This window comes from Mustela erminea, chromosome 9, assembly GCF_009829155.1.
Source record: "Mustela erminea isolate mMusErm1 chromosome 9, mMusErm1.Pri, whole genome shotgun sequence".
NCBI lineage: Eukaryota > Metazoa > Chordata > Mammalia > Carnivora > Mustelidae > Mustela > Mustela erminea.
This window is the reverse complement of record NC_045622.1, coordinates 58,577,631-58,649,719: the sequence shown is the minus strand read 5'-3', so window position 1 is coordinate 58,649,719 and position 72,089 is coordinate 58,577,631. Positions and strand designations below refer to the sequence as shown.

Sequence of the window (72,089 nt, the reverse complement as noted above, 5' to 3'; positions counted from 1 at the left end):
TAAATAAAGAATTAAAAATTCTTAATCTGGATATATTTAATCCAGCATCTGTCTAGGATCATAATGGAATTATATGGCTCAATTATGTCTATGTTACATCCTCCCAGCATTCCTTGACATATATCTGCATCATTCTGAATTGAACATTCCTTGATCCCTAGATCTAGAAATGGCTTTAAGGTCACCAGGAGGAAAAGCAACCAGAACTGTACACACACACACACACACACACACACACACACACTGGTGTTTTGTTCTGTTTTGTATTTTCAGGGAGCAAGGCAGTGACAACTCTCCCTCTAGAAGGGCTAAATATAGGTAAAAGGCAAATTCACCTAAGAAAATTTAGGTAAAAGATTAAATAAAATGCATTATCCTCTTCCTGTTTTTCCTTCTCCTGTTCAAATTGCTGCCCCAGCGCCACCTCCTCCATTTATTCCCTTCCTTTATTCCTTTTTTAATCTATTGTTATTATTATAATTTTAATGTAAAAAGTACTGAATTTCACAATGACAAATATTCCTTATAAAAGGAGTTGCTCTCAGCAGCCCTCTCTGAGAACACATCTATGTGCTTTACATGCTTATTGAACTTTCCCCATTGTCCTGGAGCTACCTCCATCTTTTTTAAAACACATGGTCCATGGAAACCTTTTCTGAACCATTTCTCCTCTATGAGGTGAAAAAAAAAAAAAAAAGTGAAGAAATAGAAGTTGATAAGTGAGCAACTCTAACTGATTCATGGAATTAAATGGAGAAGTAACATTTGCATCAGAAAAGAACAAAGGAGACTTTTCAGTTCCACAGGAGAGAAGGCCCAAACCTTACTTGGAGGCACCAGCCTTCTGTCAACCTACAGCCTCTCCTGGTGAGAACATCAGGGTTTGAGTTATGTCATGAATCAACTTCATTTGAAGTGTACCACTCCAAATCTTGTGAGCTTATTGTCCAGTCAAGGTGGCAACAAACAGACGCATCACTCATTGGTTGGCTCCACAAAGGGGGAACATGGTAACCTCTTGCCTTAGGCCTGCTCTATGCTCCTCCTGCTTCTTGCCCCAGGGCTGACACTGAGGCATGACACATTCTCAGGTATTCACTTGGTATTCATACATGTGAGGAAGTATGGGGGAATGAACAACTCATAGGACAAATACTGACCAACGGTAAATGAGATCCAATGGATTAATGGTTCCCTCCTTATTTTCCTGGATGGACTATCATGAGATGTATTTGATAAGGTTTCAGAGTTGGGTCTGCAGGAATGATCCATACCCACCCGTACAGGTGACTGGCTCATTACTGATTTGCTATCTCTCAGCTCCAAATTCCTTTTCACCTGTTCTATGATGATGGTGTTGGGACTCTGTACATACTTGTCTTTTGTCAGCTGACACAGTATTAAGATGCGTCAGAGGAAGGCAGTGGAGGAACACTGGAGGGAGAAGGAGTTTTCTCTTCCTGGTTTCTGTGTGCTGTGTTGGCCAGACTCCCACAGAACATGCTATTTTTCCATTGCTTGGCACTGTGTGTTTCTTCAGTGCTCAGTTCCAGTAGTGCACAACTTCCTCCAGTATAGCCACTGGGCACATTCTCTGTTCTTCACTGGGGCAACAGGGACATAACCAGAGGCCCAGACAGTATGTAGCAGGCTTCCAGCTGAGGGAACATCTCCTACCTCTTCTCCTTAGCCTTGGGCATGTGTATACAAATCAAGGCAGCACAGGGCTAGCTATCTAGTGAACTGGCCACCCAACCTGCATCTCAAAAGGGCAGCCTGGAGCTATCCCCACCTGAGCCTCACATGGAAATATATTATAGTCCTACAAAAGGCACTGTGTCTATATCCCAGTTCCAGCAGTGCCCAGCGATCATAAGCTTGTCTGGCACCCAGAGCTCAGAGACTTGGCACCTTTCTTGGCACTCCCAGAGAGTAGACTGGGTTTTGCAAGCCTCACCAAGAAAAACCTTAGTAAATTCACAGGCTTAAAATGTACTTACAAAATCAAATGTGCCCACTTATAAATGTACTTTTTCACTGAGGAAAGGAGAATACCCAAATTCCTTGAGGACTGTTAGACATGGGATATCATCTCTCACTGTTAATAGGCTACCAAATATTCCATCATGTTCTTTTTTGATTAAAGTATGAGATTATTGGGGCGAGATGATTAATGGAATGATGGACAAATTTAATCACAATGATTTTCATACCTATGAGATTACTGGGGCAAGATGATTCATGGAGTTATGGACAAATTTTATCTTAATGATTTCATCTCCAGAGGCCTAATTATATAATTGGTTATATTACATTCATGAGCTGGTAAAATATTCATGTTACCACATCTGTGAAGTTGAAACCATTATGGTAGGAAAGATAAAGTACAAAGTCCATGTAAGCACAAATAAAGTTTGTGAACAGTTGTCCCAGAATCCCATGACATTTATCAATGTCTTATAGATGTGTCTCCAATAATTCACATTCATGGCCTCACTGAAGGTTCTGATAAGTTACTGGAAGAGAAGGAAAATATTCAGGCTTTGTTTATGGATGGACGGGTGGGCAAGTTTTTGATAACCAGAAGCAGAATATAATGACACATCAGCCTCATACATTAATGACCGTAAAGAGAAAAAAAAAGTGCTGAAGGACAAATCTCATGATGGACAGTGGTTGTAGACTTTGTGTAGAAAGAGAGGATGTCTAAGGTATATGTGCTTATACATGGACTTCTGTACTTTGCTGAAAGGCTTGGCTAGTTGCGCAGTGAATGGAACTAGCAAACTCAAAAGAAGAGAGATAAGGAAGTCTATAGAAGATGTATGTAAAATACATACTAAAGTGGACACAGAGGGTGAAAATCCTTGTATCTCATGCTAACATCCACAAAACTGTACCCACCTCAAAGGAGAAACAATAATAAGACAGAAAGAAACTACATGTAAATATCAGCAGGCTTTGTTATACTACTCCTGATCCAGTGGGCTCACAGATGGAGTCAAAATGGAAGAGAGAGAGAGATAAAACATGAGCCAAAAGTATAAATTCCCATTTATCAAGGTTACCTTTAGGAATAATTGTGTAATCTAAATTTCTGGGTTGTTATTAATGTTATTATCCACTTTTAACATTCCGCTAACAGCAGCAGGACTGATCCTGAGCATTTGATATGGCATTTTGTATGCACATCATATATGATCCTACACGTAGAAAGGGCAAGATAACTACCTGTATACAATCCAGTGTTGAACTACATTGATATGCTAGTAAGATATACTCTATAGAATGACTATTTTTAGAGTTAAGGAAGAATTTTAAGAAGAAAAAATCAAAGTGCCCATTGGATATCATTCAGAAAAGAACATGTTTATTAACAAATTTTCCTACATTAAATCTGGACGTTTTGAATTGCATGCAGTCTGAATGAATACTTTATTCAGGTTCATTCTACTTACACATATGAATAGTTGTTTACATACATTATCTCACTTTACCTTGAAAACAAATATAACTTATACACTTACTGACAAGGAAACTAAGCAAATATCTCCATAACTTGTAAGTTACTTACTTTAACATTGTTGGAACAATAGGCAGGCCTGTGGGACAATCACCCCATTTCACCAAAGCACTCATTCATAAATGGATTTCTCTCTACTGTGAGATAACTAGTGATTAGATTTGTTGCTGCTTCTGAATTAAGACCTTGGTAATAGCCTTTCGAATCTGCTTAGTCTTCACACTGTAGATGATAGGGTTGAGCACAGGAGGAATGAGAAGGAAGACATTCGCCATGATGGTGTGGACAAATGCAGGTGCTGAATGGCCATAGCGACGGACAAGAGACAAGCCAATAAGAGGGATGTAGAAGATGGCAACAGCACTGATGTGGGATATGCAGGTGTTGAAGGCTTTTTGCCGCCCCTCTGAGGAGGCAATGCTGAGAACAGATCGGATGATCAGTACATAGGAGAGCAAGATGCAAGGGCAGTCAAACCCTGTTGTGGAGAAAATTGCAAACAGACCAAGGATATTGTTGATTCTATTGTCTGTGCATGAGAGTTGAATGAGATCAACATGGTAGCAGTAAGAATGTGAAAGGACCACAGCACTGCAGAAGGACAGCTTCTTAACAAAGAGCACCACAGGTAACATGACAGCAATGTTTCTTATCAATATGCTCATCCCAATCTGGGCAATCCTGGCATTGGTGAGAACGGTGGTGTATCTCAGTGGATTACAGATGGCTACAAAGCGATCAAAGGCCATGGCCAGCAGAACCCCAGACTCCATGAAAGTAAATCCATGGAGAAAGAACATCTGGGCAATGCAGGCGTTTAAGGTGATTTCTCGAGCTTCAAACCAGAAGACACCAAGGGTAGTGGAAAGGGTGCACAGGGATAAGCTCAGGTCCGTGGCTGAAAGCATAGAGAGGAAATAATACATGGGTTCATGGAGGTTTTGCTCACGGAGGACCACAAAGAGGATCATGCTGTTCCCAGAGAGGGCGATGACATACAGGAGACAAAAAGGGATGGAGATCCAAACCTGGGCTGCTTTCAGGCCTGGGATGCCCGTCAGGAAGAAGGTCACAGATTGAACATTGGTTTTATTGGGGGCCAACATATTGAGGGACTGAGAAGACAGGGATATTTGAATAATCAAACATAACATGTAAGAAATTCATAGCTATCATTTAGAATATCTTCCTGGCACTCTCACATTCAATGAATTACTACTGCTGATTCTCTAAGAATTTTATTTTTTTCTGAGATTTCGAGTACTGGATGCTTCTCTCCATGCCTCACGTCATGCATTGAAAAGAGGATTCCCAGAGTTATGCCATATCAGATGTTCTTAGGTCTGTAATTCTCTTTGGTGACCATAAACATCACAATTAAGTCATCCCTGCATGTAAAAGTTCATAGTAGAATACTTAAACAATATGAGAAAATTGGTTTCCAGTACTTTTTCACTGAAGTATAAATAGCCTACAGTGTTGTTATAGTTTCAGATGTACAATATAATAACAATGATTTTCACTAATTTTTTAAAATAAATTATTAATCCTGAAATAAAGCTCTGAAAAATCAAGTCACATTTGAAATGTGAATATTATTAGTTTTTCCTGGGCACTCAGAAGAATGCCAAAAATATCCCCAACACACATATGTTTATAAATGTGAAGGCAAGGTGGTCCAAACTACCACCCTAAGAAAATCATTATAACACCCATTTGTTGAAAATTCTCTGTGCTATTTGTATTTTATATGCATTATGTAATTTCATCCGAACACCAACTCTAGGAGGTAGATATGAGTATATTTTGCATATGAGAAAACAGACCCAGAAATTAATTGCCAAAGGTTAACTTTATAAAGCACAACCTAATCATTGAGAGAAACCATATATAACACAAAAGTGCAGAAAGAAAAAAAGAGAGAGGGAGAGAAAGAGGGAAAGAAAGGAAAGAGGAAGGAAGGCAGGCATGAAGGGTGGGGGGAGAAATTGAGAGACAGTGAGGAGAGGAAAGAAGGAAAGGAAGGAAGAAAGAGATAGAAATGCAAACATTGCCATTATTTTAAAGTAGCGCAGTAAGCACTGCATTTTGATGTATGGTATAGGTTGTTCCTCAAACACAAAGAACCATACCTAATAGCCATCACTTCTTGAACACATGCCATGTGCCAGATACAACCATCTTCATATGTGTAAGTAACCTCATCAAATCATCATAATCATCCAATGAAATACAAAAGGTTGTTATCCCTAATATTTTTATGAGGAAACTGATGGTCAAAGGAATTAAGTAATTTTCCTCAATAATCAGAAAAGCTGCAGTCGGAACCTGCATATATGACTCCAATGCCTTCATTCAGTAATGCTGAAGAAACAGAGGAGGAACCTCTACATCAGTCTGACAAAATGTCCCTGCCAAACATTTTTCAGATTTCTGCCTTCCAGAGACACATTTTGGTCAGTGTGGCATCTCTGGAGTAGAGTCTTAAGTTTCAGGGTAATTCCCTTTGAATTATGTAAACACAAATCCCCTTAGGCTTCTGGGGCAAGGAATTTTATCACTGATCATCTCTGTGTGCTGAAGGCCAGAGAATCAGGTGCCGAGTCTATACCCACTATGGAAAATAACAGCAAAATAGAATTGTCAGATTCGGTTGACTCATTTTTGTGACACATTCACATATTATGCTGAGGATACTTTCTTCCTGGAAACTTTCTCTCCTCACGTATTGGCACTAGTCTCTATTCCTCGTCTCCCACCACTCAGCAATTTCTCTCTCTGAATTTCCACCCCGCACCCAAAGAACCTTAACTTTGGAATCCTTCCGACATCTGCCCTCTGCCCATTCTTGAGTCATTTAAATACTTATCTTGCCCATTTTCACAGTTTCATCTTTCACCTATCTAATCAAAAAATTCAAATAGATATCTGAAGGCAGCTGTGGTTTCCAGGTTCTTAAAGATTAGAACTTCCTTCCAAACATTGCCATATGTGTTTCTTATGAGTAAATCAAATTCAGTATTTTAAAACCAAATCGATCATTTTCCCCTATAGCTGTTCTAACTCCTACATATTCTGGATAAAGTTATAATTTTCATAAAAATTAACCAATTCTCTAAATCAGAACTCTGGGACTTGTCCTGTACATTTACATCTTTCCCAGTTCCCAAGAGGGAATTCTGGTCCTCCAGCAAGGAGCATTTGGCAATGCCGGCAGACAGTTTTGGTTGTCACAACTGGGGAGCCAGTGCCACTGGCATCTAGTGGGTTGATGCCAGGGATGCTTACATCCTAAAATACACAAGTCGACAAAGAACTATCCAGCCCAGGATGTTAACAGGGCTGAGGTTCAAAAGCCCTATTCTCGAACACATAAACAGACGGGAAGCTAGTCATCTAATTACTTAAGATGACACATGCACACATTATAAATAACTTTTTAGCAGGTCAGGTGTAACTGTGCTTTTAAAGAATACTGCACTTTGAAACAGTGGACTTTGTATTAGGAATGAAACAATTATTCAACTTAAGAAAACTATTAATGGTATGGCTATACAAAAGATTAATGCAAGGAAAAACCTGATCAAGAAATGAGGAAAACACCAGAAAATTCAATGGCAATACAAGATAAAATTCTTAATATTTAGAAGGGAAATGCATTCCTGAATAAATGACACCTTCTAGAAATTTGGAGCAAACATATTTACTGGTGACCTATTAAAAATATTTCTATGAAAATCAGTAAAAGATAAACATTTCTACTATCAGAACCACTATTCAACATTCTACAGAAAAGTTTTAGTAAATGAAGTGAGACAAGTAGAGCGTTATTGTTGAAAAGAAATTTTTCAAAAACTATATTTAAGTTTTAATTGATTCGTTACCTTAAAAATCTACAAGAACAGACCGCAAACTCTTAAAATAGGTTTCACCATAGTGACTACATAGATTAATAGAAGAAATTAATAGCTTTTCTTGTTCATAAAAATTACTACTGAGGAAATTTTATAAAAATAAGGATTTGTTGGGGTGCCTGGGTGGCTCAGTGGTTTTAAAATAAGAATTTATTTACAATAGCCATAAAACTATAAACCATATTGGTATAACAAAGTCTGTGTCTGGCAGGGACAGAAGAGGTCTCTAAAAATTTATTGAAGAACATACAGAAAGTCCTTTGTTTCTTTCTTGAAGATAGGAATGTTCAGTAGTGAAAAGATGTGAATTCTCCCATGAATATTCTCATGAATTAAACCATTCTCAATCAGTAACACACAAGAGTTTCTAATGCGTAGTGACAAATGCATCCTAAATGTATTAGGTACAATAAATACGCAAATAAATTCAGTATAATATTGAAAATGACAAGGAGAGGTGACTTGTTCTTTGATACGTTAAAATGTATTATAAAGTTATTATAATAACAAAACATAATATGGTCAAAGGTTTAAAAATATATATCCCCAGAAAAAAATAGCATTTCAAAAAAAATGTGTGAATGAGGATAAAAAATATGATGACAAGGGCCTCCTACATCACTAGAAAAAAGAATTGATATGTGATACATGATGTTTGGTCAATTGGCTAACGAATTATAAAAATATTAAAATATCCCTATCGTACACAGATTTCTGCATTTGGATTAAGAACTTCAAGGAAAGACAAAAGCCTTACAATAATATGAAAATAAATAAGAGAAAAAAATCAAAGCATTAAGTAAAATATTGACAAGGAACACTGCATCAGATTTTAATGCTATTGATTGCAAAAGATGCCCGTGAACAAAATGAAAAGTACGGCATATCATACATGCATTAGAAAGCCAAAACCAAAGAATGCTGCTGCCTGCTCATCAAACTAGATTGTGTGTCTGTTGTTTGTCTGATGACAGTCTGTGGTTTGATCAATGGTGAGGGAGTTGGGAATAGCAAACATAACATTAAGTAGATTTCTGTGTCCAGAGGTTTCGGTCATGAAGGACATGGTGGACATGAGGATGTGTTATTCTGGCGCAGTAGCATAAAGGTGAAACTAGGTGTCCTGATTCCAGCATTGATGGGAGGTAAGACCTTGGTGACCCATTCCCATTTAAGATCCCTCATCTGTAAACCTTGACCTTTATTTAAAGCTAAACCCTGATCTGCCTATTTCCCATCTGTCCTTGATGATTGGTCAAATTGTATCTGAAGTGCTTCTTTCTCAATATAAATGGCTTCTGTGAAGACAGCCATTAGAAACCTTAGACTACCAGGGTCCTGTAAAAGGGAAGAGATGATGTTAAGTAAAATAACTCAAAAAGCTTATTTTCTAGCAAATGGGGGTATAGAAATCAGTCAAATGCAAAAGCTGATTGAAACAATAAAAATTATAATAAATGTCAAATTGGGGACACACAGAATCAGAATTCACTCCGTTTCCTTGACCTAACTGAGTGTTTTTCTCCAGGGAGTAACTATTTGTTTGCAAACTTGTTGCTGATATCTCACTTAATTTCCTCAATATTCAGCTTGCAGCTGCATTTCCACACTGCTCTTCCCATTTTCTGTACTCTTGTGTCTCTGATTTGCAGTCCTATTCTTCTCAGTACCTGCCTAGCCCATGCCTTCCACTGCCCCTTTCCCTCCTGACCCTCCAGATTAGCTCTCAACAGTCCCTCCTTCTCCCTGGGCTGCTCTTTCTGCTCCTGGCATCTTACCTGGCTCCCAGCAGAGGGAGAGTTGCCCTTCTCCCTCACTGCCCAGCCATGCATGCATGTGGATTGCTCATGGACCTGGGCTTCTATAAGGAGCTCAGCATGTAAGCCAGCCCTGCTGCCAGGAGACCCCTGGGGCTTTGAGATACTGTAATCAGATGAGCAGAATGATTCCAGCCGTGCAGACTAGGCTGTCCTAGGAGGCTCATCACACTAGACTGAAGCAGGTCGAAATAATATGCTTACCATCTCTTGTAATTATTTTTAAAATTATTTGTTATGTTTAATTACTTAACTTTTAATTATCTAAATATTTATAATATTTTCAATAAACATAAACATTCTTTTTTCTCCATTACCTGTATTTTATTTTTTGTTACTATGCTCAATTAGCCAACATATAGTACATCATTAGTTTTTTTTTAATTAATTAATTTATTTTCAGAAAAACTGTATTCATTATTTTTTCACCACACCCAGTGCTCCATGCAATCCATGACCTCTATAATACCCACCACCTGGTACCTCAACCTCCCACCCCCCCGCCACTTCAAACCCCTCAGATTGTTTTTCAGAGTCCATAGTCTCATGATTCACCTCCCCTTCCAATTTACCCCAACTCCCTTCTCCTCTCTAACTCCCCATGTCCTCCATGCTATTTGTTATGCTCCACAAATAAGTGAAACCATATGATAATTACTCTCTCTGCTTGACTTATTTCACTCAGCATAATCTCTGCCAGTCCCGTTCATGTTGCTACAAAAGTTGGGTATCCCTCCCTTCCCCTATGGTTATCTGCGCTATTCCTTATGTTCCACATATGAGTGAAACCATCTGATACTTGTCTTTCTCTGCTTGACTTATTTCACTTAGCATAAGCATTACCTTTAGATCCTATTTACTGCCACGTAGGCTGAGGGCAAGAAATACACTCGCACACTTCCTCCTTCTATCCCTTCTCCATTCCTGAATTCAGTCACCTACAGCATAATCCTTGCCTGGATAAGCTGTATAAATTTATATTTTTACATTTATACAGTCTTAGAGCTGTGAATAAATATTACATATTCACATTTCAGTTGTTTGAACCTTAAAACAAATAAATTCTGGTTGAAAAGATTAAATACACATTATTCAACACAGAATCTAGACTACATTGTGTGTCTAAAAAGGAATGGCATAGCATCTTACGTCACCAGCACATATTCATCAACATAAAATCAATTCTTTTTTTCCCACTGATTCAGTTGCCATAATTATGTCAAATTTCCATTTTCACACCATACCTTTGTTTTCTAGGTCAACTTTCTGTTTCTCTGAAATTCAAATCATCTTCCATTTTGCAAGGCTTTAATACATTCTGCACTTTTTAAAGGCATATCAGATTGCTGCTTTCCTGGGATTAAGTTACACGGCACCCCTGAATGATTTTCACTTGTACTTGGTTGGCAATTGGATATTTACTTTATTTTCCTGAAGGACACACTCTGGTTTTACTAAAAAAAAAAAAAAAAAAAAAGGAAGGAAAAGAAGAAAAGAAAAGAATGCAGGGGCACCTGGGTGGCTCAGCCAGTTAAGCTTCTGACTTTTGCTCATGTCATGATCCCAGGACCCTGGGATCCAGTTCTGCATTAGGCTCCCTGCTCAGTGGGGAGTCTGCTTTTCCCTCTCCCTCTGCTGCTGCTGCTCTGTCTCTCTCAGTCTCAAGTAATAAAATCTCTAAAGAAAAAAAAAAAAAAGGAAAGGGAAAATGATAAGTTTTCTTTGCTCCTGCCTGTCTAAAACAAGTTACTTTTTGCTTTTACGTTTTATTAATGGATTGGCTGTATGTAGAATTGTTAGGCTGTAATAATTTTCTCTGAACATTTTTAAGGTTTATTTTAAGACAGTGAATAAAACTAGATATAAGATTTTGGTTCTATATGCCTATACTCTAAAAACTTAACTCCACAGAGCCTTGGTTTCTCTACCTGTAAAATGTTGATACCTATTTACTGCATAGAATCAGTAATTCAGTAATTTTTATACCATTAGAATACAACTCAGCATATAGAAACAATGAATCCAATCTCACCTATTCACAGATAGGCCACTGTAAACTAAAACTGAGCTTTCTTGCCTTTTTTGTAGGTCTTTTCCCTGCTCTAAGGCATTAGGCTCCACATTTTTTTCTTGGTACCTCAAATTCCACAATATTGTTTCTATATATACCTAGTTTCTTTTTCTTCTTTCTTTTTCCTTCTTTTCTCAGTAGTATTCAGTTAGATAGATGTAGCAAATTTGTTTAACATCCAATTGACAAAATTAAGTTGGTTTCACATATTAGCTATTATATAGATAGCTACTCCAAACATTCCTTGACATTTTTGGTGCATAAATAAAAAACAATTGTGGTATGAAATAGAAAGGGAGTTGCTTGGTCAAAAAGATGTTCACCTTTATTAGAAATTGCCAAAGGGTCCTGAAATGACAATATTCAGTGTCTAATGACCCATAATTTTGCCAATACTTTTTATTTTTGAAGGATTTTATGAAGTGATTACCTTTTTTTTGGATGTTGAATTTGAGAAGTTCTTTATAGATCTTGGATATCAGCCCTTTTCCTGCAGTTCATTTGCAAACATCTTCTCCCATTCTGTGGGCGTCGTCTTTATTTTGTTAATTGTTTCCTTTGCTGTGCAGAACCATTTTATCTTGATGAAGTCCCAAATTTCACATTTCCTTTTGTTTCCTTTGCCCTTGGAGACATATCTTGAAAGAAATTGCTGTGGCCGATGTCAAAGAGATTACTGCATATGTTCTCCTCTAGGATTTTGATGGATTCCTGTCTCACGTTGAGGTCTTTCATCCATTTTGAGTTATCTTTGTGTACGGTGTAAGAGAATGGCTGAGTTTCATTCTTCTATTCATAGCTGCCAAATTTTCCCAGCACCATTTATTGAAGAGATTGTCGTTTTTCCACTGGATATTTTTTTCCTGCTTTGTCAAAGATTATTTGACCATAGAGTGGAGGGTCCATTTCTGGGCTCTCTACTCTGTTCCACTGGTCTATCTGTCCAGACGTTTAACCATCTGAGCCACCCAGGTGCCCCAATTTCAACACCACTTACTATTATTAAAGTATTTGATTTTAGTTATATTAATAAGTTGGTATTGGTATCTCATTCTGATTTGATTTTTTATTTCCTCATGAAATAAACGTAGAGCACATTTTCATGTTTGTATTACCATTCATCTACTGCCTTTCGTGAAGTGCTTGTGAAGTGCTTGTTTAAATTATTTGCATAAAATTTTAATGAGTTACTTGTTTTTCCATTAATTGATTGTGGAACTTTATTTTTCAGTAATATGCATCATGAATACTCTCTTCACCTGTGACTTGGCTTTTCAAATTTATAATGCTATCCTTTTTGGGGCGCCAGGGTGGATCAGTGGGTTAAGCTTCAGCCTTCGGGCTTTGGTCATGATCTCAGGGTCTTGGATCTAGTCCTGCATCAGGCTCTCTTCTCAGCAGGGGGCCTGCTTCCCCCTGTCTCTCTGCCTGTCTCTCTGCCTACTTGTGACTTCTCTCTCTGTGTGTCAAATACATAAATAAAATATTTAAAAAAATAATTTATAATGCTATTCTTTTCAAAATGATTTTTTTTTACTCTGATGAAGTTCATCATTGATTTTCTTCTTTTATACCTATGACTTTTGTAGACTAAGAAATCTTTGCTTTCCTCAAATTCATGACAATATTATTCTATTTCTTCTCTTAGAAACTTTATACTTTCAACTCTCAAATTTAGGCTGATATTACAATTCAAATAATTATTTTCACATTGAACTAATTGTTCAGATTCATTCTGTTTTATACAATTAGTTTAGCGCCATGACATTTTTCAGTCCCTGAACTGCACTGAACTCCATTGAAAATTAACTGTGCTCAGAGCTATTTCTGCTCTAACATTTTTTCAATAATGTATTGATCTATCCTTACATAAATACAAGACCATCTCTAAGATATGAAAGACACTGTAGAATCCCTGTCTAGATAAAAAAGTTTTTTAAATTATACGTAGGGCACCTGGGTGACTTAGTCATTAAGCACTTGCCTTCAACTCAGGTAAGGGTCGTGGGATCAAGGCCCACATTGAGCTCCCTGTTTGGTGGGAAGCCTGCTTCTCTCTCTCCCAAGCCCCCTGCTTGTGTTCCTCCCACCCTGTGTCTCTGACATATAAACAAAATCTTAAAAAACAAAAAAGAAAATATTTAAAAATCCATGGCTCATATGGAATACAATTATTTACAGATGAAGACTTAAGATAATGGATAAGAAATATATTTATTGTTGTATTAAGTTGCTAAGGCTGCCATGACAAAGTACCACAAACTGAAAAGCTTAAACAACAGAAATATACTGTATCATAGTTCTGGAGCTTAGAAGGCTGGGATTAAAGTATCAGCCAGGTTAGTTTCTTCTCTTGGCTATGAAGGTGAATCTACTCAGTGCCTCTCTCCTGCATTCTGCTGGTTTACTGGAAACTGTGACTTGTAGGCACATCATCTAGAGCTCTGCCTTCATGTCCTCATGGCATTCCATCTCTGCTTATGTCCCCATGTCCAAATTTGCCTTTTTATATGGACACCAGTCATATTGGAGTAAGACTCAGTCTACTCCACCATGACTACATCTTAACTAACTACATCTTTAATGACCCTATTTCCAAATAAGGTCATACTCTGAGGTACTGGGGATTACAACTTCAACATATGAATTTGGAGGGGAGGGAGCAATTCAACTCTTAACAACTGTCCAGTCAGTGCACATACATTGTCGCTTTTTGCAGTATCTAGGATCTTCACTACAATGTTGACATCAGCAAGGTTCTCCCTGAAGTTTGAGGAAGCACAGCATAGACCTAATTATTTCCCCTTTACACAGATTTGATTTCCTTATTTGAATGTGGTAATGAACCCTGAATGGTGGAGGGACTGGCAGTGAGAGCACCTTGTTCAGGTGAGTAAGAAATGAGGCAGGAAAAAGCCATCTGGTATTACACCTTCTAAAGTCAAATAGAAGGAGGTTTCCTCTTCAGCATCACAGCGGGAAGTTCTGCTTCCTGAAGAGATGCAGAAAGTAATAAAAGATTTTCACTATAATTAGGGGACAGAATCTGAACAGTATACTTAGTCAGGGAGGTCCATTATTATAGTTTCCTAATACCATGTCTCAGCACAATGAAAGTGAGAGAAATGTGAAAATAGTTGGAGCTGTTTTGAAAGCTCAGGTAACGTCAGTCACCATGACCTTGCAATGGCTCCAATCTGATCATTTGTGTTACTCCTCTAGAGGTTGGTCAGTGGTAAGGGGGTAGCAGGAGACAATTACGCTGGGAGTAGTGGTTGTGATGGATAGATAGTTGTTGAGGTTATTCATATGGGTATGGTTGAAATGATGAACTATGAGGACTAGGTTTCCCAGAAAGGAACTGCAAAAGAAAAGAGGACTGAAAGGATTGGGAAAAAATATATATATTGTTTGAAGGAATTGATAAAGTAGAAAACATGGAATAAGATAAAAAAAAGAAACACTAGAGAGATACGGTGGTATAGTTAGAGTGAGATTCTCAAGAATTCAGGGACATAGCTCTGAGTTTTGGCAAGGTTCAGGCCATGTCCATGTGTGATTGACTGAATGTCTACAATGGAGATAAAGGTTAATACAACTGAGTAGATAGGAGCTATGAGGTATGAATATGGATGAGCTATCGACATAGTTCCACTGAAGTGTCCCATGATTCTCAATAATGTGTTCTTCCATCAAAACTAATTTTTCAAACACTTTCTCTGTCTCTCCACTCACAACATTACAAAACACAAATCAAATGGTGTAGCTAGAAGACTATAGCAACCAACCTTACCTAGCCTCTCAATATAGCTCACAAATCTTTGAACGTTCTACTGGAGCCTGGAGTTTAGAGAAGGGCTGTGAACTAGGTCAGGTACCCAAGTCCTCAATTCATCCTACAGAGAGACCAGCTTTTCAAAGACACAAACCATGAGGAGAACTTTAGGAAATAGGAGGGTAAATTAAGAAAGGACTGACCTGCCTCCTGCACACTCATTTCAGTAAGCTACGCCCACATAAACTTGAAAAACTGGGGTTGGCCTAACAAGTAATGTCCACAAGAGACTGGATGTCATGCCACTATGGCACTGGGGACTGCAGAAGATGCAAGAGATCAAGAAACTCAGGTCCTAAACCAAGATATCACATTTCATTTGAGGAGAAAAGTTCTTTCAGTGAAGAAGAAGACAGAGAAGGAGAGAGAAGTGGAGGGAGAGAAAGAGGAAGGAAAAAGAGGAGGGGAGGGGGGAAGGTGGAGGAGGAGGAAGCAGAAGAGGTGGAGGAGGAGGAGGAGGAGGAGGAAGAGGAGTAGAAGGAGGAGGAGAAGGAGGAGAAGGAAAAGGAGGGGAGGAGGAAGAGGAAGGAGAAGAGAAAGAAGAAGAAGATGACGATGACTATGATGATGACTAGGAGGAAGAGGAGGTAGAGAAGGGAAGGATGAGGAAGAAGAGGAAGGCAAAGGGAAGGTAGGAAAGAAAGACGGGATAGGGACAAGATGGGAAGGGGGAGAAGGAGGAAAAAGAGGAAGAAGAGGGAGAGGAGGTGAGCCTGGCACATTTTTTCTACTTTATTAATACCAAGTGTTTAACTTATGAAAGCTGAAAGAAGACAAAGAAAAAAGTATTGAAGAGACAAATCCAGAATTACAGTATTAACCTCATCCCCAAAATAAAACTTTGTGTCTGTAAACCTGGACCCCCTAACAAAAACAGTTCTAGCCCAGATTTTTGTTATGGTGTTATCTTAAAATAAATCCTGACCTTTGTGAACATGATAATGGCAATTCACCATAAACAGATTACTGTAAACTTAATAGTCATGGTAAACTTTTGTGTGATTTGTTTCCCTGTAAATATATATGGAATTGTGGCTTCTGTGAGACATAACTTCTAGGGTCTGAACTCTACAAATAAATCCATATTTCTGTTTTTAAATACTAATTTTCTCAGATCTTTATTTGACATGTCATGCATCAAGGAAGCCTGAGGGGTGGCGGGGAGAGAATACCAGCAAGGACCTACATGGGGAGTGAGAGGAAGTTCTGCATAAGCTTAACTGTTCAGACTGAGTGAGGAGGGCCTTCCAGCTTCAACAAATTTCTTTTTTCATTTTCTTTTTCTTTTTTTGAGTGTAAAAAAAATTAATGATTATATTGCAGTATTTTGTTTATTTTCAATGTGTTGTAATATTTTTTATGTTATGTTAGTCACCATACAGTACATCATTAGCTTTTGATGAGTGTTCCATGATTCACAGCTTCAACCAAATTTCAAAAAAACTGTGGCAAGACCTCAATCAGGAGTCTTCCTGCCTCTCCTGATAAGGACTGGGAGGGCCTCAGAACCAGAGCTACCTAGGTACATACAAAAGCACCAACAGATTGTCAATACCTCCTCAAACCCACACATTTTGCCTATACATACCCATCTATATACACACTGATGTATCATTTCAAACTATCATCTTTGTAGCACAGCATATGCCTTCACAAAGCACGTGAATGCAGTGCCCTTGTACTTACAGAGTCAAGTTACTCCAATAAATAGAGATACTTAATGCAAATTGTTACTCACACCTCACAAACATGCAAGGTTATACACACATACCAATCACATTTAAATCCAGTCCTTGCACACATATGTCTATTAACACATCTCTCAAATACACACATCAACAAACATCCACACACTTTCACGTTGTAAAAAATATCTCTTCAATTGTAAATACTCTTGACTAACAAAGAATACGTGCATACAGATAAGCTCACAATTGAATATTCTTAACAACACACATTCTTGCTCTTGCACTCAATTCCCCAGACTTTGCATTTGTGTGTATAGAGGAGAGAGGCAAATTAGGGGTTAATGTTTTCAGCTTTAGTCTCTAGTCTCAGAGGAAACCAGAGACTGAAACAGGGGGCCTTAGAGGAGAGGGTGAATCAATGCTTTGGGAAGGGAAAGGCCATGCTTAAGCAGGTCTTTAAATAGGTCCTAACCCATAGGCTCTGCTAAAAACTGAATCACAGGAGCCCGTTAGAGCTGCTCATGGTCAGAGATGAAGCAGAGCTCAAGGTGAGTGGTTTCCCTGTGCCCTCATCATCTCTGCCACTCCCAGAGAACAGTAAGACTCACAGAAGCTCCAAGAAGCTGGGAGACAAGGCAATACACAGTACAGAATGACCTGAACTACTGAGGTCTCCAGATTCAGAGATCCCTGGCGGCTAGATTTCCTTCTCAGGTGGAAAGAAGATTCACTACTCACTGTGTCCTCCAAGAAATTTTAGAAAAGTAGGAAGGCTGCCTCCACACACAATCCCTCTGTGAAGGACACTGGATCTGAACCCTCCCTTGCTCCAACATTATTACTCTATGCCTTGGTTTTAGATACCCCAAAGTGAGAAAACTGTCAAAACATCCCTGAAATAATTCCTTAGCAAGACCTCAGCCCATTTTAATCTTTACTGCTTCACGCCTCAGCAACATGATTAAACTGAAAGACACAACAATCTCCACATAATGACTGGAGTAACTGAAAGCTACCAGAGCCAGTGGTACCAGCACTGAATTCAAACCCACAATTATAGATGAAAGTTGAGCTTCATCATTGTGAGAGCTACCTACATACATATAAAAGCACCAACAGATTGTATCTCCACAAACCCACACATTTTGCCTATACATACTCATCTATATACACACTGATGTATCATTTCAAACTATCAGCTATGGAGGTCAGCATATGCCTTCACAAAGCATGTGTATGCACGTACTTTTTTTTTTTTTAAGATTTTGTTTATTCATTTGTCAGAGAGAGAGAGAGCACAAGTAGAGGGAGTGCAGTCAGAGGGAAAAGCAGGCTTGCCACTAAGCAAGGATTCTGATGCTAGACTTGATCACAGAACCCTGGGAGATGTAGATGCTTAACCCACTGAGCCACCCAGGTGTCCTAAGAACATCAATCTTATAATCGTATTTCCTGAACCTAAATCTATGCCAAGTACTCACAAGTAGATTATACTTTGGAGAACAGAAAAATTGACTCTGACGTCCAGTGTGTGATTACCCTACCTATGAAGTTGAGGAAGATGACTTAATTTATTTTTCAGTACCTAATAGCCTCACAAGATTTCTAGTCCACAGAAGGCAGGGACATAAATAAAAGCAGGGAAAGGGGAAGGAATGTTGGATAAGAAGGGAAACTCTATTCCTCTTTTTTTTGTACTCCTGAGGAATGCACTTATCATTCATTCCACCCAGAAGGAAGTTGATAACTCATACCTCCCTCCAAAATATGATTGAAAATGTTAACACACTTTACATAATGATCCAGGAATGGTTAACTCCCTGTCCCCTCCACATGTCTTGTAAACTTCACTCTGCACAGGGTGAGTGTATAAGTCCAAGAGGAAAAGAGGCAAGGGAATTGCTGAGAGTGAGGACACCAGATTCCATGGGGTTTTAGGTATAGAGAAGAAGAAAGAAAGAAAGAAAGAAAGAAAGAAAGAAAGAAAGAAAGAAAGAAAGAAAGAAAGAAAGAAAGAAAGGAAAACAAAAGAAAACAAAAGAAAAGAAAGAGTGAGCTCCTATCCCCTACTTCAGATTTGGACCCCGGTCACCACCGGAGAAGAGTCACCACTCCAAAAGGAATATGGCGAACAGGTGAGTTCCCCATTAAGACTCATGGGAAGAAACTTCATGAGAGTTAAAAACAATACAATGTAAATGCTTCTGGTGTTATAGTTACAAAAATAGCAATGTCTTCCACAATTAATCAAAGAGTTTATTATGCACTTTGAGAAATTGTACGTTTAGCCGGCATCTTCACCAGTGCCCAGTGCAAGAATGAGGATGATCTAAGGATGTTTGCCAGGTGCCCATGAGCCTCAGTGACCATGTCCTCACAACTGGAGAGTGACACTCAGGAGGCAGAAGGGAGAGGGAAAGGAAGACTCTGGTTCAAAGACCACATATAAGTGGAAGAACAACCCAGGCAGGAGGGGATAGAACTAGAGCCTGAGACCCCAGAAAATGTATTTGTTTCCGTATTCACCATACCCTGGATAGGAGTACTTATTTTGAGCAAACCTACACCTATTATCAAGAGAAAGGATAGTTAATATTCCAATGCAGAGCAAGATTTATAAAGTCTGAGCCCCATTTCTCTCATAATGTTGTAAAGCTAGGGAAAATCAGAAAGAGGTTAGGTTTCTTTGGGATCTCAAAGAAACCATTTTTAGGAACCATTAAGTCTGGTGGAATGAAACATATGTTAGTCCCAACAGCTGATTTGTTATGGAAGATTTGAAAAGATACTCTTCTTGTCTGTGTGTTTCTGTTATGGCAGAGACTCAAAGTCTCAGTCAACTGAGATGAAATAGTGAAAAGGTGCTTAGTGAGAACCAGGTGAGCATTTGTGTCATCAATCCTGGGTAGACGTTAGTCACCAGAGGGATCAACAAGATCTCCATGTAAAGCAAGTAGAGGCAAAGGAGGACATTCAAGTCTTTCACTGGCCATCACAGCATACCATGGTATGAGAACGATGTTTAACTCTCTTGTGCCATGGTGCCAAAAAAGTGTTTAAAAAGTTCATCAGAGGATTTTAAGACATGGCTCATTAGTTAAAAAGTCCATTGCCACTGTTATTCAATCCAGCAAAAATTTATTAAACCCCTATTCTGTGCTAAGCACAGAATTGCTAGGATGGTACACTATTCAGGGCTCACCTCATAAAAATCTTTCATCAGGGGGCACCTGGGTGGCTCAGTGGGTTAAGCCTCTGCCTTCGGCTTGGGTCATGATCTCGGGGTCCTGGGATGGAGCCCTGCATCTGGCTCTCTGCTCAGCAGGGAGTCTGCTTCCCTCTCCCCTTCTGCCTGCCTCTCTGACTACTTGTGAACTCTCTGTCTCTGTCAAATAAATAAATAAAATCTTAAAGAAAGAAAGAAAGAAAGAAAGAAAGAAAGAAAGAAAGAAAGAAGAAAGAAAGAAAGAAAGAAAGTAAGAAAGAAAGAAAGAAAGAAAGAAGAAAGAAAGAAAGAAAGAAAGAAAGAAAATAAATCTATCATCAGGACAGGATTTAGAAAACCATAGCCTGCAAACAAAATCCAGCTTGCATCCTCTTTTTACAAATAAAATTGTATTGGGATGTTGTCACATTCATACATTCCTGTAGTGACTGTGGCTGCTCTCAGGCTACAGGGGCTAAGCAGACTAGTTTCAACAGACCATACAGCATATAAAGCCTAAAATATGTATGATCTTCCACTTTACTGTAAGAAATGAGTTTGCTGACCCCTAATCTAAGAGAAAATGCACCATAGATAGTAGAATTAATTACAGGTGTGTAATCGTCAGTCACCTAACCACCAACCCAGACTCTCTGGGTAACTCCCAGAGTCAAAGCTAACTCAACATCATGAATACCTTCCTATGAGCCTTTATCACAAAGTGTTTTCCAAACCAGCTTTGTATCCTGAAAAGTCACCTAAGTGGCTTAAATAGAGGGCTGAACAGAACCTATGGGAAAGGTTAAACAAATCAGTTAGTTCTGAAGAAATAGAAGGGCAAAATTGATTATTACTGACATTATTGTCAGGATAGTTTTACCTTAGCAGATTCTACTTTCAAGGAAAATACTGATTCTTCAACAAAAATCACATTTGCAGCTAGTATGCTTTGATCCCATTTTGAATGACATAAATATGAATGAGGAATAAAAAGGAGCATCACTTTATGTTGCAAAAAATTTTTATTAAAACAGTTGAAATTCTTCCAGTTTACTATTAAGCCCTACTGTGATTCAGTTGAAACTTCCAAAATATTTAAAATATTAATAATTACTTCTTGATTCCTATCAACTAGAGAGTAGATTACCTTCACAATGGAGAATAAGTTAACCATCCCGTGATGCTGGCCTCAGGGAACATCTCTTTGCATCCTGTGTCCTTCATCCTACTTGGGATCCCAGGACTTGAGAATTACCAGTTTTGGATTGCCTTCCCTCTCTGTGCCATGTATCTTGTGGCTATAGTTGGCAATATCATTGTTCTTCATATAATCCGAACTGACCACACTCTGCATGAGCCCATGTACCTGTTCCTAGCCATGCTGGCTGTCACTGACCTGGCCCTGTCCTCTTCCACCCAACCTAAAATGCTGGCTATACTCTGGTTTCATGCTCATGAGATTGAATACCATGCCTGCCTCATCCAGGTGTTCTTCATCCATGCCTTCTCTTCTGTGGAGTCTGGGTTGCTCATGGCAATGGCCTTGGACCGTTATGTGGCTATCTGCTTCCCACTGCACCACTCTACTGTCCTGACCCCAGCTGTGGTGGGAAAACTGGGGGCAGCTGTGATGATGAGAGGGTTGCTGTGGGTGAGTCCCTTCTGCTTCATGGTGTCCAGGATGCCCTTCTGCACCAACCATGTCATTCCCCAGTCATACTGTGAGCACATGGCTGTGCTAAAGCTGGTGTGTGCAGATACTAGAGTCAATCGTGCATATGGGCTCTTTGTGGCCTTCTCTGTTATTTGCTTTGACATAACTGTCATTAGTATATCTTATGTGATGATTTTGAGAACTGTTCTGAGGTTGCCCTCTGAGGAGGCCCGACTCAAGGCTTTTGGCACGTGTGCTTCCCATATCTGTGTCATCTTGGCTCTTTATATCCCAGCCCTCTTTACCTTCCTCACCCACCACTTTGGACATCATGTGCCCCGAGTGGTACATGTCATGTTCGCTAATCTCTACCTCCTGGTACCTCCTATGCTCAACCCCATCATCTATGGAGTTAGAACCAAGCAGATCAGGGACAGGGTTATTCAAGGATGTTGTGGAAAATATCCCTGAGCCAAGGGTCATGGCATCACAACCAACCCCACCGCTCCACTGATCTGGGATCATTGCATATTATCACAAAGTCATCTCTGGGAGACAAATGAATAAACAAGATGTGGTACATATATACAATAGAATATTCTTCATCTGTCAGAAAGGATGAATACGTACCATTGACATTGATGGAAATGGAAGGAATTATGCTAAGTGAAATAAATCAAGCAGGGAAAGACAATTATCATATGGCTTCACTCATACATGGAATACAAGGAATAGAATGGAGGACCACAGGGCAAAGGAGGGAAATTGAATGGGAAGAAATCAGGGGAGACAAACCATGAAAGGCTCTGGATTCCAGGAACCTGAGGGATACAGGAGGGAGGTAGGTGGGAGAATGGGGTAACCAAGTGATGGGTATTAAGAAGGGCACACTCTGGGATGAGCTTTATATGCAACTAATGAATCACTGAGCAACACAACAAAAACTTATGATGTACTATAAGCTGGTTAACTGAACATACTAATAATAATAAGTCATCTCTGTGAATAAGAGGTTAGCAACCCTCCAGAACAAAAGGAACAATTTTCAAGATGCCCAGAACATGAGCTCTCTGAGAGATGTGACTGGTCATAAATACCGACTTGACTAATCTTCATCACAAGAAAACTGTAAAAAATATGTCCACCATTCAAATTAGTGAAGATCTTCCACAGACCACTACAGTGAAAATGATTTTTACCCTAATAGGAAAGTCTAAGTTCCTATGCTTTTTTAAAAGCAGATTACAACTTCCACCAAAACAGTTATAAAATACATGTATTTTTCCCATCTTGGAATCTCTTTGTACAAGTAGAATTTGAGGGGAAGAAAAACAGTACAAAGGCATGCAGAGATTCATTATTTATAAAAACAAAAACAGGGGGGGCACCTGGGTGGCTCAGTGGGTTGAGGCCTCTGCCTTCAGCTCGGGTCATGATCCCAGAGTCCTGGGATCAAGCCCCACATCTGGCTCTCTGCTCATCAGTGAGCCTGCTCCCCGCCCCCCCCCCCCCGCCTGCCTCTCTGCCTACTTATGATTTCTGTCTGTCAGATAAATAAATAAATCTTAAAAAAAAAAAACAGGGAAACTTACACATATTGATGTATAAGACCCAGATGAAGAATGAGCAGTTGCATATCATGTATCATGTAACTAATATATTTGCAAAGAGCATGTAACGATGTAAGGATGATCAAGATAAAATAATAAATAAAAAGGAAAAGTGACATCTGTCCATAAGGCTGAAACCAATTCTAAAAAGAAATACATATACATAGAAAAAGATTTGGAAAACATCAAAATGCTAACAATAGCAACAGAGAGTACTCAGATTTATGGTATTTTAGTTTTCATTTTGTACTTTCACATAGTTGTAAAAATTACCCTTGATTGAGCATGCCATTTTAATATGAGAAAAAAGTAACTCAGACAAGAACAGAAGTGTACAGGAAAGGTTAATTCAGTGCCAAAGCCTAGGGGAATGAGTAGGCAATCTGAGAAGATGAAGGACTCCAGAATACAGCATGTCCCAGAAAAGCTTGAACATCTCTCCATGAAAATTGCTGCCAGAATCATGTATTGACACTGGTAACAGGAAGGATTTGTTGGTCTCTCCTTTCAGAAATTGCCTATTTCCTCATGACAATGGATTGCAGAGTGAAGAAGTTTTGGAAAACAAATGGAAAAGGAGATTCTCTTCTGAACATAGCTATATTGTATGGTTAAAAGTAATGAGAAAGTCATATGGAGATTATTTGTTAATATTTAATTTCCTTTTCAAAAGTAAATTGTTAAGGTGTTTTAGAAAGCCACAATTTTTTCTGATTTTTTTCTACTTTATCGTGGTGTACTTATATAAAAACTGGCATATATTTAATGTATTCATTTTGATGAGTTTGGACATATGCAAACACACATGATAGCATCACCACAAACACAGTAGAATCATCCATCACAATTACTGCATTTGTGTATGTATCGTTCTCCACCACGCTCCTGTCAATGCCAATAGTGAAGAAGGTTCTAGAACTCGGGCTCAAATGTTACTAAAGCCAACATCAGAAGAAGATGCTTGAAGAGAATTGGGAACGTGTTTGATTCTCCCAGCAGAAACAGCAAAAGGAGTCTAAAAGTGTCCCAAGAAATGTATGGGTATTCTGAAGGAGCATTTTCAAGATTCCCAGATATTAGCTACGTAAAGGGGCTGTGATCTGTTGTCAGCAAATCAGTTAATTATTGTGAGTCCCTCTTTTTCTTTTTAAAATCAGCTCTGTTGCTGTTTAACTTGTGACATAAAACATGTGTTTTCACACACTTGAAGAGTTCTGACAGATGCATGCCTCTGTAGCTACCAGCCTGATTAAGACATAGAACATTGCCCTCACTTCATAAAAGGTTCTCTTGCCTCCCTGGAGTCAATCATCCCCCTCTCCATCCCAACCAGGCAAACCCTGTTCTGACATCTTTCACTATAGACTGACTTTTCTCTCACTAGCGCGTTTATGAATGAAGGAATAAATAATACATTGAGTCTGGAGTCTTTCACTCAGTATAGATTTTCAGACTGAGCCCTACTGTTGCATGTAAGATAAGCAGGTCATTTCCTATTACTGCTGAGTAGTATATTCTATTTTTTCAGTGTACCTATTGAGGTATTGGTACCATACCAATTGTTACCTTTTTCTTTTGCTTCAACCCTTTTAGCCTTCTTCCAAACATATCCACTTCTCATCTGTCTAGAGCTTTACTCTAAATCTTCCCACTTCCCCCAGTTGTTATTTTCTAGAACATTCTATATTCCTCTCGACATCCTTTACATTTCAACTAATAGCCTCCTTATGGGTGAGGTGTTTCTTAACCTATGAATCTCAACCAGTTCTCCCCCCTATAATTTTCACTCAACACAAATATTTTATTTCCTCCCTCTCTAAACACAATGTGTAATTATTTAAATTACTTATTCACCATCTGTTCCTCTGTCTGGAATATAACTTCCATAAAAGTACAGCACAGGTGCACCTTATTCTTTTCTTTCTTTTTTTCTTTTTTTTTCTTTTTTTTTTTTTGGTATTGTGTTATGTTAGTCACCATAAAATATATCATTAGTTTTTGGTGCTCACTATTCTGTCCCCAAACCAGGCTCACTACAAAGAAAAACAAACAAACAAACAAACAAACAAAAACAAAACAAAACAACAACAACAAAAAAAAAACCTTCAGGAATGAAGGATTAAATGATTAGATGTGCTTAGTACCACTGTCACAATAATTCCACTGCTGACCACAAGATGGCAAGTGCAGATCCATTTCAGCCTCATTCCATGCAAATAAAATACCACACTTTTCAGTCCTAAAGCATTGCATTTTACCCATAGGAACTCTGGAGGATGTTTGTCAAAGAAGACAAATTTCATATATAAGCAATAATTCATCCCTCATTCACTTCTTTTTATTAATAAATAGAAAATATTTGGAACATTAGACATTGCTATTCAAGAAATATCTATTAGGCAACTATGTTGCTCCAAATATTCTCTAAGAGGATGGGAATAGCATAGAGAACAAGACAGACTGGCAATCAGAGAACGTAGTTAGTGAGAAATCAGCAAAAGAAGCACACTGAATGCCTACAATCCCACCTCCAATAGGAAAACTGATTCCTTAAGCCAAGCAGCTCTGTCATGATTAGAAGTATCCTTCAATATTCTGAATCACTGAAAACAGACGATTGCCTTCATTACAACCCGAAGAACCAGTGGGCAGTGGGTCCAGGACATCAGTTCTGTAAGTAACTCCAGCATGTCTGTACTCATTTCCCAAAACTATCAAGGGAGTACTTTGAGTGAGGAATTGGATTTCCCACTTGTGAGATGGACAGTCATCACAGGGCCTCTCTTCTCTTGGGGAGCACACACCTCTAGGTGACCTACTGACTAGGAGAGGCCAGGCAGAACTGAAAAAAGCAGCTCAACTTCTCCTGGGTTTTAAACATTACTCAGAGCCAATCTATGGTGTCTGGGGTCAGTTCTAGAGTAGTTAGCTAAGCTTTAAAAGGATACCTAGAGGCCAGCAAAGGACAAATCATGGCCACTATGGGAAAAGTCAGAGGCCTGCCATGGCAGCTCTCCACAACAAGTCAGATCAAACCAGGTAGGCCCAAGAAAAGAAGGCCAGAGACCCTGACAAACTAAGGGAGAAAAGGCATTAACCCCCACCCCAAGAAATAAATATTCCACCCCCTAGTCAACAACTCTCAATAAAAGACAGAAACCAAAACCCTGAGTTGCATACCTGTCCCTTGAACTTCCCACTCTCACAGCTCCAGAGTGTGCTCTCTCTTTCATAAACTCTTCACTTAAACACCAAACAACCACTGTGTCTGCTCAGTCCTTGAATTCTTTTCCTGTAATAAGACTAAGCCTCCTTCACTCCTCCAACACCCTGACTCCCACCAGCTCTGCAATGTCCTTGTGATGGGTTGGGCAGAGTCCTACCCAGTCTACCATGCAACACAAGGAGAAGGATGGGCAAGACTCTGATGAACTAGGTCTCTCTCCTTCTTTGTCTGTCTCTCTCCCTCCAAATGAGTATTCTGAGACAAAATTCCCATGTGTATGGGGATACTCCACACCAAAGAGCAATTCTTGGGACCCAACCTGGTATAACCTACAGTTCCCTTCAGGAGCTAGCATCAGATTCCACAATTTAAGGGTTCAATCCTACAAGAGTAGACCTCCTACCCCACTTCAGACACCAGTCACAAGAACAGGTCCTTGTTACCCATGCTCCTAACCAACTGGCTATAAATCAGAGGTTCCCATGACCCACTCCTTGGGCTTGATTAATTTACTAGGGCAACTCACAGAACTCAGAGAAACATTTTACTTCTTACATTATCAGTTTATTATAAAGATATAATGCAGGAACAGCCAGGTGGAAGAAATACCTAGGGCAAGGGATTGGGAAAGGGCATGGAACTTTTATGCCCTCTCCTTTATGCTGTGCTCCCCAGTCTCCATATGTTGTTCACCAACAGAGAATCTCTGGGAACCTTGTCCTCCTGGGATTTTTATGGAGGCTCCATTACATACCCATGATTGATTGCTTAAGTCATTGGCCCCTGGCAACAGGTTCAACCTCCCGCCCCTCACCCTTCTTGCTTTGTGGAGGTCTGGGTGGAACTAAAAGTTCCAATTCTCTAATCCAAGGTTGGTTCTTCTGACAACCAGCCTCTGTCCTTGGGTGGGGACCTAAGGTCATCTCATTAACACCACAAAAGACATCTAATTGCTCTTATCATCTAGGAAATTCCAACAGTTTTAGGAGTTTTGTGTCAGAAAAGGGGTCAAAGAACTAATACATATTTATTTCTCAGTATAAATCATAACCTCACAACCTCCTTCCTTTTACCCTTCTCTTCATTTTTCAAAGTTACCTTAATTAAATCTGTATAAAGGTCAGAATTTCAGATACGCCCATAAGGATTATGAAAAAGTTATTTCTTTCTTTAGATGCAATTGACTTTTCTGAGAAGAAAAGGATGAGGATCAACACAGCTTTTACTGTGACCCCCTTCCATTTGGAACCTTAATGTTTGTGATGTTTATTCTTCATTCTATAAATCTGGGCCTGTGATTTATAACCACTGCCATAGGCCAAACTCATTATAACTCAATGTTTTTTAACTTAGTTTCAGAGGAATAGGTATATTTATCACATATGATATATGGGTTCTTATTAAGACAATTTTCTGATCATTCGGCTCTCACAGTTCCCAGACTTCTCAAAAACAGCATGTGATTATGACTTGGTTAGTCCCTTCAGAAGGTAGGTCCCTTCCCCAATAGCAGTTACCTTCAGGAGCCACCACTAGGGGCTGGCTCCCACCCACTTTCTGCGACTTTCCAAGGCAGGAGGATTCTCAGTTCTATATCTCTTTCCTGATCTCTATCAGCTATACTATTGCTGTTGTGAAAAACAACTCCCTTCTTTGATGTGACCTGCACATCATGTATTGCTAGCTTCCATAATAAGAGGTCCTCTAATTTCATCCTCACCTAAGAGGTTGTCCATTTTATTGGTTGCAAGCCCATAAAATGAACTACTACAACTGCCTCTACTATGCTGGTCTGCTTCAGCCATTTTTCCCTCTGTCGGTCAGTGGCGGCCACATGCATTTGCCTAATAGATGTGCCAATCTGGTTTCCAACCCGCCATGCTCGTTTTGCTCCAGTCATTGGCAGCTAAACAGGGAAAAACTATGATACCACAAAGCATACTCCTCAAGAGCCCCTATTTCTTCCTGATATCCTGGTAGCCCTTCTGCCTCAGCCACATCACCCCTAAGACCTACTGTGAGCATGTGGCTCTGCTAAAACTGGCAAATGCTGACACCAGACCATATCTGTGGGATCTTACGGCCTCCGTGGTTGGATTGGATAGATGAGTCATTACTACACCATGTGTTATGATACTGTAGGCCATGCAGTAGCTGCCCTGGGGAGAAGTCCTGCCCAAAGTAGTTGGCACACATGCCTCTCACATTTGTGTCATTCTGTCCCTGGATATCTCAGTGCTCTGCTTCTTCTCCCATTGCTTTCATACCATACACCCAGAATGGCTTCACTCTCATTGCTCAGTGCCCCTACCGGTGCCTTCCATTTCAAAACCACTTCATGTTATTAGTTGAACTGTGAACCCCATGCCCCAGATAAAGATGTGTTGGAGTACCTCAGAATGTGATTTCATTTGCAGTACTGTATTTACAGAGGTAGTCCACTTTAAATGAGGTCATTCTGGTGAGCCCTAATCCAAAATGACTAGTAAAGGAGTATAAAACATGGAAATCTGAACACAGAGATATGCATACACACAGAGAACAGATGAACACTAAGGCAGAGATTTAAATGAGGGCTCTAGAGTGAGAGAAAAAAGAACATTTCCTAACTATTTTGTGAGGCCCAAAACCTTAAAAGGGTACTGCAAAACAAGAAAAAATGAAATCAAATCTCTCATTAACATAGGAGCCAAATTAACAAATAAAATATTATTTAAAATAATCCACCAAGAATATAGAACAATCATTTAATGTATTTCACCCATTAGTAGAATAGAAAGAAACAACTATGTGAATCTGTAGTAAATTTGAATAAAATTGATGAATTCCAATAGATATTCATGTTAACTGGATAAACTGGACAGAAACTTCCTCAGCAAAAACTATGATTAATGTAGAAATGGTCAAAATATTCTCTCTGAGTCTGGGCACAGGGTGATGATGCCCACCATCGCTATTTTACTTAACCTAGCATCAAAGTCCTTAGTACAAGAAGGCAAGAAAAGTAAAGGGCGGTAACATTGTGAAGGAATCAAAACAAATTATTTACAGATGACATGATTTTGTGTTTACATAATCAGACAGAACAAACAGGCATAGCATTAGATAAGATAATTGACGTGAGTGATTATTAGTGATTAGTATTATTAAGCAACATAACAATAAAAGAACAATATTAAAATACCAAGTGAATTTCATTTTTCAAAAGTTTACATTTTTATTTATTTGAGAGAGATAGAGAGAACACATAGGTATGAACATGAGGGGAAGTGCAGAAGGAGAAGCAGACTCCCCCCTAAACAGGGAGTTCAGTTTGGGCTCCCTCCCAGGACTCTGGGATCATGACCTGAGCCAAAGGTAGATGCTGTACTGAATGAACCACCCAGGGGCCACATCAATTGTATTTCTATGTATTAACCATTCATTAGAAAATGAAGTTCTCACCTGATATCATATAATAAAATAACATCAAAAGTCATACAACTTGGAATACATCAAAAAACTTTGTGAGAGGTCTCACTTGGAAAATCATTAAACCCAGCTGGAAAAATTACAAAGATATACAAATACAGGGATTTATCACTTTCAGGAATTACAAGGATCTTTGTTTTAAATAGAGAGGTTCTTCCAAAAAAGGTCAACGGATCTTATTCAATCTCAATCAACTCCTAGGAGGTTTTCCTGTGGAAGTTATGCTCACATTTACATGGAAACATGACAGATCTAGAATACCAAGGCACTATTACAGAAGAAGAAAACCAAAGGATGTATACTACCAGGCATAGGACACAACAGAAAACCTCAAAGCAACCTTAGTCATTTGTCAAGTACTCAAAGGGATTCCATGGTGATGGCAAAAGAATGCTTACTTCAGTAACTGCTACTGATCTATGGACAGCCATATGGAAATGAGTCATGAGAACAAAAGAACACCACTGGACAGAAAATAAAAAAAAGACTTGGGAAGGTCAGGCTTTTGGTCAACAACCACAGAAACAATAAACTTTCTATTGTGGGAATAAGTTACAAGTGGCACCTCTCTCTTTGCTTTGCCCACCATTCTAATGGTGTCATTTGAATTGTTTGCAAGTATTTCTTACAGAAAATTAAGCTTGCCATTACAGAAACAAAGTTTGGAAAGGCATTTCCTAAAAGGAGGTATCCCAACAAGATGAAACTTATCAGAGCTTCTACCTGATTACTCCCAAAGAAGATGCAAATTAATGGGGGATTGGGTGAGACTGATGGTGGGTATTAAGGAGGACATGTATGGTATGGGGCACTGGGTGTAGTGCATAAACAATGAATTTTGGAACACTGAAAAAAAATACAATAAAACAAATTTAAAAAGTTAACAAGTTACCAATACATCCACCAGAAAGACTAAAACAAACAAACAAACAAACAAAAAACACAGCAATCCCACCTATAGAGAACAAATGTGAATTAAATCAACTACTTTAGGGGCACCTGGGTGGCTCAGGGGGTTAAAGCCTTTGCCTTCGGCTTAGGTCATGATCCCAGGGTCCTGGGATCGAGCCCCCCATGAAGCTCTTTGCTTAGCAGGGAGCCTGCTTCTTCCTCTCTCTCTCTGCCTGCCTCTCTGCCTACTTGTGATCTCTGCCTGTCAAATAAATAAAGAAAATTTAAAAAATCAACTACTTTACCCTGTTACTGCAGGGGCAAATGGCTGTAACTGGAAAACTTCTTGGTCATGTCTACTAGTGCTTAACCCAACAATTTCTCTCTCAGGCTTGCAACCACGGGCAGTGCATGCATATGTTTCCTGAATGCCAAGGAAAATGATGCTTGCAGCAGAATTATCAGCAATAGAAAACAAAACCAGGAACACCACCAAATACCCAGTAAAAACCAAATAGATAAATTAATTGAGGTGATGTATAGCCATGGGGTAAAAACATGAATGAATGACATGAAAAGCAATGAAAATGAAAGCCCTATAATCAAATGTAACTATGTGGATGAAATCCACAAACCTAAACTATAAAATAAAAATAAAAACTAAAAACCAGATAGAAAGATTACATTTAAATATAGCACTAATCCATTTACTTACACTGCAGAAACAGGCAACATTAATGTGTTTTGATAGAAATCTGGAAAGGGGTTGCCTCTGAGGAGAGAGGAAAAAGGATTAAACGATCTGGAAAGGTGGCTTTGGGTGCTAGTAATGTTTTGTTTCCTTAACCGGGTTGTGGTCAAACCAGTGTGTTCGAATGTGAAAATCGAAGCTGGACAGTTATGAGTGGTGCACTGGAATGTATGTTACACTTCCACAAAATGTTTACTTAATAATAAAACCTTGCCATTCACTTTTCAACCTGGGCAAACATTTTAGAATCTTTAGACAAATCTATGTTCCAATTTTACCTCTGATACTACCTACATAAAATTTGACAGGATACTTAACTTTTTGATTCTTCATCTTTCAGCATTGGAAGTGAAGATACTGCTGCTTACTTGCAGGCAGCTATGGGAATCGCTGAGAAAATTCAGCACGTTGGTGCTCAGTAAATGCAATTACTATACCTTCCCTTCACTTAAGAATGCGGGAACAACGGATGCTGGATTTTGTCAAATGCTTTTTCTGCATCAATTGAGAGGACCACCTGGTTCTTCTCTCTTCTCATATTAATTTGTTCTATCACATTGATTGATTTGCGAATGTTGAACCATCCTTGTACCCCAGATGAATCCCACCTGGTCATGGTGGATAATCTTTTTAATGTGCTGTTGGATCCTTTTGGCTAGGATCTTGTTGAGAATCTTAGCATCCATATTCATCAGTGATATTGGTCTGAAATTCTCCTTTTTGGTAGGGTCTTTGCGTGGTTTGGGGATCAGGGTAATGCCGGCTTCGTAGAAAGAGTCTGGAAGTGTTCCTTCTGCTTCAATTTTTTGAAACAGCTTCAGGAGAATAGGTGTTCTTTCTTCTTTGAAAGTTTGGTAGAATTCCCCAGGGAATCCGTCAGGTCCTGGGATCTTGTTTTTTGGGAGGTTTTTGATCACTGCTTCAATCTCGTTATTAGATATCGGTCTATTCAGGTTGTCAATTTCTTCCTGGTTCAATTTTGGGAGTTTATAGTTTTCCAGGAATGCATCCATTTCATCTAGGTTGCTAAGCTTATTGGCATATAACTGTTGATAATAACTTCTGATGATTGTTTCTACTTCCTTGGTGTTCGTTGTGATCTCTCCCTTTTCGTTCATAATTTTATGAATTTGGGCTTTCTCTCTTTTCTTTTGGATTAGTGTGGCCAGTAGTTTATCGATCTTATTGATTCTTTCAAAAAACCAGCTTCTAATTTCATTGATACATTCTACTGTATCTCTGGTTTCTACCTCATTGATCTCAGCTCTAATCTTGATGATTTCAATTCTTATGTGTGGAGTTGGTTTGATTTGTTGTTGATTCTCCAGTTCTTTAAGGTGTAGAGACAGCTGCTGTGTTCTGGATTTTTCTATTTTTTTTGAGGGAGGCTTGGATGGCTATGTATTTCCCCCTTAGGACTGCCTTTGCTGAATCCCATAGGTTTTGGACTAAAGTGTCCTCATTCTCATTGGTTTCCATGAATTGTTTCAGTTTTTCTTTGATCTCCTGGTTGATCCAAGCATTTTTAAGCAAGGTGGTCTTTAGCTTCCAGGTGTTTGAGTTCCTTCAGAACTTTTCCTTGTGATTGAGCTCCAGTTTCAAAGCATTTTGATCTGAGAATATGCAGGGAATAATCAAATCTATCTATGAAAGACCCACAGCAAATATCATCCCCAATGGGAAAAAGCTTGCAGCCTTCCCGTTGAGATCAGGAATAAGACAAGGATGCCCACTTTCACCACTCTTGTTCAACATAGTATTAGAAGTCCTAGCAACAGCAATCAGACAACAAAGAGAAATAAAAGGTATCCAAATTGGCAATGAAGAAGTCCAACTCTCTCTCTTCGCAGATGACATGATTCTTTATATGGAAAACCCAAAAGACTCCACCCCCAAACTAATAGAACTCATACAGCAATTCAGCAACATGGCAGGATACAAAGTCAATGTGCAGAAATCAGTGGCTTCCTTATACACTAACAATTAAAATACAGAAAGGGAAATTAGAGAATCGATTCCATTTACTATAGCACCAAGAACCATAAGATACCTGGGAATAAACCTAACCAAAGAGGTAAAGGATCTGTACTTGAGGAACTACAGAACACTCATGAAAGAAATTGAAGAAGACACAAAAAGATGGAAGACCATTCCATGCTCTTGGATTGGAAGAATAAACATTGTTAAAATGTCCATACTGCCTAGAGCAATTTATACTTTTAATGCCATTCTGATCAAAATTCCACCTGTATTGTTCAAAGAGCTGGAGCAAATAATCCAAAAATTTGTATGGAATCAGAAGATATCCCGAATCACTAAGGAAATGTTGAAAAACAAAAGTAAAGCTAGGGCATCACGTTACCTGATTTCAAGCTTTATTACAAAGCTGTGATCACCACAGCATGGTACTGGCATAAAAACAGACACATAGACCAATGGAACAGAGTAGAGAGCCCAGATGTGGACCCTCAACTCTATGGTCAATTAATCTTCGACAAAACAGGAAAACATATACAGTGGAAAAAGACAGTCTCTTCAATAAATGGTGCTGGGAAAACTGGATAGCTATAAGTAGAAGAATGAAACTTGACCATTCTGTTACACCATACACAAAGATAAACTCAAAATGAATAAAAGACCTCAACGTGAGACAGGAATCCATCAGAATCCTAGAGGAGAACATAGGCAGTGATCTCTTCGATGTCAGCCACAGCAACTTCTTTCAAGATATGTCTCCAAAGGCAAAGGAAACAAAAGCGAAAATAAACTTTTGGGACTTCATCAAAATCAAAAGCTTCTGCACAACAAAGGAAACAGTCAAAAAAACAAAGAGGCAACCCACAGAATGGGAGAAGAGATTTGCAAATGACAGTACAGACAAAAGGTTGATATCCGGGATCTATGAAGAACTCCTCAAACTCAACACACACAAAACAGACAATCATATCAAAAAATAGGCAGAAGATATGAACAGACACTTCTCCAATGAAGACATACAAATGGCTATCAGACACATGAAAAAATGTTCATCATCACTAGCCCTCAGGGAGATTCAAATTAAAACCACATTGAGATATCACCTTACACCAGTTAGAATGGCCAAAATTAACAAAACAGGAAACAACATGTGTTGGAGAGGATGTGGAGAAAGGGGAACCCTCTTCCACTGTTTGTGGGAATACAAGTTGGTGCAGCCTCTTTGGAGAACAGTGTGGAGATTCCTCAAGAAATTAAAAAATAGAACTTCCCTATGACCCTGCCATTGCACTCCTGGGTATTTACCCCAAAGATACAGATGTCATGAAAAGAAGGGCCATCTGTACCCCAATGTTTATAGAAGCAATTGCCACGGTCGCCAAACTATGGAAAGAACCAAGATGCCCTTCAACAGATGAATGGATAAGGAAGATGTGGTCCATATACACTATGGAGTGTTATGCCTCCATCAGAAAGGATGAATGCCCAACTTTGTAGCAACATGGACGGGACTGGAAGAGATTATGCTGAGTGAAATAAGTCAAGCAGAGAGGGTCAACTATCATATGGTTTCACTTATTTGTGGAGCATAACAAATATCATGGAGCACAAGAGGTGTTAGAGAGGTGAAGGGAGTTGGGGTAAATTGGCAGGGGAGGTAAATCATGAGAGACTATGGACTCTGAAAAACCATCTGAGGGTTTGAAGTGGCAGGGGGTGGGAGGTTGGGGTATCAGGTGGTGAGTATTATAGAGGGCATGGATTGCATGAGCACTGGGTGTGGTGAAAAAATAATGAATACTGTTTTTCTGAAAATAAATAAATTAATTTAATTTTAAAAAGAAAGAAAAAAAAAAAAAGAATGGGGGAGCAAGAGAGGTTTATCGAGTTTTCCAGAAATTCCTAATAAGGAATTCTAAATCCTGATTTTTTTTTTTTTGAAAAATCAGGATGGGATATCCCTAGAATTCTATCCTAGGACTGTTACCTTCAAGAGGAATTTTCTATCCTTCCTCTACATCAAAATCACGTAGAACTCAAGCCCAAAAGTCCCAGCTTCCCAGTGGATGCTAATGTGCAGTGAAGAGTGAAGATGACTGCATCTGCAAGTGTCAGCGCAGTTATTATCGAATTTAGATAAAGGACCATTTCTTCATTTGCAACCAAAGAAGAGTAACTTTGTTTCTAAAACATTCACCTGAATTTGCTTTTACATTTAAAGTGTATGAATTAAGAATGTATTTCATAATCAACATATATAACCATTGTATGATTTTTCTTTTCGTAAAACATATTAATAAATCAATGTGTTTTTATAAGTCATCGCATTAAAATCAAGTACCAATGGCATTGAAATAAACACAAACATTAAGTAGAAAAATGGTATGATAGCTTTTTACATTTAAAAAATTTTTAAATATATCTCTAAGAATCATGAACTTTTGCTTTATCCCCCTCCTAGAAAAAGAGGTGAGATTTGTGGTTGCCAGATTACATGAGGTATGGGGAGGAGGGACTGGGGGAAGGTCGTCAAAAAGCACAAACTTCCAATTACAAGATAAGGAACTTCTAGGATGTTCACAACATGATGACTATAGCTAACACTGCCATATGCTATGTAAGCAAGTTCTGAAAGAGTCAATCCTAAGAGTTCTCACCAAAAGGAGCATATGTTCTTCTTTTTATTGTATCTATAGGAGATGGTGGATGTTAACAAAACCCATTATAGTCATTTCACAATGTATGTAAGTCAAACCATCATGCTATATACCCTAAACTTATGCAGTGACATGTGTCAAGCATTTCTCCAACAACCCTGAAAAAATTAATAGTAACCTGAGCTTCAATTTGTGCTAAGAAAGTGGTGAGAGAGATATGCCATGCTTAACCCTCTGCGTTCTCATTTGTTATCCAACGAACAACAATGAGCATTTTAGCTTACAGATGTGTTCATGTCCCTTTGTGATTAAATCCCTCTGCTGTTCTCTATTGTTGTAGAATAAAGATGAAATGCGTGCTTTCCTAGGCTCCAGCAACAAGCCTTCTTTCAGTTCCTTCGCCTTCAGAGTCTTGACCATGCACACCTTTCGCTTGCACCTCCTCTCTTCCTCCGACTCTCTTGTTTATTTCCTGTTTACTTTCAGGTCCAAGACCAAGTACATTTAAGTATATTTAGGGTATCTGTTGGCCTCATTATTAAGCCTCAGTGTCAGAACAGGGTAGCACAGGGTAAATACCCAACATAATTCTTTAAAATAAATTTGTTAATTAAAACAGCCACAAATGGAAGAAGTAAGCCATAAAATACAGTATACGGTAGGTGCTCAAAAATATAAAAAATACAACAATGATAGTTCTTTGGCAAATGCCAAAAAAATTCTATTTATTGATGACTTGCTTTCATGCTTTCTTTTGGTCTTCGATTTTTTTTTTCCTTCCTTAATTTATGGAAAAATATTTACTATGTGCTTACTTCCTTCTGTTTACTGAGTCCTCCTTTTAATACAGAACAAAAGGAACAAGGTGCTAAATTAAGAATATTAGATGATGTATGTAACAAATCTGTCCCTGTGCTGGCCTTTGTTTCACTCAGTTACACTGCTTCCTTTCCCGTCAGTAGGCTTCGTCCCCAGCAAGGATGATGTGGCTAATATCCAAGCAAGAATGTTCCTGTTTCATGGCAGGGATGTCCATTATCACCACTGCTATTCAACATAGTACTAGAAGTCCTAGCCTCATCAATCAGACAACAGAAAGAAATCAAAGGCATCCAAATCAGCAAAGAAGAAATCAAACTATCACTCTTTGCAGATGATATGATACTATATGTGGAAAACCCAAAGGACTCCACTCTAAATCTGCTAGATGTGTACAGGAATTCAGTAAAGTGTCAGGATATAAAATCAATGCACAGCAATCAGTTGCATTTCTTTACACCAACAACAAGACAGAAGAAAGAGAAATTAAGGAGTCAATCCCATTTACAATTGCACCCAAAAACCATAAGATACCTAGGAATAAACCTAACCAAAGAGGCAAAGAATCTGTACTCAGAAAACTTATAGTACTCATGAAAGAAATTGAGGAAGACACAAAGAAAAGGAAAAATGTTCCATGCTCATGGATTGGAAGAATAAATATGGTGAACATGTCCTAAAGCAATCTACACACTAATGCAATCCCTATCAAAATCCCATCCTTTTTTTTTTTTTTTCAAAGAAATGGAACAAATAATCCTAAAATTTGTATGGAATCAGAAAAGACCTTGAATAGTCAGAGGAATATTGAAAAAGAAAGCCAAAGTTGGTGGCATCACAATTCCGGACTTCAAGCTCTATTACAAAACGGTCATCATCAAGACAGTATGGTACTGGCATAAAAACAGACACATAGATCAATGGAACAGAATAGAGAGCCCAGAAATAGACCCTCAGATCTATGGTCAACTAATCTTCGACAAAGCAGGAAAGAATATCCAATGAAATAAAGACAGTCTCTTCAACATGCCCAAGACAAATGTCTTAATTACCTCACCCTAGTTTCAGCCCTGATGCTCCTAGCATGTGCTAAGCATGGTATGGTAGGAAAAGTGATAGCTTTGTGTCAGAAAGACTTACCCTTTACGTGTATTCAATGAATTAACTTAGCTTGGCTGAACCTTTCTGTCTGCTTTTCTGTAAAATGAAGATGATAGATAAGAGTAAACTCTAAAGTAGCTGTAAGGATTACATGATGTAGAATAATTAAAACAAGTATTCAGAGGCCTGACAGACAGTAGCTTTGACTCAGCAAAACGTGTCATTGCAGGAATGTCCTGAAGGCGAGTGCCACCTCATGCAGTCCAGCAAGTTGTCCATTCATAACCCCACTCCTCCAACTTTCTTCTTGACTGGTGTTCCAGGACTAGAAGATTTTCACATCTGGTTTTCCATCCCTTTTTGCTGCCTCTGTGGGGTTGCCCTCTTTCCTCTTGGGAAACAGCACTATCCTGTGTGTGGTGATCACAGACTCCAGCCTTCACAAGCCCATGTACTATTTCCTCTCTATGCTCTCCAACACTGTCTTGGGTATCACTATTTCTTCTTTTCCCACAACACTGAGCATCCCCTGGTTCAATGCCAGGATCATCAGCCAAGAAGACTGCATTGTTCAGATGTTCTTTTTGCCTTGGATTTACCCTCATGAAATCCTCTGTACTTTTGGCCATGGCTTTTGACTGCCTTACTGTTATCTGCAACACCTTAAGGTATGCTATGGTTCTAACCAACTCTAGAACCATCAAAGCTGGCCTATTGATTTTTGTACAAATGCTGGTCTACCTGATGCCCTTGCTCCTGCTCCTTAAGCAGTTATCCTTCTGCGGTCCTAATGTGCTTTCCCAGTCCTATTGTTACCAACCTGATGTGATTAAGTGTTCTTGCTCAAGTATCAAGATTAATAGCATCTGTGGCTTTGTTGTTCTCATTCTGACATCAGATATAAATATCCCCTCCATTTTCTCTCCAATGTGCTCAACATCATAAAGTCCATCCCCAGCATTGCCTCCCCAGAGGAGAGGCAAAAGACTTTTGGCACCTGTGTCTCTCTTGTGGGTGCTGTTGTCATTTTCTACATACCTTGGATCATTTTGGCTTTGGTCCATCGCTTTGGTCATAATGCTCCTCCCTATGTCCATATACTGATGTAAAATTTCCATTTCCTATTTCCCCCAGGGCTGAGCCCCACCATACATAGTGTGAAAACCAAACAAATCTGCAAAGCTTTCCTGAGGCTTCTTCCAAACACAGACTAGCCAGTCTGACGATACAAGACATGGATAAAGTTAGTCTTTCTTCCTTCCTTTCTGCAATATTTTAATAAATAATATTAGTAATACTGGGCTTTCCTTAGTCGTGGTAGCACAAGGTCCCCCAAGAAATATCCTTGGCCTCTCAATTAGTTTATATAGTCTAGTGGCCAGCACATGAAACTAAATAAAATAACAATAATGAATAAAAAGTAGTATCACAGGGGCACCTGGGTGGCTCAGTCAGTTGGGCATCTAACTCTTGCCTTCTGCTTCAGGTGATGATCTCAGGGTCGTGAGACTGGGACCCTCATGGGGCTCTGTCCTCAGCATGCTGGAGATTCTCTCCCTCTCCCTCTGCCCTTTCTCACTCATTCTCCCTCTCTCTCAAATAAATAAGCAAATAAAATTAAAAAAAAAAAGAAGTAGTATCACAAAATTATATGGTCACTAAAGAAAATATCCTAATCATAGTGGAGATTCAAAAAATCCTTAGAGGAAGTGACTACTTAGACTAAAAAGCATGTGAAACAAATAAAGGTGGAAAGAGCTGTCAGGCACCCAGAACATGGCACTGTGAGGGCAACGAAGTATGATGGCACCTGAGACACCAAGAAATTGTATGTGATCAGTAGAGCTAGAGTAAAGGGGTTGTGTTATGTGGGCAGAAGAAGGAAGGTTATTAATGAGAGTATAAAGTAATATTTTTGTTAGATAATGTAAAGTGTGGTAACTGAAAAAAAGAGAATAATCAACTGAGTTGGGACATTTTCTTAGATTCCCTCTTAAGGAATCTGTGTTCTGGAGAGAAGCCTTCTTCCTTTAGATTCCTGATTTAAGACAGTCATTATGAAAGCTTATAGCCTTCTGTTACCCTTCCAGAGTAAATTTGGACTACCTCATAATAACCTTCACTCCTTTAATGCCATCTCTTAAGTCTTCCTCCATTTGTCCTGGTTTACATGTACGAGTTACTTCCAGTATTATGATCTACTATTTCTAGACTTGAAATGGATTCTAAGATTTCTTGTACAAGCTCAGATCCTTAAGTCCTCCAAGGCAGATTACTAAAATCATAAGATTGCAAGAGGTTCAAGAAAACAGAACTGAAGCAAATTTTAGTGACTAGTCTTTCCTCCAAACAATATAATTTCCAAATACCCTCCATCTTCTCCCCTCACAAAATCCTCTGATATAAGATACAAAATATATGAAGGGATGGTCAAAATTGGAAGGAGAGTAAGAAGTATTTAACTAAGGAAAGATAGTTTTGTGTCCTAGATTATACCTTTTAGAAAAATTGACATCTTCAAGTAATGAGTAGCTCATTGGGCTTAAGAGGATTGCAGCATTTCTGAGCTTCCTGTAAATACTATTGATTTTCTTTTCTTTAGTTAAATTTCCTCAAAAGCAACAATGAACTGAAACTAACAATGGGAGGTAGAAAAATGATAAATTAGTAGAAATGTAATATTAATTATCTACATGCAAGTGAACTCTGATACTCTCTAGTACCAGGAGGGTTTTATTATACCAATCTATATACACACTGATTTATCATTTCACACGATCTGCTTTGGAACTCAGCATAGCCTTCACAAAGCACATGTATACTGTGCCCCTCTACTCTAAGAGCCAAGTTATCATATTAAATATATATACTTAATGCAAAGGGTTACTCACACCTGTGTAAACACACAAGGTTATACACATATACTCATATTCACATTAAACCCAGTCCTTACACACATGTTCATTAACATAGCTCTCAAATACACACACCAACAAACATATTAACACACTTCCACATTATATAAAATATCTCTTGACTTGTAAATACCTTTGACTAACAAAAAATACATACATACAGATAAGCTCACAACTGATTATTCTCAACAACACACAATCTTGGCCATGCACTCAATTCCTCAGCCTTTGCTTTCGTGTACACAGAGGACTGAGGGTAGTTAGGGGTTAATGCTTCCAGCTTTTAGTCTGTAGTCTCAGAGGAAACCAGAGATTGAGGTAGGGTAGGCAGCCTAACAGGAGGGGGAGAATTAATGCCTGGGGAAGGAAAAGGCCAGGCTTAAGCAGGTCTTTAAATAGGTCCTAATCTACAGTCTCTGCTAAAAGCTGAATCACAGGAGCCAGATACAGATGCTCAGGGTCAGAGAGGAAGCGGAGCTCAAGGTGAATGGTTCCCAGCTCCCAGTCACCTCTGCCCTTCTCAGAGAACAGCAGGACTCACAGAAACTCCAGGAAGCTACAAAACAATGCAATAAACTGTATAGAATGACTTGACTTACTGAGGGCTCCACATCCAGAGATCCCTGATGGATGGATTTCCTTCTATGATGCAGAGAAGTTTCACAGCTCACACTCTGTCCTCCAGGGAAATTCTAGAAAAATACAAAGGTTGTCTCTACACACAATCCCTCCATGAAGGACACTGGATCTGAACCCTCCCCTGCTCTGGCATGATTGCTCTATCCCTTGGTTTTAGACAACCCAACATGAGAAAATGGTAAATATACCTGAAATAATTCTTTAGCAAGATCTCAGCCCATTTTATGCTTTCCAATTTCAGACTTAAACAACACAGTTAGCCTGATAGACATAACAATCTCCACATAATGGTGGAGTGATTGAAGGCCAATAGAGCCAGTGGTACCAGCACTGGACTCAAACCACACTCTCACAGATGAAAGCTGAGCCACATCAGTGTGAGAACATTGTTCTTGGAAACATATTTTCTTCAACAAAACTATGCCATGTCCTCTCAAGTAGATTATACTTTGGAGAACAGAAAAATTGACTCTGACGTTCACTGTATTATCTGATGTTCACTGTATGATCACATTACCTACAAGGTTGAAAAAGATGAATTAATTTCTTCTTTCAGTACCTAGTACTCTCACAAGAAGTCTAGGCCACAGACAGCAGGGACAGGACATGTTTAAAGTCAGGGAGAGGGGGAAGGAATGTTGGGCAGGAAGGGAAATTACTCTTTACGTCATATTCCTGAGGAGCAAGTTGATAACCTGTGCCTCCCTCAGAAATATTACAGAAAACCTCACACACTTCACAAAATGATCCAAGATTGATCAACTCCCTGTCCAATCCACATGTCTTGTAACCTTCACAGGCTTGTAATCTGCACAGGCTGAGTGCATAAATCTAAGTGGAAAAGAGGCAAGGGAATTGATGAGAATGAGGACACCAGATTCTATGGGCTTGTAGGTATAGAGAAGAAAGAAAGGCACCTGTCAAGAGCTCCCATCTCCTACTTCAGACTTGGACCCCAGGTCACCACCTGAGAAGAGTCACCACTCCAAAAGGAATATGGCAAACAGGTGGGTTTGTCATTAAGTTTCATGGGAAGAAACTTTGTGAGAGTTAAAAAGAATACAGTGTAAATGCTTCTGGTGTTATATATACATAATAGCAATGTCTTCCACATTGATCAAAGAGATTATTAGGTACTTTGAGAAACTGTACATTTAGCCGGCATCTTCACCAGTGCCCAGTGCAAGAATGAGGATGATCTAAGGATGTTTTCCAGATGCCCATGAGCCTCAATGACCATGTCCTCACAACTGGAGAGTGACATTCAGGAGGCAGAAGGGAGAGGGAAAGGAAGACTCTGGTTCAAAAAGCACATAAAAATGGAAGAACAAGCCAGGCAGGAGGGGATAACAAAAGAGGGTTGGACCCCAGATAAGTGTTTCTCTGAATTTTCACCACACCCTGGATAGGAGTATTTGTTTTGAGCAAACCTACACCTATTATCAAGGTAGCATAGTAATTTTTTCAGTGAAGAGCAAGATTTGTAAAGTCTGAGCTCCATTTCTCTCATAATGTTATAAAGCTTGGGAAAATCAGAAAGAGATTAGGTTTCTTTGGGATCTCAAGGAAACCCTTTATAGGAACTATTAGATCTGGTGGAATGAAACATTCGTTAGTCCCAACAGCTGATTTGTTATGGGAGATCTGAAAAGACTCTTCTTATCTGTGTGTTTCTGTTATGGCAGAGACTCAAAGGCTCAGTCAACTGTGAGGAAATAGTGAAAAGGTGCCTAGCAAGAACCAGGTAAGCATTTGTGTCATCAGTCCTGGGTAGGTGTTAGTCACCAGAGGGATAAAACAAGAGCACCGTGTAAAACAAGTAGAGGCAGAAGAGCATATTCAGGTCTTTCACTGGCCAGCACAGCAGACCCTAGTATGAGAACTATGTATAACACTCTTGTAGCCATGGTGCCAAAGCAGTGTTTAAAAGGTTCCTCCAGCGACATCTGAGTGGCTTAGTCAGCTAAGCTGCTGTCTTTGGCTCAGGTCATGATTTCTGGTTCCTGACATCGAGCTCTACATTGAGCTCTGTGCTCAGCCAGGAGCCTGCTACTCCCTCTCCCTCTACAGCTCCCTCTTCTTGCTCTCTCTCTCACACACATACTTTCTCTCAAATAAATAAATATAATCTTTAAAATAAAATAAAAAATAAAACTTTCCTCCAAGGATTTTAAGATATGGCTAATCCGTTAAAAAGTCCATTGCCACTGAACAATTTATTTGTTCTGAATAAAGTATTGTTCCAATTTATTTGATCCAGCAAATATTTATTAAACCTCTATTCTGTGCTAAGCACAGAGGTGCTAGGATAGTGTACTATTCAAGGATCACCTCATGAAAATCAATCATCAGGACAGGATTTAGAAAACCATAGCCTGCAGGGTGCAGCTTGCACCCTGTCTTTACAAATAAAATTGGATTGGGATGTAGTCACACTCACACATTCCTGTACTGACTGTGGCTGTTCTCAGGCTACAGGGGCTAAACTGACTAGTTGCAACACAGACTGTACAGCACATAAAACCTAAAATATGTGTGATCTGACCTTTTACTCAAATGAGTTTGTTGGCCCCTAGTCTAGGAGGCGATACATCATAGATAATAGAATTAATTACAGGTGTACAATCATCTGTCACCTATCCTCCAGCCCAATTCTCCCAGTAACTCCTACAATCAAAGCTAACTCAACATCACTACATACCTTGCTATGAGATTTTAGGCCAAAGTGTTTTCCAATGTGGTGACCTTGGCCTAAGGGGCTTAAACAAAAGCTTGAAAAGAACCTATGGGAAACGTTAAATAAGTCAGTTTATTCTGAAGAATACAAGGGCAGGAAGGACTATTACTGACATTATTTGTCAGGACAGATTCCGTCAGCAGATTCTACTTTCAAGGAAAATATTGATTCTTTGACAAAAATCACACTTGTAGTAGGTTTCCATCCCATTTTGAATGGCATAAACATCAATGAGGAATAAAGAGGAGCATCACTTTACGTCGCAAAATTTTTTTATTAGAACAGTTGAAATTCTTCCAGTTTACCATTAAGCCCTACTGCCCTTTGATTCACTTGAAACTTTCAAATATTAAAAATAATAATAATTACTTATTTCATCATCACCAACAAGGAGTAGATTACCTTCGCAAAGGAGAACAAACTAACCATCCCGTGATGCTGGCCTCAGGGAACAACTCTTTGCATCCTGTGTCCTTCATCCTACTCGGGATCCCAGGACTTGAGAATTACCAGTTTTGGATTGCCTTCCCTCTCTGTGCCATGTATCTTGTGGCTGTAGTTGGCAATATCATTGTCCTTCATATAGTCCGAACTGACCACACGCTGCATGAGCCCATGTACCTGTTCCTAGCCATGCTGGCTGTCACTGACCTGACCCTGTCCTCTTCCACCCAACCTAAAATGCTGGCTATACTCTGGTTTCATGCTCATGAGATTGAATACCATGCCTGCCTCATCCAGGTGTTCTTCATCCATGCCTTCTCTTCTGTGGAGTCTGGGTTGCTCATGGCTATGGCCTTGGACCGTTATGTGGCTATCTGCTTCCCACTGCACCACTCTACTGTCCTGACCCCAGCTGTGGTGGGTAAACTGGGGGCAGCTGTGATGATGAGAGGGTTGCTGTGGGTGAGTCCCTTCTGCTTCATGGTGTCCAGGATGCCCTTCTGCACCAACCATGTCATTCCCCAGTCATACTGTGAGCACATGGCTGTGCTAAAGCTGGTGTGTGCAGATACTAGAGTCAACCGTGCATATGGGCTCTTTGTGGCCTTCTCTTTGGCTGCCTTTGACATAATTGTCATTAGTATATCTTATGTGATGATTTTGAAAACTGTTCTGAGGTTGCCCTCTGAGGAGGCCCGACTCAAGGCTTTTGGCACGTGTGCTTCCCATATCTGTGTCATCTTGGCTTTTTATATCCCAGCCCTCTTTACCTTCCTCACCCACCGCTTTGGACATCATGTGCCCCGAGTGGTACATGTCATGTTCGCTAATCTCTACCTCCTGGTACCTCCCATGCTCAACCCCATCATCTATGGAGTTAGAACCAAGCAGATCAGGGACAGGGTTATTCAAGGATGTTGTAGAAAAATTCCCTGAGCTAAGGGTCTCAGCAGCACAACCAACCCCACTGCCCCACTAATCTGGGACCATCGCCTATTAACACTAAGTCTTCTCTGTGAACAACAGATCCTGAGGTTAGCAAACCTCCAGAACGAAATGAACAATTTTCAAAATGCCCAGAACAAGAGCTCTCTATGACATGTGATTGATCATAAATACTGATTTGATCAATCTTCATCATCACAAGGAAACAGTAAAAATTATGTCCACCATTCAAATTAGTGAAGATTTGAACAGAATACCATCTTCCACAAACCACTGAAAATGACTTTTACCCTACCAGGAGAAGTCTAAGTTCTTATGATTTGTTAAAAAAAAGATTAAAGCTTTCCACCAAAACAGTTATAAAGTATGTATTTTCCCCATCTTGGAACCTCTTTATAAAAATAGAATTTGGTCGGGGGGGAAGCACAAAGAAATATATAGATCCATTATTTATAAAAACAAAAACAGGAAAATATATATATTGATCTAAATGAACAATAATCAATTGAAGATCATCATGTATCATGTAACTAATATATTTGCAAAGAGCATGTAACGATGTGAACAATGTTCCAGATATAATATGACATCCATCCATATGGCTGAAACCAACTCTAAAAGAAATACAGGGATGCGTAGGTGACTCAGTCAGTTTGGCAGCTGCCTTCTGCTCGAGTATCCAGGGATACTGGGAGCAAGCCCCATATCAGGCTCCTTACTCAGCAGGAAGCCTGCATCTCCCCTGCCTGCCATACCCCCTGCTTGTACTTGCACTCTGTCTGCCTCTCTCCCTCCCTTTCTCTGTCTCAAAACAAAACAAAACAAAACAAAAACACCAAAATCTTTAAGAAAAAAATACATATGCATAGAAAAAGATTCTGGGACTACATCTAAATGCTAATAATTACAAATCAATCATGAGATTTGTGGTATTTTAATTTTCTTTTTGCACTTTAAAGTATTTTTTAAAATTATCCTTGATTCAGCAAGTAATTTTAATATGAGAAAAAAATAGTTCAGACAAGAACAGAAGTGCATAGAAAAGGTTAATTCAGTGCCAAAGCCTAAGGGAATGGAGTAAGCAATCTGAGAAGATGAAAGACTCCAGAATACAGCAAGTTCCAGGAAAGCCTGAACATCTCCATGAAAATTGCTGCCACAGTCACAACATTTGTTTGGTTTTTGGTTTTTGTTTTTTTCCCACAACGTTTTGAGACTGGTAACAGGGACCATTTGGTATGCTGAATGTTGGTCTCTCCTTCAAGAAATTGCCTATTCCCTGATGACAATGGATTGCAGAGTGAAGAAGTTTTGGAAAACAAATGGATAAGGAGATTCTCTTCTGAACATAGCTATATTGTATGGCTAAGGTAGTGAGAAAATCATTAGAAGATTGAGTATTTGTTAATATTTAATTTCCTTTTCAAAAGTAAAATTTTAAGCTGATTTAGAAAACCACATTTATTCTAATTTTTTCAACTTTATTGTGATGTACTTATACAAAAACGTGCATAAAAAATAAAACAAGAAAAAAAGTGCATATATTTAATGTATTCATTTTAATGAGTTTGGACATATGCAAACACACATGATAGCATCACCACAAACACAGTAAAATCATACATCAAAATTACTGCATTTGTGTATTTATCCTCCCTCACCACTCTCCTGTCAATGCCAATAGTGAAGAAGGTTCTAGAACTCAGGCTCTTATGTTACTAAAACCAGCATCAGATGAAGGTGCTTGAAGAGGAATCGGAACATGTTTGCTTCTCCTAGGAAAACACCTAACGGAGCCTAAAATTGTCTCCAGAAATGAATGGGTATTCTGAAGGAGCATTTTTAAGATTCCCAGATATTAGAGACATAAAAGGGTTGTGATCTGTTATCAGCAAAACAGTAAATGATTATGAGTCCTTTTTTTTCTATCACAGACTTTATGTAGAATTCTCCCCACAGATGGGCTCTGTTTGGTCATCACACCTTCTTTTAAATGTGAGTGGATTTAGGTAGGTCACAAGCTTTCAGGTTTATCATTGACTCCTCTTTTCTTCATGGTCTTATATCCAGTCCCTTCACATTTATTGGCCAGTGAAGGCATTTCATCTCCTAAAACAGAAAGCAAGCCAGAATCAGAAGCATTCTGGTATCTTAGACCGCTGATGTCAGAATTACCAAATCTTATTCAGCCCTCAACTTTGAAAATTGGAAATAAAAAGTATAATTCCAGTGGTACATTTAGGAGGGCATATAATTTTCAAAGACAGAATAGAAAAATAAGATCTACTTAAATACCTTCAGCTTGAAACAAAGGAACAACAGACAAATGAACTGATTTACATAAGCCTACAATGATCACTTGGTCCTCAGGTTAGTATAAAAGGAGATGTGCTAGAGGTGAGAGCTGGTCATCAGCATTGGTCAGGCAGAAAACTGGAGAAAAAGTGGCTTATAATTTGATTGTGAAAAGTGATTTTCCATATTCTAGTATATATAGATATTATAGTCAGAGCATTAAATAAAGGAATAAAAATTCTTAACCTGGATGAATTTAATCCAGCATCTGTCTAGGATCATAATGGAATTATATGGCTCAATTTTGTCTATGCTACATCCTCCAAGCATTCCTTGACATATATCTGCATCATTCTGAGTTGAACATTCCTTGATCTCTAGATCCAGAAATGGCTTTAAGGTCACCAGGAGGAAAAGCAACCAGAACTATACACACACCAAAAAAAAAAAAACTGATACTCAGTTTTGTTTTGAATTTATAGGGAGCAAGTCAGTGACAACTCTGCCCGTAGAAGTGTTAAATTTACATAAAAGGCAAATTCACCTAAGAAAATTTAGGTAAAAGATTAAATAAAATTTAGCATTATCCTCTTCCTGTTTTTCTTTCTCCTATTCAAATTGCTGCCTCAACTCCTCCTCCTCCATTTCTTCCCTTCCTTTATTCCTTTTTTAATCTATTGTAATTATAATTTTAATGTAAAAAGTACTGAATTTCACAATGACAAATATTCCTTATAAAAGGAGTTGCTCTCAGCAACTATCTCTGAGAACACGTCTATGGGCTTTACATGCTTATTGAACTTTCCCCATTGTCCTGGAGCTACCTCCATCTTTTCTAAAACGCATGGCCCACAGAAACATTTTCTGAACCATTTCTCTTCTGAGAGGTTAAAAAAAAGTGAAGAAATAAAAGTTGATAACTAAGCCACCCTAATTGATTTATGGAAGTAAATGGGGAAGTAAAGTTTGTACCAGAAAAGAACAAAGGTTACTGTTCAGTTTGACAGGAGACATGGCTCAAACCTTACTTGGAGGCACTAGCCTTCTGTCAACATACAGCCTCTCCTGGTGAGAACATCAGGGTTTGAGTTGTGTCATGAATCAGCTTTACTTTTAGTGTACCACTCCAAATCTTGTGAGCTTATTGTCTAGTCAAGGTTGCAACAAACAGACGCATCACTCATTGGCTAGCTCCACAAAAGGAGAACATGGTAACCTCTTGCCTTAGGCCTGCTCTATGCTCCTCCTGCTTCTTGCCCCAGGGCTGACACTGAGGCATGACACATTCTCAGGTATTCACTTGGTATTCATACATGTGAGGAAGTATGGGGGAATGAACAACTCATAGGATAAATACTGACCAACGGTAAATGAGATCCAATGGATTAATGGTTCCCTCCTTGTTTTCCTGGATGGACTATCATGAGAGGTATTTGATAAGGTTTCAGAGTTGGGTCTGCAGGAATGATCCATACCCACCCGTAAAGGTGACTGGCTCATTACTGATTTGTTATTTCTCAGCTCCAAATTCCTTTTCACCTGTTCTACGATGATGGTGTTGGAACTCTGTACATACTTGTCTTCTGTCAGCTGACACAGTATTAAGATGCGTCAGAGGAAGGCAGTGGAGGAACACTCAAGGGAGAAGGAGTTTTCTCTTCCTGGTTTCTGTGTGCTGTGTTGGCCAGACTCCCACAGAACATGCTATTTTTCCATTGCTTGGCACTGTGTGTTTCTTCAGTGCTCAGTTCCAGCAGTGCACAGCTTCCTCCAGTATAGCCACTGGGCACGTTCTCTGTTCTTCACTGGGGCAACAAGACATAACCAGAGGCCCAGACAGTATGTAGCAGGCTTCCAGCTGAGGGAACATCTCCTACCTCTTCTCCTTAGCCTTGGGCATGTGTATACAAATCAAGGCAGCACAGGGCTAGCCATCTAGTGAACTGGCCACCCAACCTGCATCTCAAAAGGGCAGCCTGGAGCTATCCCCACCTGAGCCTCACATGGAAATATATTATAGTCCTACAAAAGGCACTGTGTCTATATCCCAGTTCCAGCAGTGCCCAGCGATCATAAGCTTGTCTGGCACCCAGAGCTCAGAGACTTGGCACCTTTCTTGGCACTCCCAGAGGGCGGATTGGGTTTTGTGAGCTTCATCAATGAAAACCTTAGTAAATTCACAGGCTTAAAATGTACTTACAAAAGTAAATTTGTCCACTTATAAGTGTACTTTTTCATTGAGGAAAGGAGAATACCCAAATTCCTTGAGGACTGTTAGACATGGGATATCATCTCTCGCTGATAATATGCAACCAAATATTCCATCATGTTCTTTTTTTATTAAAGCATGAGATTATTGGGGCAAGATGATTAATGGAATGATGGACAAATTTAATCACAATGATTTTCATATTATGAAGTTACTGGGGCAAAATGATTCATGGAGTTATGGACAAATTTTATCTTAATGATTTCATCTCCAGAGGCCTAATTATATAATTGGTTATATTACATTCATGAGCTGGTAAAATATTCATGTTACCACATCTGTGAAGTTGGAACCAATATGGTAGGAAAGATAAAGTACAAAGTTAAAGTAAGCATGAATAAAGTTTATGAACAGTTGTCCAGAATCCCATGACATTTATCACTGTCTTATAGATGTGTCTCCATTACTTCACATTCATGGTCTCACTAAAGGTTCTGATAAGTTACTGGAAGAGAAGGAAAATATTCAGGCTTTGTTTACAGATGGATTGGTGGGCAAGTTGGTACTAACTAGAAGGAGAATACAGTGGCACAAAAGCCTCATACATGGATGGCCATAAAGAGGAAAAAAAGAAGAAAGAAAAAGTGCTGAAAGACAATTCCCATAGTGGACAGTGGTTGTTAACTTTGTGAAGAAAGAGATGTTGTCTAAGGTATGTGGTTATACATGGACTTCTGTACTTTGCTGAAAGGCTTGGCTAGTTGGTGAGTGAATGGAACTAGCAAACTTGAAAGAGGACAGATAAGGGGATGCTGGGTGGTGCAGTTGGTTAAGCCTCTGCCTTTTGCTCAGGTCATGATCCCAGGACCCTGGGATCCAGTTCTACATTAGGTTTCCTGTTTTGTAGGGAGTCTGCTTCTCCCTTTCCATCTGCAGTGCTTTCTCTCTCTCTCTCTCTCTCTCTCTCTCTGTTTTACCCTCTCTAAAATAATAAAATCTTAACAGGAAAATAGAGGATGCAGAAAATGATAGATTTTCTTTGCTCCTGCCTGCCTAAAAAAATTGCTTTTGCAATTTTATTGATGGATTGACTATATACAGAATTGTTAGGCTGTAGTAATTTTCTCTGAACATTTTTAGGGTTTAGTTTAATATAGGGAATAAAACTAGAGATAAGATTTTGGTTCTATATTCCTACACTGTAAAAACTTAACTCCAGAGCACCTTGGTTTCTCTACCTGTAAAATGTTGATACCTATTTCATTGGGTTGTTGTATAGAATCAGTAATTCAGTAATTTTCAAACCATTAGAATACAATTTAGCATATAGAAACAATGAAACCAATCTCACCTATTCACAGGCCTCTGTTAACAAAACTGAACTTTCTTGCCTTTTTTTTTTTTTTTTTAAGATTTTATTTATTTATCAGAGAGAGAGAGGGGGAGAGAACGAGCACAGGCAGACAGAGAGGCAGGCAGAGGCAGAGGGAGAAGCAGGCTCCCTGCTGAGCAAGGAGCCCGATGTGGGACTCGATCCCAGGACGCTGGGATCATGACCTGAGCCGAAGGCAGCTGCTTAACCAACTGAGCCACCCAGGCGTCCCATTTCTTGCCTTTTTTTATAGGTCTTTTCCCTGCTCTAAGGCATTAGGATCTACATTTTTTTCTTGGTACCTTGAAATTCCACAATATTTTTTCTATATATACCTATATTGTTGTTGTTGTTTCTTTTTCCTTCTTTGCTCAGTAGTATTCAGTTGGATAGATGTAGCAAATTTGTTTCACATCCAATCGACAGATTTATGTTGTTTTCACATATTAGCTATTATATAGACAGCTACTACAAACATTCCTTGACATTTTTGGTGCATAAATAAAAAACAATTCTGGTATGAAATAGAAAGGGGGTTGCTTGGTCAAAAAGATGCTCACCTTTATTAGAAATTGCCAAAGGGTCCTGAAATGACTATATTCAGGGTCTAATGACCTGCAATTTGCCAATACTTTTTTAAAAGGTTTTATGAAATGATTACCTGTATTTTGTATGTTGAGTTTGAGAAGTTCTTTGCAGATCTTGGATATTAGCCCTTTTTCTGCAGTGTCGTTTGCAAATATCTTCTCCCATTCTGTGGGCTGCCTCTTTATTTTGTTGACAGTTTCCTTTGCTGTGCAGAACCATTTTATCTTGATGAAGTCCCAAATTTCACATTTCCTTTTGTCTCCTTTACCCTTGGAGACATGTCTTGAAAGAAATTGCTGTGGCCAATGTCGAAAACGTTACTGCATATGTTCTCCTCTAGGATTTTGATGGATTCCTGTCTCACGTTGAGGTCTTTCATCTATTTTGAGTTTATCTTTGTGTATGGTGTAAGAGAATGGCTGAGTTTCATTCTTCTATTCATAGCTGTCCAATTTTCCCAGCACCATTTATTGAAGAGACTGTCTTTTTTCCACTGGATATTTTTTTCCTGCTTTGTCAAAGATTATTTGACCATAGAGTGGAGGGTCCATTTCTGGGCTCTCTACTCTATTCCACTGGTCTATCTGTCCTTTTTTGTGCCAGTACCATACTGTCTTGGTGATCACAGCTTTGAAATAAAGCTTGAAATTAGACAACATGATACTCCCAGGTTTGTTTTTCTTTTTTAACATTTCCTTAGCAATTTGGGGTCTTTTCTGGTGAACAAACACTTCTTCAATGAAGACATACAAATGGCAAGCAGACATATGAAAAAGTGTTGATCATCATTAGCCATCAGTAAAATTCAAATCAAAACCACATTGAGATGCCATCTTAAACCAAGTTAGAATGGCAAAAATTAACAAGGCAAGAATAACAAATGTTGGAGAGGATATGGAGAAAGGGGAACCCTTTCTCACTGTTGGTGGGAACGCAAGTCAGTGTAGCCACTTTGCAAATCACTATGGAGATTCCTCAAAAAATTAAAAATAGAGCTACCCTATGACTTGGCAATTGCATATTGGGTATTTACCCCAAAGATACAGATTAACGAAAAGAAGGGCCATATGCATCCCAGTGTTCATAGCAGCACAATCACAATAGCCAAACTGAGGAAAAGCTGAGATGCCCTTCAACAGATGAAAGGATAAAGAAAATGTAGTTCATATATACAATGGATTTTACACAGCCATCAGAAAGGATGAATACCCAAATTTTGTATCAGTATGGATGGGATTGGAGGAGATCATGTTGAGTGAAATAAGTCAAGTCAAGAAAGTGAATTATCATATGGTTTCACTTACTTGTTGAGCATAAGAAACAATGTGGAGGACAGTAGAAGGGAAGGAAAAGTGAATTGGGGGAAATTGGTGGGGGAGACAAAACATGAGAGACTGTGGACTCTGAGAAACAAACTGAGAGTTTTAGAGGGGAGAGAGGTGGGATGGGTGAGCCTGGTGGTGGGTATTAAGGAGGGCACTTATTGCATGGAGCACTGGGTGTGGTGCATAAACAATGAATCTTGGAATACTGCGTCAAAACTGATGATGTATTTTATGGTGACTAACATAACACAATTTAAAAAAATATTTTATAGGTTTACTTGAGAGAGTGTATGAGAGAGAAAGAAACAGAGAAAGCAGGAGTGGGAACAGAAACAGATTCTTGCTGAGGAGGGATGCCAACACAGGGCTCTATCCCAGGACCCTGAGATCATTAGCTGAGGCAAAAGCAGATGTTTAACCGTCTGAGCCACCCAGGTGCCCCAATTTCAACACTGCTTACTGTTATTAAAGTATTTGACTTTAGTTATATTAAGAAGTTGGTATTGGTATCTCATTCTGATTTGATTTTTTATTTCCTCATGAAATAAACTTAGAGCACATTTTCATGTTTGTATTACCATTCATCTACTGCCTTTTGTGAAGTGCTTGTTTAAATCATTTGCATAAAATTTTAATGAGTTACTTGTCTTTCCATTAATTGATTGTGGGACTTTATTTTTCAGTTATATGCATCATGAATACTTTCTCGACCTGTGACTTGCCTTTTCAAATTTATAATGCTATTTTTTCAATTTGATTTTTTTACTTCGATGAAGTTTATCATTGATTTCCTTCTTTTATGGCTACGATTTTTGTAGACTAAGAAATCTTTGTATTCCTCAAGTTCATGACAATATTATTCTATTTCTTCTTTTAGAATCTTTATACTTTCAGCTCTCAAATTTAGGCTAGTATTACAATTCAAATAATGATTTTTCACATGGAAGTAAGAGTTCAGATTCATTCTGTTTTAAAATTAGTTTAGTGCCATGACATTTTTTCTGTCCCTGAACTGCATTGATCTCCATTGAAAATTTACTATGCTTGGAGCTATTTTTACTTTCTTTATCATTTATTCAATAATGTATTGATCTACCTACGTAAATACAAGACCATGCCTAAGATATGCAAGACACTGTAGAACCCCTGTCTAGATAAAAAAATTTTTATTAAAATTGTAGTTTTTTATTAAAATGAGTGGGTGCTTCAGTCATTAAGCATCTGTCCTTGACTTAGGTCAGGATCCCAGGGTCCTGGGATCAAGGCCCACATTGGGCTCCCTGTTTGGTGGGAAGCCTGCTTCTCCCTCTCCCATGCCCCCTGCTTGTGTTCCCTCTCTCTCTGTGTGTGTCTCTGGCAAATAAATAAAATCTTAAAAAATAAAAAAGAAAAGAAAAGAAAATTAAGTTTAGAAATCCATGGCTCATATGGAATATAATTATTTACAGATGAAGACTTAAGATAATGGATAAGAAATATATTTATTGTATTAAGTTGCTAAGGCTGCCATAACAAAGTACCACAAACTGAAAAGCTTAAACAATAGAAATATACTGTATCATAGTTCTGGAGCTTAGAAGGCTGGGATTAAAGTATCAGCCAGGTTGGTTTCTTCTCTCGGTTATGAAGGTGAATCTACTCAATGCATCTCTCCTGCCTTCTGCTGGTTTACTGGAAACTGTGACTTATAGGCACATCATCTAGAGCTCTGCCTTTATGTCCTCATGGCATTCCATCTCTGCTTATGTCCCCATGTCCAAATTTATCCTCTTTATATGGACACCAGTCATATTGGAGTAAGACCCACTCTACTCCACTATGACTACATCTTAACTAACTACATCTTTAATGACCCTATTTCCAAATAAGGTCATACTCTGAGGTACTGGGGATTACAACTTCAACATATGAATTTGGAGGGGAGGGAGCAATTCAACTCTTAACAACTGTCCAGTCAGTGCACATACATTGTCGCTTTTTGCAGTATCTAGGACCTTCACTACAATGTTGACATCAGCAAGGTTCTCTCTGAAGTTTGAGGAAGCAAAGCATAGACCTAATTATTTCCCTTTTACACAGATTTGATTTCCTTATTTGAATGTGGTAATGAACACTGCATGGTGGAGGGACTGGCAGTGAGAGCACCTTGTTCAGGTGAGTAAGAAACGAGGCAGGAAAAAGCCATCTGGTGTTACACCTTCTAAAGTCAAATAGAAGGAGGTTTCCACTTCAGCATCACGGTGGGAAGTGCTCCTTCCTGAAGAGATGCAGAAAGTAATAAAAGATTTTCACTATAATTAGGGGACAGAGTCTGAACAGTGTACTTAGTCAGGGAGGTCCATTATTATAGTTTCCTAACACCATGTCTCAGCACAATGAAAGTGAGAGAAATGTGAAAATAGTTGGAGCTGTTTTGAAAGCTCAGGTAATGTCAGTCACCATGACCTTGCAATGGCTCCAATCTGATCATTTGTGTTACTCCTCTAGAGGTTGGTCAGTGGTAAGGGGGTAGCAGGAGACAATTACACTGGGAGTAGTAGTTGTGATGGATAGATAGTTGTTGAGATTACTCACATGGATATGGTTGAAATGATGAACTATGAGGACTAGGTTTCCCAGAAATAGTACTATAAAAGAAAAGAGGACTGAAAGGATTGGAAAAAATACATATATATGGTTTGAAGCAATTGATAATGTGAAAAACATGAAATGACTTTGTATCCTGCCACGTTGCTGAATTGCTGTATGAGTTCTAGTAGTTTGGGGGTGGAGTCTTTAGGGTTTTCCATATAAAGAATCATGTCAAATGTGAAGAGAAAGAGTTTGACTTCTTCATTGCCAATTTGGATACCTTTTATTTCTCTTTGTTCTCTGATTGCTGTTACTAGGACTTCTAATACTATGTTGAACAAGAGTGGTGAGAGTGGGCATCGTTGTCGTGTTCCTGATCTCAACGGGAAGGCTGCAAGCTTTTTCCCATTGAGGATGATATTTGCTGTGGGTCTTTCATAGATAGATTTGATGAAGTTCAGGAATGTTCCCTCTATCCCTATACTTTGAAGCCTTTTAATCAGGAACGGATGCTGGATTTTGTCAAATGCTTTTTCTGCATTGATCGAGAGGACCATGTGGTTCTCTCTTCTCATTAATTTGTTCTATCACATTGATTGATTTGCAAATGTTGAATGATCCTTGTAGCCCAGGGATGAATCCCACCTGGTCATGGTGGATAATTTGTTGGATCCTGTTTGCTAGGATCTTGTTGAGAATGTTTGCATCCATATTCATCAGTGATATTGGTCTGAAATTCTCCTTTTTGGTAGGGTCTTTGCCTGGTTTGGGGATCAGGGTAATGCTGGCTTCGTAGAAAGAGTCTGGAAGTTTTCCTTTTGCTTCAATTTTTTGAAACAGCTTCAGGAGAATAGGTGTTATTTCTTCTTTGAAAGTTTGGTAGAATTCCCCAGGGAATCCGTCAGGTCCTGGGCTCTTATTTTTTGGGAGGTTTTTGATCACTGCTTCAATCTCATTACCAGATATCGGTCTATTCAGGTTGTCAATTTCTTCCTGGTTCAATTTTGGGAGTTTATAGCTTTCCAGGAATGCATCCATTTCATCTAGGTTGCTAAGCTTATTGGCATATAACTGTTGATAATAATTTCTGATGATTGTTTTGACTTCCTAGGTGTTAGTTGTGATCTCTCCCTTTTCATTCATAATTGTATGAATTTGGGCTTTCTCTCTTTTCTTTTCAATTAGAGTGGCCAATGGTTTATCAATCTTATTGATTCTTTCAAAAAACCAGCTTCTCGTTTCATTGATATGTTCTACTGTATCTCTGGTTTCTACCTCATTGATCTCAGCTCTAATCTTGATGATTTCCCTTCTTATGTGTGGAGTTGTTTTGATTTGTTGTTGATTCTCCAGTTCTTTAAGGTGTAGAGACAGCTGCTGTGTTCTGGATTTTTCAATTTTTTTGAGAGAGGCTTGGATGGCTATATATTTTTCCCTTAGGACCACCTTTGCTGTATCCCATAGGTTTTGGACCGAAGTGTCTTCATTCTCGTTGGTTTCCATGAATTGTTTCAGTTCTTCCTTGGTGTCCTGGTTGATCCAAGCATTCTTAAGTAAGGTGGTCTTTAGTTTCCAGGTGTTTGAGTTCCTTCTGAACTTTTCCTTATGATTGAGCTCCAGTTTCAAAGCATTGTGATCTGAGAATATGCAGGGAATAATCTCAGCCTTTTGGTATTGGTTGAGTCCTGATTTGTGACACAGTATGTAGTCTATTCTTGAGAAGGTTCCATGTGCACTTGAGAAGAATGAGTATTCTGTTGTTTTAGGGTGGAATGTTCTGTATATATCTATGAGGTCCATCTGGTCCAGTGTGTCATTCAATGCTCTTGTTTCTTTATTGATTTTCTGCTTCAATGATCTGTCCATTTCTGAGAGAGGCATGTTAAGATCTCCTACTATTAATGTATTCATATAAATACAGTTTTCTTATGTAATTGGCTGCTCCCATATTGGGGGCATAGATATTTACAATTGTTAGATCATCTTGGTGGATAGTCCCTTTAAGAATGATGTAGTGTCCTTCTGTATCTCTGACTACAGTCTTTAGTTTAAAATCTAATTTATCTGATATGAGAATTGCTACCCCAGCCTTCTTTTGAGGCCCATTGGCATGAAAGATACTTCTCCATCCCTTCACTTTCAGTCTGGGTGTATCTTTAGGTTCAAAATGGGTCTCTTGTAGACAACATATGGATGGGTCCTATTGTTTTATCCAATCTGCAACCCTGTGTCATTTTATGGGTGCATTTAGGCCATTCACATTGAGAGTGATTATAGATAGATATGTTTTTATTGACATTGTGTTACCTTTGAAGTCTTTCTTTCTGTAGATTGTCTCTATATTTCTGTTCAATGCTATTCTTAGGATTTTTCCTCTTTTATAGAACCCCCCTTAATATTTCCTGCAGTATCGGCTTAGTGGTTGCATAGTTTTTAAGCCTCGGAGGTCTTGGAAACTCTTTATCTCTCCATCCATTTTGAATGTCAGTCGAGGTACAGAAATCAGTGACTTTCTTATACACTTACAATGAAAATACAGAAAGGGAAATTAGAGAATCGATTCCATTTACTATAGCACCAAGAACCATAAGACACCTGGGAATAAACCTAACCAAAGAGGTAAAGGATCTGTATTTGACGAACTACAGAACACTCATGAAAGAAATTGAAGAAGACACAAAAAGATGGAAGACCATTCCATGCTCTTGGATCAGAAGAATAAACATTGTTAAAATGTCTATACTGCCTAGAGCAATCTATACTTTTAATGCCATTCCGATCAAAATTCCACTGGTATTCTTCAAAGAACTGGAGCAAATAATCCAAAGTTTGTATGGAATCAGAAGAGACCCCAAATTGCTAAGGAAATGTTGAAAAACAAGAAAAAAATAGGGGGCATCACGTTACCGGATTTCAAGCTTTACTACAAAGCTGTGATCACCAAGACACCATGGTACTGGCATAAAAACAGACACATAGACCAATGGAACATAGTAAAGAGCCCAGATGTGGACCCTCAACTCTATGGGCAAATAATCTTCGACAAAACAGGAAAAAATATACAGTGGAAAAAAGACAGTCTCTTCAATAAATGGTGCTGGGAAAACTGGACAGCTATATCTAGAAGAATGAAATTCAACCATTCTCTTACACCGTACACAAAGATAAACTCAAAATGGATAAAAGACCTCAATGTGAGACAGGAATCCATCAGAATCCTAGAGGAGAACATAGGCAGTAATCTCTTTGATATTAGCCACAGCAACTTCTTTCAAGATATGTCTCCAAAGGCAAAGGAAACAAAAGCAAAAATAATCATTTGGGACTTCATCAAAATCAGAAGCTTCTGCACAGCAAAGGAAACAGTCAACAAAACAAAGAGGCAACCCATGAAATGGGAGAAGATATTTGCTAACGACAGTACAGACAAAAGGTTGATATCCGGGATCTATAAAGAACTCCTCAAACTCAACCCACACAAAACAGACAATCATATCAAAAAATGGGCAGAAGATATGAACAGACACTTCTCCAGTGAAGACATACAAATGGCTATCAGAAACATGAAAAAATGCTCATCATCACTAGCCTTCAGGGAGATTCAAATTAAAAACACATTGAGATACCACTTTACACCACTTAGAATGGCCAAAATTAGCAAGACAGGAAACAACATATGTTGGAGGGGATGTGGAGAAAGGGGAACCCTCTTACACTGTTGATGGGAATGCAAGTTGGTACAGCCTCTTCGGAGAACCGTGCGGAGATTCCTCAAGAAATTAAAAATGGAACTTCCCTATGACCCTGCCATTGCACTACTAGGTATTTACCCCAAAGATACAGATGTCATGAAAAGAAGGGCCATCTGTACCCCAATGTTTATAGCAGCAATGGCCACGGTAGCCAAACTGTGGAAAGAACCAAGATGCCCTTCAATGGACGAATGGATAAGGAAGATGTGGTCCATATACACTATGGAGTATTATGCCTCCATCAGAAAGGATGAATACCCAACTTTTGTAGCAACATGGATGGGACTGGAAGAGATTATGCTGAGTGAAATCAGTCAAGCAGAGAGAGTCAATTATCATATGGTTTCACTTATTCATGGAGCATAGCAGATAGCATGGAAGACATGGGGAGTTAGAGAGGAGAAGGGAGTTGAGGGAAATTGGAAGGGGAGGTGAACCATGAGAGACTATGGACTCTGAAAAACAATCTGAGGGGTTTGAAGTGGTGGGGGGGTGGGAGGTTGAGATGCCAAGTGGGAGGTATTATGGAGGGCATGAATTGCATGGAGCACTGGGTGTGGTGCAAAAATAATGAATACTGTTATGCTGAAAATAAATGAAAAATAAATTTTAAAAAAAACATGGAATGAGGTGAAAAACACTACACAGATATGGTAGTATAGTTAGAGTGAGATTCTCAGGAATTCAGGGACTGAGTAGCTCTGAGTTTTGGCAACTTTCAGGCCATGTCCATGTGTGATTGACTGAATGTCTACAATAGAGTTAAAGGTTAATACAACTGAGTAGATAGGAGCTATGAGGTATGAATGTGGGGGAGCTTTTGACATAGTTACACCAAAGAGTCCCATGATTCTCAACAACGTCTTCTTCCATCAAAACTAATTTTCCAAACATTTTCTCTGTCTCTCCACTCACAACATTACAAAATACAAATTAAATGATGTAGCTAGAAGACTATAGCAACCAACCTTAACTAGCCTCTCATTACAGCTCACAAATCTTTGAACGTTCTACTGGAGCCTGGAGTTTAGAGAAGGGCTGTGAACCAGGTGCCCAAGTCCTCAATTCATCCAACAGAGAGACCAGCTTTTGAAAGACACAAACCATGAGAAGAACTTTAGGAAATAGGAGGGTAAATTAGGAAAGGACTGATCTGCCTCTTGCACACTCATTTCAGTAAGCTATGCCCACTTAAACTTGAAAAACTGGGGTTGGCCTAACAAGTAATGTCCACAGGAGATTGGATGTCATGCCACCATGGCATTGGGGACTGTGGAAGATGCAAGAGATGAGGAAACTCGGGTCATATCCCAAGATGTCACATTTCATTTTGGGGAGAAAAGTTCTTCCAGTGAAGAAGAAGGAGGACAAGGAGAGAGAAGAGGGGGGAGAGCAAGAGGAAGAATGAGGAGAAGGGGAAGGGGGAGAATGTGGAGGGGGAGGAGGCGAAAGAGGGGGAGGAGGAGGAAGTAGTGGAGAAGGAGAAGGAAAAGGAGGAGAGGAGGAAGAGGAAGAAAAAGGAGAAGAAGAAGGAAGAGAAGGAGAAGGAGGGGAAGAGAAAAAGGAAGAAAAAGGAGAAGGAGAAAAAGGAGAAGAGAAAGAGGAAGATGACAACGACGACTATGAATGACTAGGAAGGAGGGGACTTAGAGAAGGGAAGGACAAGAAAGAAAAGGAAAACAAGGGGAAGGTAAGAAAGAAAGACAGGATAGGGACAAGATGGGAAGGGGGAGAAGGAGGAAAAAGAGGAAGAAGAGGGAGAGGAGGTGAGCCTGGCACGTTTTTTCTACTTTATTAATACCAAATGTTTAACTTATGAAAGCTGAAAGAAGACAAAGAAAAAAGAATTGAAGAGACAAATCCAAAATTACCTCATCCCCAAAATAAAACTTTGTGTCTGTAAACCTGGACTCCCTAACAAAAACCGTTCTAGCCCAGATTTTTGTTATGGTGTTATCTTTAAAAAAATCCTGACCTTTGTGAACATGATAATGGCAATTCACCATAAACAGATTACTGTAAACTTAATAGTCATGGTAAACTTTTGTGTGAGTTGTTCCCTATAAATATATGTTGGGTTGTGGATTGTGTGAGGCATAGTTTCTGAAGTCCGAACTCTACAAATGAATCCTTACTTTCTGTTTTTAAATACTTCATTTTCTCAAATCTTCATTTGACATGTCATGCATCAGGGAAGGCTGAGAAAAAGGAAGAAAGTACCAGCAAGGACCTACATGGGGAGTACGAGGAAGTTCTGCATAAGCTTAACTGTTCAGGCTCAATGAGGAGGGCCTTCTAGCTTCACCAAATTTGGGGGGTTTTTGTTTGTTGTTTGTCTGTTTTTTTGAGTGTAAAAGAAATTTAATGATTATATTGCAGTATTTTGTTTATTTTTTTAATGTGCTGTAAAATTTTTTATTATGTTATGTTAGTCACAATACAGTACATCATTAGTTTTTGATGAGTGTTCCATGATTCACAACTTCAGCAAATTTCAAAAAGAACTATGACAAGATTTCAATCTGGAAGTCCTCCTGCCTCTCCTGATAAGAAGTGGGTAGGAGAAGAATCAATGAAACAAGATGGGATTGGGAGGGAGACAAACCATAAGTGACTCTTAATCTCACAAAACAAACTGAGGGTTGCTGGGGGGAGGGGGTTTGGGAGAAGGGAGTGGGATTATGAACATTGGGGAGGGTATGTGCTTTGGTGAGTGCTGTGAAGTGTGTAAACCTGGCGATTCACAGACCTGTACCCCTGGGGATAAAAATATATGTTTATAAAAAATAAAAAATTAAAAAAAAAAAAGAAGTGGGAGGGCCTCAGAACCCTCTCAATACCTCCTCAAACCAACACATTTTGCCTATACATACCCAACTATATATACACTGATGTATCTTTTCAAACTATCAGCTTTGGAGCACAGCGTATGCCTTCACAAAGCACGTGAATGCAGTGCCCTTGTACTTACAGAGCCAAGTTATTCCAATAAATAGAGATACTTAATGCAAATGGTTACTCACACCTCACAAACATGCAAGGTTATACACACATACCATTCACATTCAAATCCAGTCTTTGCACACATATGTCTATTAACACATCTCTCAAATACACACATCAACAAACATATCCACACACTTTCACATTCTATAAAATATCCCTTCATTTGTAAATACTCTTGACTAACAAAGAAAACGGGCATACAGATAAGCTCACAATTGGGTATTCTTAACCACACACATTCTTGCCCATGCACTCAAATCCCCAGACTTTGTGTATACAGAGGAGATAGGCAAATAAGGGGTTAATGTTTCCAGCTTTAGTCTCTAATCTCAGAGGAAACCAGAGATTGAGGCAGGGGGCCTGAAAGGAGACAGTGAATCAATGCTTTGGGAAGGGAAAGGCCAACCTTAAGCAGGTCCTTAAATAGGTCCTAACCCACAGGCTCTGCTAAAAGCTGAATCACAGGAGCCAGTTAGAGCTGCTCATGGTCAGAGATGAAGCAGAGCTCAAGGTGAGTGGTTTCCCTGTGCCCTAATCATTTCTGCCTCTCTAGAGAACAGTAAGACTCACAGAAGCTCCAAGAAACTGGGAGACAGGACACCACTGTAGGGAATGACCTGACTTAATGAGGGCTCCAGATCCAGAGATCCCTGATGGCTGGATTTTCTTCTCAGGTGGAGAGAAGATTCACTACTCACTGTGTCCTTCAGAGAAATTTTAGAAAAGTAGGAAGGCTGCCTCCACACACAATCCCTCCATGAAGGACACTGGATCTGAACCTCCCTTGCTCCAACATCATTGCTCTATGCCTTGGTTTTAGATACCCCAAAGCGAGAAAACTGTCTAAATATCCCTGAAACAATTCTTTAGCAAGACCTCAGCCCATTTTATCCTTTACCACTTCAGGTCTCAGCAACATGATTAAACTAATAGACATAACAATCTCCACATAATGATTGGAGTAATTGAAGGCTAACAGAGCCAGTGGTACCAGCACTGAATTCAAACCCACACTTATAGATGAAACTTGAACTCTATCATTATGAGAACATCAATCTTTTTTTTTTTTTTAAGATTTTATTTATTCATTTGTCAGAGAGAGAGAGAGAGTCACAGCACAAGCAGAGGAAGCAACAGGCAGCGGGAGAAACAGGCTGGCCGCTGAGCAAGGTTCCTGATGCCAGACTTGATCACAGAACCCTGGGATCATGCCCTGAACCAAAAGCAGATGCTTAATTGCCTGAGCCTCCAAGGTGTCCTGAGAACATCAATCTTGTAATCATATTACCTGAACCCAAATCTATGCCAAGTACTCACAAGTAGATTATACTTTGGAGAACAGAAAAATTGACTCTGATGTCCAGTGTGTGATCACCCTACCTATAAGGTTGAAAAACATGACTTAATTTATTTTTGAGTACCTAATAGCCTCACAAGATTTCTAGTCCACACAGGGCAGAGGCATGAATAAAAGCAGGGAAAGGGGAAGGAATGTTGGGCAAGAAGGGAAATTCTATTTCTTTTTTATTCCTACTCTTGAGGGAATACACATATCACTCATTCCACCCAGAAGGAAGTTAATAACTCATACCTCCCTCCAAAATATGATTGAAAACTTTATACACTTCACATAATGATCCAGGATTGGTTAAGTTCCTGTCCATTCCACATGACTTGTAAGCTTCACTCTTCCAGGCTGAATGAGTAATTCTAAGTGGAAAAGAGGCAAGGGAATTGCTGAGAGTGAGGATACCAGAATCCATGGAGTTGTTGGTATAAAGAAGAAAAAAGGCACCTGTCAAGAGCTCCCATCCCCTACTTCAGACTTGGACCCCAGGTCACCACCGGAGAAGAGTCACCACTGCAAAAGGAATATGGCGAACAGGTGAGTTCTCCATTAAGGCTCATCGGAAGAAACTTCATGAGAGTTAAAAACAATACAGAGTAAATGCTTCTGGTGTTATATTTACAAAAATAGCCATGTCTTCCACAATTGATCAAAGAGATTATTGTGCACTTTGAGAAATTGTACGTTTAGCCGGCATCTTCACCAGTGCCCAGTGCAAGAATGATGATCTAAGGATGTTTTCCAGATGCCCATGAGCCTCAGTGACCATGTCCTCACAACTGGAGAGTGACATACAGGAGGCAGAAGGGAGAGGAAGACTCTGGTTCAAAGAACACATATAAGTGGAAGAACAAGCCAGGCAAGAAGGGATAAATGAGAGCCTGGGACTCCAGATAATGTGTTTGTCTGAATTTCCACCATACCCTGGATAGGAGTATTTGTTTTGAGCAAACCTACACCTATTATCAAGGTAGGATAGTAATTTTTTCAGTGAAGAGCAAGATTTATAAAATCTGAGCCCCATTTCTCTCATAATGTTGTAAAGCTAGGGAAAATCAGAAAGAGGCTAGGTTTCTTTGGGATCACAAAGAAACCCTTTATAGGAACCATTAGGTCTGGTGGAATGAAACATTTGTTAGTCCCAACAGCTGATTTGTTATGGGAGATCTGAAAAGACTCTTCTTATCTGTGTGTTTCTTTTATGGCAGAGACTCAAAGGCTCCATCAACTGAGATGAAATAGTGAAAAGGTGCCTAGTAAGGATCAGGTAAGCTTTTGTGTCATCAATCCTTGGTAGATGTTAGTCACCAGAGGGATCAAAGAAGAGCACCATGTGAAACAAGTAGAGGTAGAGGAAGACATTCAGGTCTTTCACTGGCCAACACAGCAGACCATGGTATGAGAACGATGTATAACTCTCTTGCGGCCATGGTGCCTAAGCAGTGTCAAAAAGTTCATCAGAAAATTTTAAGATATGGCTCATTAGTTAAAAAGGCTATTGCCACTGAACAATTTATTTGTTATTTGATCCAGCAAATATTTTCAAACCCCTATTCTGTGCTAAGCACAGAGTTGCTAGGATGGTGCACTATTCAGGGATCATCTCATAAAAATCTATCATCATGACAAGATTTAGAAAACCATAGCCTGCAAACAAAATCCAGCTTGCACCCTGTTTTCACAAATAAAATTGTATTTGGATGTAATCACACTCACATATCGCTGTACTGACTGTGGTTGTTCTCAGGCTACAGGGGCTAAACTGTCTAGTTGCAACACAGACTGTACAGCACATAAAACCTAAAATATGTATGATCTACCCTTTTACTGAAATGAGCTTGCTGACACCTAATCTAGGAGGACATACACCATTGATAACAGAATTAATTATACGTGTACAATAATCAGTGACCTATCCTCCAACCCGGATTCTCTGGATAACTCCTAGCGTCAAAGCTAACTCAACATCACACATAACTTCTTCCTATGAGCCTTTAAGACAAAGTGTTTTCCAAACCAGCTTCCTATCCTGAAAAGTCACCTAAGTGGCTTAAACAGAGGGAAAAGAACCTATGGGAAAGGTTAAACAAATCAGTTAGTTCTGAAGAATAGAAGGGCAATATTGATAATTACTGATTATTATCAGGATAGTTTTACTATAGCAGATTCTACTTTCAAGGAAAATTTGATTCTTTGACAAAAAACACACTTGCAGTTAGTATGTTTTGATCCCATTTTGAATGACATAAATATGAATGAGGAATAAAGAGGAACATCACTTTATGTTACAAAATTTTTTTATTAAAACAGTTGAAATTCTTCCAGTTTACCATTAAGCCCTACTGCCCTTTGATTCACTTGAAACATTCCAAATACTTAAAATATTAATAATTACTTTTTGACTCTTATCACCTACAGAGAGTAGATTACCTTCACAATGGAGAACAAATTAACCATCCTGTGATGGTGGCTTCAGGGAACATCTCTTTGCATCCTGTGTCCTTCATCCTACTTGGGATCCCAGGACTTGAGAATTACCAGTTTTGGATTGCCTTCCCCCTCTGTGCCATGTATCTTGTGGCTGTAGTTGGCAATATCATTGTCCTTCATATAGTCCGAACTGACCACATGCTGCATGAGCCCATGTACCTGTTCCTAGCCATGCTGGCTGTCACTGACCTGGCCCTGTCCTCTTCCACCCAACCTAAAATGCTGGCTATACTCTGGTTTCATGCTCATGAGATTGAATACCATGCCTGCCTCATCCAGGTGTTCTTCATCCATGCCTTCTCTTCTGTGGAGTCTGGGTTGCTCATGGCTATGGCCTTGGACCGTTATGTGGCTATCTGCTTCCCACTGCACCACTCTACTGTCCTGACCCCAGCTGTGGTGGGTAAACTGGGGGCAGCTGTGATGATGAGAGGGTTGCTGTGGGTGAGTCCCTTCTGCTTCATGGTGTCCAGGATGCCCTTCTGCACCAACCATGTCATTCCCCAGTCATACTGTGAGCACATGGCTGTGCTAAAGCTGGTGTGTGCAGATACTAGAGTCAACCGTGCATATGGGCTCTTTGCGGCCTTCTCTGTGATTGCCTTTGACATAATTGTCATTAGTATATCTTATGTGATGATTTTGAGAACTGTTCTGAGGTTGCCTTCTGAGGAGGCCCGACTCAAGGCTTTTGGCACATGTGCTTCCCATATCTGTGTCATCTTGGCTCTTTATATCCCAGCCCTCTTTACCTTCCTCACCCACCGCTTTGGACATCACGTGCCCCGAGTGGTACATGTCATGTTCGCTAATCTCTACCTCCTGGTACCTCCCATGCTCAACCCCATCATCTATGGAGTTAGAACCAAGCAGATCAGGGACAGGGTTATTCAAGGATGTTGTGGGAAAGATCCCTGAGCCAAACGTCACGGCAGCAACCAACCCCACGGCACAACCAACCCCACTGCCCCACTGGTCTGGGATCTTCACATATTAACACAAAGTCATCTCTGGGAGACAAATGGATAAACAAGATGCGGTACATATATACAATGGAATATTCTTCATCTATCAGAAAGGATGAATACCTACCATTGACATTGACGGAACTGGAAGGGACTAAGTTAAGCGAAATAAATGAAGTGGAGAAAGACAATTATTATGGTTTCACTCATATGTGGAACATAAGGAATAGAGTGGAGGACCACAGGGCAAGGGAGGGAAAACTGAATGGAAAGAAATCAAGGGAGACAAACCATGAAAGACTCTGGACTCCAGGAACCTAACTGAGGGACACAGAAGGGAGGTAGGTGGGGGAATATGGTGACAAAGTGATGGGTATTAAGGAGGGCACATGCTGGGATGAGCACTGGGCTTTATATGCAACTAATGAATCACTGAGCACCACAACGTAAACTTATGATGGACTATATGCTGGCTAACTGAACATAGCTATAATAATAGTAAGTCATCTCTGTGAACAAGAGGTTAGCATCCCTCCAGAACAAAAGGAAATATTTCAAGATGCCCAGAACATGAGCTCTCTGAGAGACGTGACTGGCCGTAAATACTGAGTTGACCAATCTTCATCATCACAGGAAAACTGTAAAAAGTATGTCTACCATTCAAATGAGTGAAGATTTTAACAGAATTCCATCTTCCACAGACCACTACAGTGAAAATTATTTTTACCCTGCCAGGAGAAGTCCAGGTTCCTATGCTTTTTTTAAAAAACAGATTACAACTTTCCACCAAAACAGTTATAAAATACATGCATTTTTCCCATCTTGGAATCTGTTTGTAAAAGTAGAATTTGAGGGGGGGGGGACAGTACATAGGCATGCAGAGATTCATTATTTATAAAAACAAAAACAGGGAAACTTACACATATTGATGTATAAGATCCAGATGAAGAATGAGCAATTGCATATCATGTATCATGTAACTAATATATTTGCAAAGAGCATGTAAAAATGTGAAGAATGATCAAGATAAAATATTAAATAAAAAAGAAAAATGACATCTGTCCATAAGGCAGAAACCAATTCTAAGAAGAAATACATATACATAGAAAAAGATTCGAAATACATCGAAACGCTAACAATAACAGAGAGTAGTGAAATTTATGGTATTTTAGTTTTCTTTTTTACACTTTCATATATTTGTAAAATTACCCTTGATTGAGAGTGTCATTTTAACATGAGAAAAAAAATAATGCAGACAAGAACAGAAGTGTACAGAAAAGGTTAATTCAGTGCCCAAGCCTAAGGGAATGGAGTAGGCAATCTGAGAAGATGAAAGACTCCAGAATACAGCAAAGCAAAAGCTTGAGCTCTAGAAAAGCTTGAACATCTCCATGAAAATTTGGACCCAGAATCATGTATTGACAGTAGTAACAGGGAGCATTTATTGGTCTCTCCTTCTAGAAATTGCCTATTCCCTGATGACAATGGATTGCAGAGTGAAGAAGTTTTGATAAACAAATGGAAAAGGAGATTCTCTTCTGAACATAGCTATAATGTATGGTTAAAAGTAGTGAAAAGTCATAAGCAGATTGAGTATTTGTTAATATTTTTTTTTTTAAGATTTATTTATTTATTTGACAGAGAGAGATTACAAGTAGGCAGAGAGGCAGGCAGAGAGAGAGAGGAGGAAGCAGGCTCCCTGCTGAGCAGAGAGCCCGATGTGGGACTCGATCCCAGGACCCTGAGATCATGACCTGAGCTGAAGGCAGCGGCTTAACCCACTGAGCCACCCAGGCGCCCTATTTGTTAATATTTAATTTCCTTTGCAAAAATAAAATGTTAGGTTGTTTTAGAAAACCACATTTTTTCTAATTTTTTCAACTTTATTGTGGTGTATTATACAAAAACATGCATATGTTTATGTATTCATTTTGATGAGTTTGGACATATGCAAATACACATGATAGCATCACCAAAAACACGATAAAATCGTCCATCACAATTACTGCATTTATGTATTTATCCTCCTTCATCACTCTGCTGTCAATGCCAATAGTGAGGAAGGTTTAGAACTTGGGCTCTAATGTTGCTAAAACCAACATGAGATGAAGGTGCTTGAAGAGGAAGTGGGAACATGTTTGCTTCTCCCAGCAGAAACAGCTAACGGAGCCTAAAAGTTTCGCCAGAAATGAACGGGTATTCTGAAGGAGCATTTTCAAGATTCCCAGATATTAGAGATGTAAAGGAGCTGTGATCTCTTATCAGCAAATCAGTTAATAATTGTGAGTCTCTCTTTTTCTTTTTAAAATCAGCTCTGTTGCTGTTTAACTTGTGACAATAAAATGTAAATATTTTTTCGCACACTCTGAAGAGTCCTGACACATGCGTGCCCCTGTAGCTACCAGCCTGGTTAAGACATAGGACATTGCCCTCACTTCATGAAAGGTTCTCTTGCCTGCCTGGAGTCAATCATCCCCTCTCCATCCCAACCAGGCAAACCCTGTTCTGACATCTTTCACTACAAAATGACTTTTCTCTCACTAGCACGTTTATGAATGAAGGAATAAACAATATATTGAGTCTGGTGTCTTTCACTCAGTATAGTTTTTCAGATTGAGCCCTATTGTTGCATGTAAGATAAGCAGGTCATTTCCTATTACTGCTGAGTAGTATATTCTATTTTGTCAGTGTACCTATTGAGGTATTGATACCATACCAATTGTTACCTTTTTCTTTTGCTTCAACCCTTTTAGTCTTCTTGCAAACATATCCATCTCTCATCTGTCTACAGCTTTACTTTAAATCTTCCCACTTCTCCCAGTTGTTATTTTCCAGAACATTCTATATTCCTCTCGACATCCTTTACATCTCAACTAATAGCCTCCTTATGGGTGAGGTGTTTCTTTTTTTTATTATTATTATTTTTATTTTCAGCATAACAGTATTCATTATTTTTGCACTACATCCAGTGCTCCATGCAATCCGTGCCCTCTATAATACCCACCACCTGGTACCCCAACCTCCCACCCCCCGCCCCTTCAAACCCCTCAGATTGTTTTTCAAAGTCCATAGTCTCTTATGGTTCACCTCCCCTTCCAATTTCCCCCAACTCCCTTCTCCTCTCTAACTCCCCATGTCCTCCATGCTATTTGTTATGCTCCACAAATAAGAGAAGGTGTTTCTTAACCTATGAATCTCAACAAGTTCTCCCCCCATAATTTTCATTCAACACAAATATTTTATTTCCTCCCCTTCTAAACACAATGTGCAATTATTTAAATTACTTATTTGCCATCTGTTCCTCTGTCTGGAATATAACTTCTATAAAAGTATAGCACAGGCGTTTATTACTCTTGTCTTTTTCTTTTTCTTTTTTTTTTTTTTTTATCCTTTTGGATTGTGTTATGTTAGTCACCATAAAATACATCATTAGTTTTTGGTGCTCACTATTCTATCCCCAAACCAGGCTCACTACAAAGAAAAAACAAACAAAACAACAACAACAACAACAACAAAAAACCCACTTCAGGAATGAAGGATTAAATGTTTACATGTGCCTGGTACCAGTGTCACAACAATTCCACTGCTGACCACAAGATGGCAAGTGCAGGTCCATTTCAGCCTCATCCCACCCAAATGAAGTACCACTCTTTTCTGTCTTAAAGCATTGCATTATTCCCAAAGGAACTCTGAAGCATGTTTGTCAAAGAAGATAAATTTGATATATAAACAACAATTCATCCCTCATTCACCTCTATTAATTAACAAATATAAAATATTTGGAACATTTTACAATGCTATTCAAAATATCTATTAGGCAACTACGTTGCTCCAAATATTCTCTAAGAGGATGGGAATAACAAAGAGAATAAGACAAACTGGCAATCAGAGAACCTAGTTAGTAAGAAATCAGCAAAAGAAGCACACTGGATACCTACAATCCCACCTCCAATAGGAAAACTGGTTCCTTAAGCTGAGCAGCTCAGTCATGATTAGAAGTATCCTTCAGTATTTTGAATCACTGAAAACAGACGATTGCCTTCATTACAACCTAAAGAACCAGTGGGCAGTGGGTCCAGGACATCAGATCTGTAAGTATCTATAGCATGTGTGTACTCATTTCCCAAAACTATCAAGGGAGTACTTGGAGTGAGGAATTGGATTTCCCCCTTGTGAAATGGGCAGTCAATACAGGACCTCACTTCTCATGGGGAGCATACACCAAAGGTGACCTATTGACTAGGAGAGTCCAGGCAGAACTGAACAAAAACAGGTCAG

General features: G+C 39.1%; 4 protein-coding genes and 1 pseudogene across 4 annotated transcripts; 4 read left to right on the top strand and 1 right to left on the bottom strand.

The window, feature by feature from the left end:
- Positions 1-3,678: 3,678 nt before the first annotated feature.
- On the bottom strand, positions 3,679-4,629 carry LOC116599711 (olfactory receptor 51F2-like). The gene has a single exon (XM_032359703.1). It carries the CDS (start codon positions 4,627-4,629, stop codon positions 3,679-3,681), a length of 951 nt encoding a protein of 316 aa, XP_032215594.1.
- A 16,595-nt stretch (positions 4,630-21,224) lies between these two features.
- Positions 21,225-22,178, top strand: LOC116600299 (olfactory receptor 52R1-like). Its single transcript, XM_032360461.1, has one exon. It carries the CDS (start codon positions 21,234-21,236, stop codon positions 22,176-22,178), a length of 945 nt encoding a protein of 314 aa, XP_032216352.1. The 5' UTR covers positions 21,225-21,233.
- Positions 22,179-29,483: 7,305 nt separating this feature from the next.
- LOC116599755 lies at positions 29,484-39,319 on the top strand (annotated as a pseudogene).
- Positions 39,320-44,936: 5,617 nt separating this feature from the next.
- Positions 44,937-45,881, top strand: LOC116600298 (olfactory receptor 52R1-like). The gene has a single exon (XM_032360460.1). The coding sequence runs from the start codon at positions 44,937-44,939 to the stop codon at positions 45,879-45,881; it is 945 nt and encodes a 314-aa protein (XP_032216351.1).
- Positions 45,882-66,810: 20,929 nt separating this feature from the next.
- Positions 66,811-67,764, top strand: LOC116600300 (olfactory receptor 52R1-like). Its single transcript, XM_032360462.1, has one exon. It carries the CDS (start codon positions 66,820-66,822, stop codon positions 67,762-67,764), a length of 945 nt encoding a protein of 314 aa, XP_032216353.1. The 5' UTR covers positions 66,811-66,819.
- Positions 67,765-72,089: the final 4,325 nt, after the last annotated feature.

Coding starts and splice junctions, on each gene's coding strand:
- LOC116599711 (XM_032359703.1), bottom strand. CDS start 4,629: ATGTTGGCCCCCAATAAAACCAATGTTCAATCTGTGACCTTCTTCCTG.
- LOC116600299 (XM_032360461.1), top strand. CDS start 21,234: ATGCTGGCCTCAGGGAACATCTCTTTGCATCCTGTGTCCTTCATCCTA.
- LOC116600298 (XM_032360460.1), top strand. CDS start 44,937: ATGCTGGCCTCAGGGAACAACTCTTTGCATCCTGTGTCCTTCATCCTA.
- LOC116600300 (XM_032360462.1), top strand. CDS start 66,820: ATGGTGGCTTCAGGGAACATCTCTTTGCATCCTGTGTCCTTCATCCTA.